The sequence below is a fragment of the Apium graveolens genome, chromosome 5, assembly GCF_009905375.1.
Source record: "Apium graveolens cultivar Ventura chromosome 5, ASM990537v1, whole genome shotgun sequence".
In the NCBI taxonomy this organism is placed as follows: domain Eukaryota; kingdom Viridiplantae; phylum Streptophyta; class Magnoliopsida; order Apiales; family Apiaceae; genus Apium; species Apium graveolens.
The window spans coordinates 315,435,798-315,488,576 of NC_133651.1; the positions used below are offsets into that span (position 1 = coordinate 315,435,798).

General features: G+C 34.3%; 2 protein-coding genes and 1 pseudogene across 3 annotated transcripts; 1 reads left to right on the forward strand and 2 right to left on the reverse strand.

The window, feature by feature from the left end:
- Positions 1-1,895: 1,895 nt before the first annotated feature.
- Positions 1,896-34,912, forward strand: LOC141659500 (uncharacterized). Of its 2 annotated transcripts, XM_074466394.1 has the most exons (35): positions 1,897-2,173; positions 2,812-2,979; positions 3,097-3,186; positions 5,760-5,896; positions 5,993-6,083; positions 6,206-6,288; positions 6,384-6,490; positions 7,536-7,688; positions 8,765-8,829; positions 10,224-10,311; positions 10,422-10,500; positions 10,874-10,982; positions 11,064-11,123; positions 11,254-11,372; positions 12,624-13,005; positions 13,086-13,267; positions 13,382-13,454; positions 15,451-15,601; positions 15,674-15,843; positions 15,959-16,306; positions 18,041-18,208; positions 18,301-18,594; positions 19,313-19,489; positions 20,517-20,780; positions 21,712-21,810; positions 22,003-22,187; positions 28,219-28,554; positions 29,267-29,420; positions 29,507-29,617; positions 31,404-31,571; positions 32,951-33,074; positions 33,600-33,755; positions 33,835-33,938; positions 34,026-34,085; positions 34,372-34,912. In XM_074466394.1, the coding sequence occupies exons 1-35, from the start codon at positions 1,985-1,987 to the stop codon at positions 34,573-34,575; spliced, it is 5,448 nt and encodes a 1,815-aa protein (XP_074322495.1). In that variant the 5' UTR covers positions 1,897-1,984; the 3' UTR covers positions 34,576-34,912. The 2 variants fall into 2 exon arrangements, with proteins under 2 accessions (XP_074322497.1, XP_074322495.1); XM_074466396.1 differs by lacking the exon at positions 34,026-34,085 and having other exon boundaries at positions 1,896-2,173.
- A 721-nt stretch (positions 34,913-35,633) lies between these two features.
- LOC141659501 (7-deoxyloganetin glucosyltransferase-like) lies at positions 35,634-37,872 on the reverse strand (annotated as a pseudogene).
- Positions 37,873-49,051: 11,179 nt separating this feature from the next.
- LOC141723315 (7-deoxyloganetin glucosyltransferase-like) lies at positions 49,052-51,148 on the reverse strand. The gene is made up of 2 exons (XM_074525111.1): positions 50,368-51,148; positions 49,052-50,273 (listed from the first exon to the last, which is right to left on the reverse strand). The coding sequence occupies exons 1-2, from the start codon at positions 50,876-50,878 to the stop codon at positions 49,339-49,341; spliced, it is 1,446 nt and encodes a 481-aa protein (XP_074381212.1). The 5' UTR covers positions 50,879-51,148; the 3' UTR covers positions 49,052-49,338.
- Positions 51,149-52,779: the final 1,631 nt, after the last annotated feature.

Genomic DNA, 52,779 nt, shown 5'->3' on the forward strand with positions numbered 1-52,779 from the left:
AATTATATGTAGTTTTGTTTTTTAGCCCGGGTTAATAATATAATTTATTTTCGTCGAGATGAATAGTGCATATTAAATAGTTTTATCCCGATATCATTATCCTTGCTTTTTAAATTTTTTCCTTTTTATTTTATATTCATGTATCAAAATTATTAATTCAAAATTTGTAATTTACATTTTAATTTTGTTTACCAAACACATTATCAACTTATAAGTTATTTATACGTAAAATTATCCAAACACGTAAATAACTTATAAGTTATGATATTCATATCACTTATACGGTAATTTTCAACTTTAAGTCATAAGTTACATTTTTAGAAAAATTCCAAACGGGGCCATAATATGGCCTTAAATGGGACTATGTGATATAATGACTTCAAATGACACTTAAAAATGCAACTTGGAATTGGGATAAATATTTCAAAAAATGGACATATTTTGCTAAAATAGCTTGCATTGATTAATTAAAATTATAACAAGAATATTACCGATAGGTTGAACGATAATTGAATTTATTACACCTCGAGCGTATATTGAGTTACAAGAAAATATGAAGGCCTGTATTCATCATCATGATATTAAATAAGATCTTAAATTATCAATTTTTTGATGATGATAGGAACTTATTTATTTTTTATATTTCAGGAATTCAAATCAAATTCGAAACCGACGAAATCGTGAAAAACTCGAAGTTGTCAATAAAATAAATGAACTCGAAACGAAACAAACTAAAACATAATATGAAGATGATTGAATTTCATTTTTAAGTATATCAACCTGAACCATGGTTGTCACACCGGTAAGTCGAGGCGAGTCGATGGATCTCAAACTAGTTGACTAGTTGAAAAATTAATAATATATTACTAAAATTATATATAATAAATATATTATGTTATTGAAGTTTCTAACAGCTGTTTAGCAAAATAAAAAAGTTTCTAACAACTAACTTAATGTTGTATTTCAGAATCTTAGGATCCAAATACTTAAAGAGAATGCATGGATAAGTGTAATGAGATAACAACAAAGCAAAATACTTATGATTTTGTAATATACAAGTGACTATTAACACGAAATGACTTATGATAGACTCATAGTGCCGCAAATAAACTTATAGAATTTAAAACATCAACCGAGAACAATAATAAGTTTATTACTTCAAGAATTAACTGAAAATAGAGCCCATAAATCGAAATATTGCAAATATAGATAAAAATTCGTATATATATACATACATAATATGTATATATATTTATAAAAATCAACTGAAAATTCGTATGTATATACATACATAATGTGTATGCATAATAAGTCCCTCGTGCTGAGAGCGTTGTTTTTTTATTATATTAGAAATTAGGCTTCAAAAATTGGGCTAAAAAGAATTTGGGTCTTAGTCATTAAAATAAACCAGTTGGAGGTCCAAAATGACCAGTCGACCTGATTTCTCGGCCAGTCGACACGACTAGTTGCCTAGTCAACGAGTCAGCCCACCGATCACCCGAAATATGCATTTTTCTCAAGTTGACATATTAAATCGATTCTCAGATCTTGATTACTCGACTAGTCATCAACTAATTGCGACTAGTTGAGGGCCGTGACCAAGTGCTTTCTTTATCTTTGTCAATCTATAAGTTTACAATATTCGATGAGGGCCGTGACAATCATGACCAGAACTGAACCGACCTAAAAGGGTCTAACAAATTGCTAGCGTTTTTATGAAATCTGACCGGTTGCCCCCGGGGATTGCTTGCATTTTTATGAAATCCGACCGGTTGCCCCCGGGGATTCATGTTGATCTTTTTGGCGTGCGCTATGCTATATATTTTATTAATAAAAATACAAATTAGTTAATCATTAATGACGTCATCGACATGTATATAAACAATCCTATGAACTGTCTCTTCTCTGAATTACAATAACAAGTAGTCTAGTCTAGTATTTGTCTTGGAAAGAAAGAAATCGAAAAAGCAAAGTAGTAAAAGAAATGGCGGGATCATCGTCGGCGTCGGCGGCGTTGCCGGAGAAATCTGAATTGGAGAAGGAAGAGATGTTAGATCGAATGCTTACTCGTTTAGCTCTCTGCGAAGACTCTAATCTTCAGAACTTACTATCCAAGCTTCTCCCCCTTTCTATCTCTTTTCTCTCCTCTAATTCTACTCTTGTCAGAAACAAGGTCTCTCTCTCTCTCACTCCCTCTCTCTCTCTCTCAGCTTTGCAATCCTCCTCCCCCCTCCCTTCTCTCTCTCTCTCTCTCTCCCTCTCTCCCCCCCCAGCTTTGCAATTCTCCCTCCCCTCCCTCTTTCTCTCTCCAACTCTCTCTCTCTCTCTCTCTCCCCCTCCCTCTCTCTCAGCTTTGCAATTCTCTCTCCCCCTCCTTCCTTCTCTCTCTCCATCTCTCTCTCTCTCTCTCTCTCATTTTGCAATTAGACATCTGTTTAGTTTTATGTTTGAGATATAAGTAACTTTATAGTTCACTTCTATTTGTTAAATAATTTGTGCTTTTTAGTCAATTCTGATTTAGTTTTAATAATTACAGTAGTGTTTAATTTGTGTTTATATATATCCGTTTCCGTATTTGGCAACAGTTAACTAACTAGCATATGTTGCCACATAGTCTGATTGAAAAGCAAATTACAAATGGAGTTCATAGTGATTTATAGATATAGGTTTATAACTTATATTTCCACTTGCAGTTGTAAAATGTTATAGTCTATTCTCTTTTAAGCTTCTACGGTTTGGAGATATTGATTAATGTATGGATAGTTCGTTGCTTCGATGAACATACTAACCTACGTCTGTTTGTGGTTTTAGGTTATTGAGATTCTGAGTCATGTCAACAAGAGAGTGAAACACCAGCTAGATATTGGTTTGCCCTTGTCAGAGTTATGGAATCTGTACATAGAACCAAATGCTGCCCCTATGGTTAGAAATTTTTGCATTGTGTACATTGAGATGGCATTTGAGCGTGTACAAATAGAGGTTAGTTTCATTGTATTTGAACTCCTCTTTGATAGCTTGTATTTTTACGTGCTTATGGATGGCTGCATTTTAGAACGTTATGAGAGTTGATACCGAATCTGTATACTGCTGATTTAGGTAAAGGAAGATATGGTACCTCTTATTGTTGCTAACATCTCAAAGCTCCCTACTCAGCACCAAGAGATAATTTTGAGAATATCTGCAAAGGTATGTTTTGGATGTTTCAGTTTCAAGCAAACATTAATCTTCCTTTACTGTTTGTTTGTACTTCTTGAATATATTCGAGAATTTGCAGATAGCAATTACTAGTTTTTTTGTTGGACATGGTTGACTCATGCTGTTTACTTCTTTAAAGTGGCAGCACCATTGTGCAGATTATGCCTTATGAGTGTTGAACCATTCACACATATACGTTATTGTTGCTAATGTTCATATTTAACATCTAATATAAACTTTAACGCACAAATACATACATGTATGTTTAAATCAATTCATAAAGTCGTTATTTTATTTATCACAAGTTTCCAAGTGTCGGTCCATACATAAAGTGTATTAATGGCCGTTTGGGGTATCTTAAAAAATGTAACTTATAACTTAAAGTTGAAAAGTGTCATATAAGTGATATGAATATCGTAACTTATAAGTTATTTAGGTGTTTGGATAATTTCACGTATAAGTTAAAAATATGTTTGTTAAATCAAAACTTATAAGTTATATTTTTTTTGAAATAACATTAAAATATAATTAATTACAAATTACATATTTAATAGTTTTAATACATGGCTATAAAATATAAATAAGAAAAATTTAAAATTAAAGATATTGATCTCGAGATAAAACTATGTAATATACACTATTTATCTCGGCGAAAATAAAATTACAGTTTTGAATCAGGATAAAAAACAAAACTAAATATAACTAGAATATATAGAACTGTATTCTAAGTTAAAATATTTTGTGAATAACATAACCACATGAATTGATTTATAATAACAGATTTTGCTAAAAAAATCATATTTAAAAAAAACTCTTTTAATTAATGTTGCACGTTATTCAAATTTTATTTCCTAATAATTAATGAAATTAAATATTTTTAAAATAAATATAGTTAAATTATTAATCAAACAATAAAAATTAATCTATTAAAGTACTCCATCCGTCACATCCAATATTTTACATTGGAGAATGGGGTTCGACACGCATATTAAGATTTTTATAATACCTAAATATTTTTTAATTTTTTTTTAAATAAAAATATAATGTTCAAAATATTTTAATAATAAAATATGTAACTATAATTTATAGTGCATGAGACAAAACCGTAAAAAAATGAGCCCGGAATTTTTTTTATTAGAAGTACATAATCAGAAGTACATAATACCAAAATTTTAAAATTTTTAAAGAAAAACCTTGGACCCCACAGCCCAGGGGGTTAAAGTTTAAATTTAAAATTTGTAGTGAAATATGTTATTTTATTTAGGGTGAAAAACCAAAATAACCATTTTTAAATAATAATCGCCCAAAATACCCACCAGAATTTTAAGCTGTCCAAAATACCCACCATATACTCCATTTTCAGTGGAGTATCCGGTGGATACTCCAGTGACATGGGAGTATCAGGATGATACTCCTTTGTCAGTGGAGTATCCACCCATATACTCCTTTGTCAATGGAGTATCCACCCATATACTCCTTTGTCAGTGGAGTATCATCTAAAATTTTAAAATTTTAATTTTATTTTTTAAAAATATTTTATTAAAAAAATTAAAAGTGATACTCCACTGGGAAAGGAGTATCAAGACTGATACTCCACTGGTAAAGGAGTATCCGGACTGATACTCCACTGACAGAGGAGTATCTGCCATGATACTCTACTGATAAAGGAGTATCATCATGATACTCCATTGAAATTGGCGTATTATCCTGATACTCCAGTATCGGTGGAGTATCTAGTGGGTATTTTGGGCACCTTTTTCCAGAATGGGTATTTTGGGCAAAAGGACATCTAAAAAGAGGTATTTTGGTCATTTTTTCTTTTATTTACTTAATTTTGTTAAAATTATAAGCAGGCCACTCGACTAACTTTTTCTAAGAAACCATAGAGTAATTCTGTTACAAATTATTTCGTTTGTTTATTTATTTAAATCTTAAAGTTCATTGTTTTTAATTAATCAATTATTGAATGTTCTTTTTATTTTTATCAATTTTTATCAATTTGTTCATTAGAGTACTATAGAATATAATGTTCTAATACATGAAAGTAAATAACATACAAATATATAAAGAGGTAATTGATATTTGTAGTTATTTAATTATTCTTTAAAAAAATTCATAATCGGTTTGAATTAAAATTTAATTTTGTGTTGATATAAAATAATAAATCAAATAAAATCCCAAAAACATATTCTAATAAACATAAATATATTAATGTTGTATTTTATTATATAATTTAATAACTGTTAAATTATTTGTATCCTTAGATCTTTGAATTTTTTTAGCAACTTACTAAATTAAAATTATTTTACAATTTATCATCATTTTTTAAAATCAGCGCTACCATTATTAAGTACTAAGTATTTTAAGTTGAGATTGTTTTTATAGAGATTGTATATATTAATCTAATGCTCTTTATTTTTTTGCGTAGAAAAATCTTAACCCACAATATACAAATTTCTACCCGTGCTTCGCACATATAAGTGAAAGTGGTAAATTAAGGACTTCATGAAACCAATTTGGTCTTCTTACACACTCCTCACCTAATAATTATGTATTTTCTACAGGTTATTGGTGAATGTCATTGCACTCATCTTAGGGATGAAATTGCTGGAAAGTACAGATTGATGAAGGGTTCTCAAGATAGTGAGATATTTCTTGAGTTTTGCCTTCATACAATGTTATATCAGTCACCATCTCAAGGGTCAGAAACTCAAAATTCAGCTAGACCGTTATTTCTATTTGATTTATCTTTAAACCATTTGTAATATTAAGGCAAAAGCTGTATCCATCTTTGTAGAGGAGGTTCCCCTGCCGGGCTTTCCATTTCCCAAAGCAACCGTATTTCTGGAAAACAGTTGTTGACGAGTGATATACTTTCAAAAAGAAAGGTGAATAATGTGTGAGATTTGTTATGTAAATCAATCTTTTAACTAATGTTAGAGCCTTTTTTGTCAAAATGTGCCTGTGAATACTAGACTTATTTTAAATATGTTGGTTTCTAAAATTGCAGTTAGGGATCTTGAATGTTGTTGAGGCTATGGAATTGGTGCCTGAGATTGTTTATCCTCTTTTTCTTGTTGCATGTGTTGACCGGTATCCTCGAAAACAGAGTCTCTTGCTTGTTTCTTATATTTTCCTATGCTTATCAGCTATAGCATGATGACATGTTTATTGTTTTCGCCCTCAAGGCATGAACCTGTTATTAAGAGAGGAGAAGAGCTTCTGAAGAAGAAGGCTTCTGGTGTTAATTTAGAGGATCAAAGTCTGATTAACAGGCTATATTTATTATTTAATGGTATGCAAATTTGGAACTTTATGTTATTTACTGTACCATCTTTATACATGTTATTAGGACTCTTATATTCTGTTTAATGGATATTACTGCATTATGCCAAGGTAATAAAGTTAATGTCTTAAATTTGGGAGTTATGGAAATGGTTGTTTTTGTTTATTACTAAATTAGGTTGCAGGATTTACATTTTTCAGCTCCTAATTCTTGTGAATTAAGACAAATAATTGCAGTTGTGAGATCTTGTGGCTAGACGTTAGGCTATCTGCATATATGTCCGACTATTGTTTTTATGCATGGATCACATTGTTGAAATTACAGTGATAGTGTATGTGGTCCACTATCGTTAAGAAGCGAAGTGCTAAAAGATTATCCAAATGGTTAATGTGCTCAAATTTTAGGCTCCGAAATCTAAACTTTGAAATTTAATCTCACTGTTAGTGTGCACATAGATACTGACATGAATGATTCACATTATTTTTTATATATGTTCTTTCTGGAGAACAATATTTGTTTACTTTCTTATGCAGTTACTTGCACTAAATAAGTCTTTTTTATTTAGATATATGTGAACAAATCCTCTTACAACCAGTTTGTGGTATCGGTAAATTTTAGCATTTTTTCTATGTTGCCGCGAACACATACATGTGTGTGTATTGGTCTGTTGTGCATACAGTCATGCATAAAAAAAATTATATTATGTCTCATCCTTTTCAATATGAAGTTCTTTGCTGTCTTCAGCTTATGTTGATAAAACGGTTCTATTGAGTTGGGTGTATTTGTAAAGAAAGTAAAATGAGAAAATGGACAGAAAAATTCTGTACTTCCCTTACTACGGTAACAACATATGGCAGCACATTGACTTCCTACTTCTTTCACATACCTTTCACATTAGTGACCACTTGCTATTGTTGAGACTATATAGTGTTGTTCTTAGAACCTTATGCTGTTGTCAATCTGGTTACCATGATCTTACGTGGCTACATTCAGTAGATTATTATGTTTCCATCTTTTTTTTCTGAGATCCCTAAATGGACTCGTCTTTTGGCAGGGACTGCTGGGGCTCAACATATTTCTCCGGATAACAAGGTCACTCCTGGTAGTCTTGCTTTGAGAGCAAGGTTGATGTCTGTCTTTTGCCGATCAATCACTGCTGCAAATAGTTTCCCAGCAACTCTACAATGCATTTTTAGCTGTGTATATGGTAGATAATATTTTTCTTTTAATCTTTTAATTATTTGTTTAGTGATCTAAATTAATGTGCTTCATTGGTAGATATTTTACAAGATAAGTTTTAGGACATCTAGATGATGAGAGACAATTTCTTGCAGGCATTAACATATGCATGTACATACAGAGGATGGACCTCGGTAGGGGTCCTCGGGGACTCTGGACCCCATGAGAATATAGTTTTTCTGCATTATATTGAATATATCAACTAACAGGAGATGCATTTAGTTTGTATGAGTTACTAACATCTCCAAAGAAGCATTCACTTTGGGTGTCAAACTTTGCCATAACATTATAAATATTATTATTTATCTGCTCTCTCATCCAATATCACTTTTGGCAAAGTTAAGAAAAAATTGCTCCAGAAGAGTCGTGAGCATGAAAAGTTGCCTATATGGCCTCACATACTACTTCCATATAACTCTTGAATTACAATAGGTATGGTGTTATATGCTTTCTGGACAAATGTTTACGGATGGCTTCGGGTCAGGCAGGATCGGGTATCTTGAAATCTAAATACTTTAGGATTTAAAAATAGATATCATACCCAATCCAAATCAAAATCCCTTGGGTTTCAGATCAGATAGGTTTAGTTCTAGTATCCAAAGATCAAAAAGTAAATGTTATTAACTTCATTTTCACAACACACACAAAGTTAATTACAAAGTTATGTAATCAAATTCAATTAGTATATATGGATGTGACAGATTTCGGAAGTTCACTTGTAAATTTAAAATAATACTGGAAGATATAGACGTATTCTAAGTTATGTGGAAAATCACAATTTCACTTTGTCAAGGCTCATCACTATTGTTGCAATTATATCTTTTATGTTTTATTTAAGGAACTATGCATGCCATAAGCTACTTTTTTGGCGACTTTTAAAGGGAAACAGTTGCATTCATAACATTTCTAAAAAGCATATAGTACATCTCCTTATAAGCCACAACCATCCTTCTCAATATTGTGTTCTTGATAGACTTGAATCAACCTTATATTTTGTGTGCCCTCAGCAACTGAGTTTGCTTACTTTATGATCCTACGTGACAGGAAATGATACATCCTCAAGGTTGAAGCAATTAGGGATGGAATTCACTGTGTGGGTTTTTAAACATGTAAGCAGTACACACTACACACATTATCGTATACTTATTATTGGAAATTCCAAGAGCAAGAGTAAAAAATCAGTTTAATTATTTTACATATCCATGTCGTGCACAAGGGTAGTATGTAAAATTATATTACCTAGCTTGTCAAGCAAAGTTTTATCATGAGAAGAAACTATGATATGACATATTTCCATGCACGTTTAGTTCTAGATAACATGTTTATTGTAATTTGACTTGCTTTAATCCTTCACCTTAACAATTGGCACATGCCGCTGAAAAGTTGATATTAAGCTAGTTTTACCTTGAAGATTGAATCGAACATATATCGTTAAAATCTCCCTAGTATTTACGTTTCACCTATCACGCTGCTGATTGAGTGGTTTTACGCCCCTTTTTTTTATTCTTCTCGTTTATTCATGATGCAATTAAGTATGAACCTTAATGTATTGCACACGTTTCTTTAATAGCAAAATATTAAAAGTAGGATTGATTCCGGGCAGTTTTGCTTTTTAGGAAAATTCTCAATCCATTTTTAAGTTATTGTAAGGCAACAATGTAATGCAACTATCATTCTTTTTTGATTGTAGCTTTGAGTAGACCGGCCTCTATGTGAATTTCCTTATGTTTTTCTTCTCAGAATCTACACTAAACTATAATAAGCAAAAATGGGCTAAATTTGTAGTTTAGTTCACACCACATTTTTGGTTATCCCTTTCAATTACAACTGTTAGATCTTTCAAGTCAGATTTATAAGAATCGTGAGATTCAATAGTAAAGTTATTCTAAACAATGCCTTAAGGTTCGAATCTCTCCAGCAACATGTATTAATATCTACTAGTGAAAACGAAAAAATGTACTACCAAAGATCTCAGATTTGAATCTTGCCAGCAAAATATTAAACACATATTATTCTATTTATTTGATGTTGAACAGATATTAATATGCTCAAAATCAGATCATAAGTATATCATAATTAGAATTTAAATATATATATTGAAAATGAACTATAATTATAATTTATTATATACATTCGATTTTTTTTAAATTTATATTTGTTTGAATATAAATTATAAAAAACTAAATATTAATAAAGACCCGTGCGATGGACGGGTTGTAAGCTAGTATTCATAATTACTAATTATTCATTTTGCTTCTTGTAAAATAGGGTTTTAATATATCCGCTCACAGAGTCTCCCCTTAATCTCTTGGCTGTAGTATCTACACGAATATAAGTTCTCAGTTGTTACCATTTACCAACACTTTTTTCTTCTTGCAACTCATATTAGAGTTCCTTGTGACCATTTTCTTTTGTCTTTTTGGCTGTGTAAAGTTATTTAGCATCATTAACTTTATACCTTCTTAATTTCTCATGTGATAACTTGTGATATATTGATACGTAGGCAAAAGAAGCTCAGCTGAAGCTTATGGGTCCTGTTATTTTGAACGGAATTATGAAATCCCTTGATGGCTATTCGACATCAGAATCAGGTTTCAGTATTACATTTACTCTTTACGAAGTTGGTTATAGTTTTATATCTACATATTTAATGTTAAATTTTAAAAATCGATTCAATGAATTGTGTAACCTCTCTTTCCAGATACTATTGCTAGGGAGACCAAGACCTTTGCGTTTCAAGCAATTGGATTACTTGCCCAGCGCATGCCTAATCTTTTCAGGTATTATTCTGCATCATTCTTGTAGAAGGATTATTGGTATTTTACCCGTAAATATATCCATTTTGTAAACATAAACCGGAAAACTAATATAGTATCTGCACCCTCAATGTTTTTCTAATATACTTATCAGCCCCTTTTTCTATATTTTTTTTCCGAATCACTAATTATTTGAGAGAACGGTACATATTATATACAGTTATAAGGTAATATCTGGAACAAAAATAGAGAAGGGTACAATATGTTCATTTGAAAAGCATGAAGGGGCACGAATGTTATTAAACATTGAGGGTTTATTTACTGACGCGGATAATTTATTGCTAAAATGTAAATAACCCTTTTTAGATTATTAACTAGCGACTGCCTACTTGATCAGAGATAAAATTGATATGGCCGTACGTCTTTTTGACGCTCTGAAATCTGAGACCCAATTTCTCCGCCTAACCATCCAAGAAGCTACCAATTCTCTCGCTGTTGCATATAAGGTGAAAATATATTCGGGTCCCTCCATATTTGTTCTATACTTTCTTGCTTGTTGCTCATTTAGTATTAATTCCAAATATCAGGGTGCAGACAAAAAAGTGCTGGAGAACTTGGAGTTGCTTCTGCTAAAAAGTTCTCAAGTGGTAGAGTACCCTTAGGCTTCTCAATTATGCTGTTCAGCCATAATGTTTATTAAACTTTCTCTGTGCTAAATTAAGTTCCTATAGACATTTGCGTTTATGTTGTAACGATCATGATTATTGTGGTTTCCAGGAACAAAGTGAGGTACGTTTTTGTGCCGTGAGATGGGCGACCTCTTTGTTTGATTTGGATCACTGCCCCAGCCGATATATATGTATGCTTGGAGCAGCCGACATAAAAATGGATATCAGGTAGCCAAATGCCTACCCATTAGTTACATAATGTGTTCTAATAATGCTATTTTCCTGAAATAGTGTGCATATTGTAATTTACCAGTAGGTACTTGGTGTATTATTTTTAGTCCCATGTTGTTTCTTGTTTAGTTATAGTCTTATAGACATATATTAGGGCCATAGCATCACTTATATGACTAAAGTGCAGAAGGCTGTATATTTATTAATTATTGATTTTAGGGAGAGAGCCAAGATAAGTTATCATCTTGACTGGTGCCTTAGCATTTCAAAAGTAAAATTTAAAGGAATCAATAATTAGAATATTATAAAAGAAGATATAAAGGAATCAAGGATTTGGTTAATAACTGAAAAGACTAGCTATAATTTTTTGGTGCAAACGGAACTTGTGAACTACAAACCTCTTTATTGTCTATTATGGTAGAGTAGAGGGAACTAGAATTGAGTAAGAAGATTGGAAAATGAGTATATCCCTGATTTTTTATCATTTAGAATTCAAGAGAATTTAAAGCTTTAATTTATGAATTTAGTATCTAGATCTAGATTATCGAGCAAGGGAATTACTTATACTGAGAATGGACTTGATGGAGTGCAATACTTGCATAAAATTATTTCCCAAAATTGTTTGCCTATGCTGCCTGTGTTTTAGTATCAATTGTAAACCGGGATTGTGGTTGAATGTATAGTGTTATCAACATCTTTACATCAAGATGATTTATAATTAGTATAGTAAATGTACAATATCTATTTGACTGAAGGATTGCATTAATAAACTTATTTGTATTCTGTGCCTCGGTAGATTTTTATACACAGGACATCACTAATATTTGTACGTACAAATATGTTATTTGAGGCCTTAATTTAAGTATACATGAAACGTGAACCTGAAGTAACTCGATGGGCACTCGAGAATGTTCTCAATATCAACCTATGTTATAATTATAGTACTGGGCTTAGGCATGTTACATAGTCACTATTCAACTCGACGCGGCTTTCGAAATTTGGGCCATTACATTGTAAGCTCAGACGCGCGTCCACAACTAATCGTTACTTTATTAATTGTTATGCCTCAACTTATATTAGTGTTTCTAATATCCGGGTGATGAATTGTTTGCTTACGTTACACCTAATATTAGGATCCTTAGATTTGTTTGAACTTGACTTGGAATTGATGGGGCATATGGATGGAAGTAGTTTAAACACCCATGACTTGTGTACTTTATACCTTTTTATTGAATTTTTTTTTCACAGGGAAATGGCACTCGAGGGTTTAATTCTTGGTAAAGATCAGAGGAAAACTATTAGTGAGAATCCAAGTCTAAAGTACCCAAACGTGGGTCATATGCTAGATTATATAGTTAAACAGCAGCCAGCTTTGTTAGAATCCACTGAAATGAGAGGCTCGGCACTTCTTTTCCCGTCTAAAACATATGTAGTCATGATCCAGTTCTTGCTAAAGTGTTTCAACGCTGGGTTAAATGAGAGCAATGCATTAGATAAAATGTCTGATGATAGGATTCAACTGGAGAATATGTTTTTGCTGTTAGAACATGCTATGGCTTATGAAGGTTCCGCTGAGTTGCATGCTAGTGCATCTAAAGCAATGATTGATGTTGGAGCTCATTTTCCAGAGGTTGCTTACAGTTATATCTCTATTTTTATCCATTAGCGTGCTCTTGTTTTAGCTTTACAATGTGTTATTTCCAATTACAGATGGTGGCGTCTCGCTATGCTCTAAGAATAGTTTGGCTAAAGCAATTGCTGGGACATGTGGACTTTGACACTCGTGAATCTATAGCACGCTTGCTTGGAATGAGTTCATGTGCTCTTCCTTTATCCGCCTTATCTGATCTTATTGCCGAATTTATTTCGTCCCTTTCTGGATCTAAGTTGAGGTCTGTGTTTCAGATCTCCCTTAAATTTATTGCACTAGATTTACTAGCTCTGTGTTTCTGTGTCGGATAGTTGATGTATCACTTATCTAAGAGTTATTTGTTCATACCTGTTAGGTTCGAAATCCAGCATGGAATGTTATGTGCCTTGGGATATGTTACTGCAAACTGTGTGTCAAGGTCACCTACTGTAAGTCTTTTTATTCACATCTCTGTCAAGTCTTAATGTTTTTTTTACACTTGTCTGAAGTGGAATCAAATTTCAAATTTAGTATATTTATAACATAGCTAGTAGACCTTCAATATTTATTCTTAAAGAGCTTGTTTTCTTTTTGTTTCCTATCGTGTCTTTTGTCATTGCTGTGATGCTTTTGTTACTGTATGATGCTCTAATTACAATGTTGGTGCTGCACTAGTTTTACTTAATGGAGGTCCTGTTCCTTTAAATGATCGAGTAATATGAATTTCTGTCATGTATTTTGGCAGACATCCAACTCGGCTGAGAGTACCTTACGTGTTAGGTGATGTGGATGAACTATATTTATATAAAGGAGGATCACGCGTGTCTGACGTGGCTCCTCCAGCATCTCCTATTTTGTGTTTCTATTTGCTATGATTTTCTGATAATCCTGTATTTTTACCGCTTGGAAAAACAAATTCCACCCGCAGAAATTTGAAAGGTCTCGGGAAATTTGAAAAGTTTAGGTCTTAATTGTTTCATTTCAGTTAGGGATAACTGAAGGCCCCTTGGATGTGTCACGTATGCAACGCATGTATAATCCATATCAGCACTCCAGGGCTCTTGGATTAAGTTTTGCCGTTAGCATTATGTTTCTAAAAGATATAATAAACAACATTTCTATAAGTGACGTAATAAAGCATTGAACCTTGTTATAGGATGTGAAATCTTGTTGTATTCGATTTAATTCTTTACTTCTTTTTAAAATCGTACTGTTTTTTAATCCTGAACTATTATAATTATATATGTGGATCTTATTATAGATTCTTTTACCTGGATTTCTCTTGGAATATCATAGTTGGCCCTTTTTGATATAATGGTCCCATTCAATTTGCCTATCTGCAAGTCCAATGAATGTTACAGAAGCTGAATTCAATGTTGAAAAGCTGCATATGAATAAGTGTACAAAAGAGAGAAAACACGCATATTTCCACCTTCACTTGAGGAGCCTAAATCAAGGAAATTTTAACCAGAGTTACGTGGCACAATAGAACTGGTCGAGGTCATATTGAAATTGTTTTTGAGTGAGTTAGTTATCTTGGATTCTGTCCATACCTTGGCTGATAAGTTCAAGTTTCAATATAGGATCTGAAAATTGAAACTAGTTTATTTTTAGTGCAATCGGGTGACATTAGTCTATTTTAAGTTCCCTTTTTTACGGTTAGGTCAATTCATGTAAGTTCTCGTGCAATCATTTGTCTCCACTGAGACTCGAATTAGGCTACATGGTTAGGGATAACGTTTTTAATAATTTGGCTTTTAAACTGTAAGTGTTCTTTTCCTTAAGCAGGATCTAAATTCAACAAAATTCGTTTTAGCTAATGTTTCGCTACATTTTGTCTTCAAACACGAGCTTGACTTGAGTGTCCCATACACATAATGTCCAATTATTCAATTTATTTGAGTTTTTTTCCACTTAATTCTTTTGCCATATGTCAGAACATATATTTAGCCCTTTGTTTCTTTTTATGTATAGACGACTTACAAAAAATAGAATAAAAAAGTATGAGACATCTCATCTACATGAAGTTTATATTATTGGTGCTTTGGGCTCTGGGGCTGCAGAAACTATCCTTCAATTTTTCTTTGCTCAAATGTTTTTCTCTAAAGTATCTTCTTCCAGTAGATATCTGTCTAATATCTATATCTGTCTAATATCCCTACTTATCTAATATTACTACTTATAAATCAATATGGTTTCAGCTATGCACTACAATCATTTATTTATCTTTTCGTTGCCAAGAGATTTTTTTCCCTCCTAGATTTTTTGTGCTTTTCTCCACCTGAATCACATTATCAATATGTTAGGGAAATCTGTGGAAGTGTATTGGTTCTTGCGCACGACAATTGTTTTGGTTGCTTAACCTATTTGACCTCAGTTATTCCGTGATTTCAGTTTTGTCATTGAACTTTTGTACTTGTCCTGTCTAATGTCAATTTTCTACAGATCTTGGAGTCCCTGCTTCAAAGTGCACTTACATGTTTAGTTGATATTGTTAATAGTGAGACTTCTACACTGGCTTCAATCGCGATGCAAGCACTAGGTCACATTGGACTTGCAGTGCCATTGCCTCAGTTAAATAGAGACTCAACCTCAGGTAATAACCACCACCTTATTTACATGTATACCCTTTGAAAGAGGTGGGAATAATCCACCGTCTTTTTTGCAGCTCCCATATTGACAATTTTGAAAGAGAAGTTGAGCAAGCTAATTTCCGGTGATGATGCCAAAGCAACTCAAAAAGCTGTTATAGCTTTGGGGCATATGTGCGTTAAGGAACCCTCTTTGCCACATTTAACTGCAGCTCTAGATTTAATTTTCAGCCTTTGCCGCTCAAAGGTATATTTCACAGCATGCTACTTACCATATGAAGGGACTTTATAGTCATTCTCCTGGATTGTTATCAAGTTCTTTATAATATTGATTAATTACTAGCTTTTCTTCTTGTGGGCAGGTTGAGGATATTCTGTTTGCTGCTGGAGAAGCACTATCATTTTTGTGGGGTGGTGTTCCAGTGACCGTTGATATAATTCTTAAAACCAACTATAGTTCACTTTCTATGAGCTCAAACTTTCTTATGGGAGATATGTCATCTACCCTATCTAGATCTAACAACATAGAGTTTGATGCCCATGGAGACTGCGATGTTAGCGTGAGAGACTTGATTACCAGAAAGCTTTTTGATAATTTATTATATAGCAACAAAAAAGAGGAGAGGTGTGCTGGAACTGTTTGGTTACTATCATTGACAATATATTGTGGGCGCCATCCAGCCATTCAGAAATTGCTTCCAGATATCCAGGTTTGTACTCAACATTTCATTATTTATATTTGGCAGATGAGTAATATATGTTGTTTATTAATATATACACCTAATTTAACAATATTACATTATGCGTTTATATCATTCTTTAGTCACTTGTTTTATGAAATTATTATACTAGTAAAGGCCCAGTCTTCATATTTGAATATGGATTATTTACGGCTCAATCTATTTAAAAGTTTGTTGAATCAAGAAACATAGTAAAATTTTAAATAAAATGACTTTTGTGAATTAGTTACTTGTGAAGGCTTTAAGATTTATAGACTTGTCAAAATTAGCAAGGCACATAAAATTGCAGCAGTGCCCTCGGGGGATTTTTTTTTGAAACATTAGATTATTCTAAATTTCTAATTCATTTTGATATTCTAGAAATATATATGTGTTTGTAAGTGATTCTACTTTAATTTTATTGTGCATGCAAGTAACTATTTCTCATTATTTAAACTTAAAATAACTTCAAAGTAAATTGATATTTCTTTTATATTCATTGATTGATATCACTAATTTAATATTTTTTCATTGTTATCGAAATCATTATTGTTATTATCTGTTAGTAGCTGGTGGTATTAGCCATTGATTATCATACATTGTTATCTTACTTTTGGACATTAGGTAAGAATGTATCATTACGGAACTTAGAGCTTGACTTCTTACCATGCCAGATAGATATCTTGTATAAGACATATTTTAACTTGTTTTCCTAGGGACAACAATGAAACCTAATCGATGTTTGTCGAGTCAGTTGGCAGTTTACCAAGTCATCCAACCTTAGGACATGCCTTGTTATGCATTATATATATGTTGACGCTACATATTACTAATTGTGTCGTTTTGGTGACCTAAGATAAGAACTATCATGTCTCTTATATTGAAGTGCATTAGTTTGTATGCACTTGTCAATATGCCAAGTAATTTATGATAAGAACCGGAATTTAGTTATGTAGCGTTTTAGTTGTGGACTTTCTACTTATAATTATTTTATAGTATTATATTATAAACGATTGCTATGGGCTTTAGTCAATTAATTTAGTATTTCCTATTTGTACTCCTGTCCTGTGACATGGATATTGTTTTTGGCACTTGTTTACTTGGCACTCAATTTTTCTCTAAATATGATTGCATATAGTTATTTTTCTACAGTTGGAATACTCTTGGCTAGTGATTGTCACCCAATTAGTAATTTAATCTCTGTTATTGTCCTACATTTTTACATTAGTTTAATTTGCTTGTGCAATTGTTTAAGTTTGTCTTGTATGTATTGTATCATTGTTCAAAACTTTTCTCCCTTTAATTTAGCTAGAAGACTCAATCAATTGGTATGTTATCGGTTAATAATCAAGTCTACTACCTTTTTTGTTAATAATTAAGTCCTTTTTTTGCTATTGGTTGATAATTCAGTCAAACCTTATTTGTTATCGATTGATAGTTTAGTCCAATGTCTTTAAATTAGGGGTTGCCAACAAAGAGTTGGTGCAGTGGTTGAGAGCTCTTGTCCCCCTTGCGGGAGGTCAAGAGTTCGACTCCCGGTGTGTGTGTGTGTGTAGATTAATTAGCAAAAAAAATTAGGGGTTGGTAAGTTTTATATTCATTTACATGACTAATTTGTATTTGTGATGGATTTTGTATGTTGCTCATAAGATATTTGTGTGTTTTTAGACCAATATTTTGATTCGGGTATGTGGACAATTTAACTCATTGTTCATGTAATTGCAGGAAGCTTTCTCACACCTAATAGGAGAACAAAATGAGCTTACACAGGAGCTTGCCTCTCAGGGTCTGAGTATTGTCTATGAACTTGGTGATGCTTCAATGCAAAAGAATTTAGTAAATGCACTTGTTGGTACCTTGACTGGCTCGGGGAAGAGGAAAAGAGCAGTAAAGGTCAGGAAAAATAAATAAATCATTTGTTCCTTTCAGTCAATTATCCATGCCATTTTTTATCAATTAGAAATAATCTTCACTCTTCTATGTAGCTTGTTGAGGACTCAGAAGTATTTCAAGAAGGTGCCATCGGTGGCACTCCTCATGGAGGAAAACTTAGCACTTACAAAGAGCTTTGCAGTCTTGCTAATGAGATGGGGCAGCCGGACTTAATTTATAAGTTCATGGATCTAGCCAACTACCAGGCTTCCTTGAACTCCAAGAGAGGTGCTGCTTTTGGGTTTTCAAAAATAGCGAAACTTGCAGGAGATGCTCTACAACCCCATTTACGTTTATTAATTCCTAGACTTCTGCGATACCAGTACGATCCTGATAAAAACGTGCAGGTGTGTATTATATACTTTAATATTAAGAATTCAAATGTACGTATACCCATATGATTTTTTTGATGTTGTGTATGGCATCCAAGTCGCAGTACTGTCTGCCATTAAGGTGCCTGCCACACAGGTCACAATGGGAGGTCACATTGACCCGATTTAGTATGTTAGGGTCAAACAGTTGAAAACCCTTATTCATGTATAGTTTGCAGACTAACGGATTAAGTATCCATGAGGAAGTTGCAAGTGATATTAGAGATATTTTGATTGTCAATGATTACATTTAGTTGTATTATATTTTAAGACCAGTGGATTGTTTATTATGTGGTAACTTTTGACTCTCCAAGATGACTTTCTTAGATAAAAATGATCATTATATTCCACATTCTTCGCTACCAACTAGTACTTAATTACTATATAAGTATTTAGGACTAACCTGTAAATGTCATGGGGGCTATGCTTACGCCATGATGGATGCTGAATCTACCAATAGTTACTTGGTCCTTTAGTATGGAGGCTCACAGAGGTGTTGTAACATCCTTGGGACTATTGTGTGCAATTTTAATGATCAGATAAGCTCTGCCGTTCCATGCACCTTTATCAAATTATATTTTCTTCTTCGGAATAATTTTGTATTACATCTAGTGAAGTTCTATTTAGTTTGTTTACATATATAACATCCATTAGTATTCTCTTTAAATTATGGTTTGATTGTAAAACATCTTAGGATGCAATGGCACACATCTGGAAATCACTTGTTGCGGACTCTAAGAAAACCATCGACGAACACCTAGACTCTATAATCGAAGATCTCTTGGGTCAGTGTGGTTCCAGGCTTTGGCGGTCACGCGAGGCTTCTTGTCTTGCTCTTTCAGATATAGTTCAAGGGCGTAAATATGATCAGGTAATTTTTTTTTATCCTCGGGTTTTCGTAGAATTGGTGATATAACCAAACCAAATCATCATCTAGAAGATCATTAACCTTTTGAACACCTTGATTTATTTGGGTATTTGAGGACTAATGACTATAAGGTTATGTCTGATGTAACTATTTGTTACATAATTTGATAAACCTTAATAGAAATCTATTCCAAAATATTCAAAATTTAAAACAAAAGGAAATTAAAATGCAAATGTGATACAATCAGACAATATATAAAAAAACTAAGATGCTGCTTCTGTAAATAATATTAACTTTAAATTAACATTAACAACAAAGTAAACAATTGTAAGCAGTAGAACATGCAAGAACACAAAAAAATAGAGAACAAATTCGACGTTATTTTGCTAAATTACGTATTAAAGTATGTTAAATTAGAATAAAGCTAACATGTGTCATGAAAAGTTACTGGTCTTGGACCTACATGCCAGAGCTGACCAGCTTTTGTTAATCTATTTAATGCTTGTTTTTCGGGGACAGCCGTTCCACGTTAGGATGGTCTAAGTGGTCTACTTGACAAGCGTGTGAATGGAACTTTGCTACTCATATAGGCTTATACTCTATTGGTTAACATCTATACATTAACAACAAAGTAAACAATTGTAAGCAGTAGAACATGCAAGAACACAAAAAAATAGAGAACAAATTGGACGTTATTTTGCCAAAATACATATTAAAGTATGTTAAATTAGGGTAAAGCTAACATGTGTCATGAAAAGTTACTGGCTTGGACCTCCATGCCAGAGCTGACCAGCTTTTGTTAATCTATCTAATGCTTGTTTTTGGGGGACAGCCGTTCCACGTTAGGATGGTCTAAGTGAGTAAGTGGTGTACTTGACAAGCGTGTGGATGGAACTTTGCTACTCATATAGGCTTATACTCTATTGGTTTAATATCTATACATTGAAATGGTCAAGTTGCCTGCTCCACTGCCATCAAATTCTCAAATTCTTTTGTTTGAATTTATGAGTTTCATCTGTGTCTCGTATAGGTAGGAAAATATTTGAAGAAAATATGGACTGCTGCTTTCCGTGCCATGGATGACATAAAAGAGACTGTTCGGAATGCTGGTGATAGACTATGTCGTACATTAACTTCATTGACAATCAGACTCTGCGATGTCTCTCTCACTGATGTTTCTGATGCAAGACAAACTATGAATGTTGTTTTGCCTTTGTTGCTAACTGATGGCATAATGAGCAAAGTTGAAAGTATTCGCAAGTCCTCAATTTCAATTGTTACAAAACTTGCCAAGGTACACATGCTCGAAAATCTTACTACCACGAAATACTATATTTGCAACAAAAAATATAGGTGCTATGAAAGCTGCATTCTGAATTGAAAAATCCTACTAAACCTTGTTGATCTTTTTTATTTTACTATGCGTTTCCTATCTGCCTCTTGTATATGTGTTTTATGTTTGCCAACATAGTTCATGTTTAAATTTATTTGCTATTATTGTTCTTTGCCCTTGGATTCTTAAATACACTATGCATATAAAAAAAATCTATGTTTTTCAGTCATTGGCGTAGATTTTCTCATTTCATCTCTGTTGTGTAGTTACGTAATTTTCTATTTTGGGAAGTTTAGTTTTTATAAGTGGATGAAAAATTGGGATTTGAACTTTCTAGCATGTACCGTAGTCCTGTTTTTTTTAATGATTAATACACTCACACACACATCTTGTCTTTGACAAGATTTGAACCCTCGGCGTCCTGTAAGGGGAGCGAGGTGCGAGGGTGTCATAAACTTATCGTCTGTGTTATGCAACTTAAACTATTGTACCTACTGGTCTAACAAGTTTGGCATCAGGTATTTAAAATTAACAGGATTGGCCAACACAAATAATAATAATAAAAAGTCAATAATTAAAGATCTACTGAAATCCAAGTTCAAATTAATACTCTGGCTTGCTTATGTTTTTGTTTTATGAATAGAATTGGTTCATTTTAGCAATTATAAAGGTAAACATCATTCAAGATCTACACTTCACAGACCTAGAAAGACTGCTCATTTTTTCTGTTGCTGTTTCTGTTTTCCGGGATGGGTGATTGGGTATTTATGTACAAATTGCAGATGCCCTGATGCTTCTTCATGTACCTATGATATCAGAACGAATGAGAAATTCGATATGAACATGATTTAATATTTGAGGTTATGTTTAAAACATTAACCCATCCTTGCAGGGCGCAGGTATTGCAATACTTCCACATCTATCAGATCTAGTTTGTTGCATGCTGGAAGGTCTGTCCAGCCTTGAAGACCAAGGGCTTAATTATGTTGAGGTCTCTCCTCCCTCCCAACACACACACACACATGGATTGGCAGAAATACATATTGTCATGTTTGGCGCGGACACTCTCATCATGAGACCACACCCGTGGTCATTGTCATATTATTAATCCACTGAATATTATTTTAGCATTTAAATTTATTTTGTTTTATATTATGTTTAACTCACAGTTTTGTTGTCTCAGATGCACGCAGCGAATGTTGGAATACAAACTGAAAAGCTTGAAAATTTACGTATTTCGATTGCCAAAGGTTCTCCAATGTGGGAAACTCTAGATCTGTGTATAGACGTCGTAAATTCCCAAGCACTAGAACAGCTAGTACCTCGTCTCATTCAATTGGTGCGGTCTGGCGTTGGGCTAAATACAAGGTATATAAAAATGTATACAATGTTAAATGGAGAATGGATAGCTTGTCTGAATTAGCACGGTACATGATTAAACATCTCAAAGCATAAGTCCATCTAGTGTCAGTAAAATATAATACAATGCAGTTTTCATGATTTTGTTTATGTTACCGGTTACCACTTGGTCAAGCGGTATTTTCTCACTCCCTTTATGGGACGTTGTGGGTTAGAAGCTTGTGTTCATCTATCAAAACAGAACATTTTGTTTATTTTTTTGCATCACATATCTGTATCATTACGTAACACAAGCTACCAACTACATGTTTTGAGTTGAATAATTTCTTGAGGAATTTTTATTCATGTCATCTGCGGTCACCGAGAAATCTGGATTTTTTTAACGTATTTCCAAATCATCGAAGTAGTGTATCGATTTCATGATTTTTTTAGAATTTTAGGCTCAAGGCCTGTATATTAGAACTTATTTGGCTTTCATGCATGGTCTTTAATCAGTGTATTTGAAGTTTTGTGAGATGTATTGAGAAATGCTTCATCTCTTATGAGAGGCTGAATACAGACATATATACAATACTTCCTATACATCAGTGCCTTGACAGGCTCCTCAAAATCAGGATCTAAATGATTACAAATCTTTCCTAATATAATTAATCTATATCACAGGTAACTAATCTCCTAGGAATAAATTCGACAGCAAGATACAACTAATTATATGCCTAGATTGATTTTCAACACTCCCCCTCAAGCTAGGCGATATATGTTTTCCAAACCAAGCATAGTACTTAGTTCGTTAAGATTGCGTCGAAACAAAGCCTTAGTCAAGATGTCTGCTGCTTGTTGTTTAGATGGAACATAATTGAGTGAAATTATCTTGCTCTCAATCTTCTCATTGATGAAATGCCTGTCGATCTCTACATGCTTAGTTCGATCATGATGGACTGGATTTTTGGCAATTGCAATCGCGGATTGATTGTCACACATGATCTTGATTGAAGTTCCAATCCTAAGATCTTTAAGTAATCTTCGTAACCATATTCCTTCACATATGCCTAAGGCTAAAGCACGAAACTCAGCCTCCGCACTACTGCGTGCCACCACTTTCTGTTTTTTACTGCGCCAAGTCACTAGATTTCCCCAAATAAATTAGCAATACCCAGATGTAGATTTACGGTCGAAAGGGGAACCAGCCCAATCTGCATCAGTATAAACTTTCAAGGACTGGTCTGCTGATTTTCTGAACATAAGTCCTTTACCAGGATCTTTCTTCAAGTATTTAAGGATGCGGTTTACTGCCTCCATGTGATTTACTGACGGGTTGGCAAGAAATTGACTTACAATGCTAACAGCAAAACTTATATCAGGACGCGTATGAGTTAAATATATTAGCTTACCTATTAGGCGTTGGTATCGTCCTTTGTCAGCTGCTAGTTCATCAGTTCGAGGCATTAATTTGGTGTTTGGATCCATAGGAGTTTCAACAGGTTTGCACCCAATCTTTCCCGTCTCACGTAGGAGATCTAGGGTATACTTGCGTTGAGATACTAAGATTCCTTGACTGCTTCGTGCCACTTCCATTCCAAGAAAATATTTCAAAAAACCCAAGTCTTTAATCTCAAATTTCTGGGATAGTAGCATCTTAAGCCTCTTTATTTCTTCTCCATGATTCCCGGTGAGAATTATGTCATCAACATATACAATTAGAACCACGATTCTTCCATCTGTAAAGTGTTTGAGAAATAAAGTATCATCAGCTTGTGTTTTGGAGTATCCATCAGATATAAGGACCTTGGCAAACTTATCAAACCATGCTCTCGAAGACTGTCTAAGTCCGTATATAGTTTTTCTCAGCCTGCAAACTTTACCTTGTGTATATTCAGTCTCAAAGCCACAAGGTACATCCATATAAACTTCCTCCACTAGGTCTCCGTTTAAAAAAGCATTTTTGACGTCAAGCTGGAATAATGGCCAATCCTTGTTGACTGCGATGGATAATAGAACTCGAATTGTGTTAAACTTTGCCACAGGAGCAAAGGTCTCCTGATAATCAATTCCATATGTCTGCGTAAACCCTTTAACCACTAATCGAGCTTTATATCTATCCACACTTCCATCTGCCTTTTGTTTGACTGAGAATATCCATTTACAACCTACTGTCCTCTTTCCAGGAGGTAATGTTGTTAATACCCATGTGCCATTTGTTTCAAGTGCATTATACTCTTCTAAGGTTGCCTTGTGCCACTCTGGAATCTCTAGGGCCTCATAAACTGATTTAGGAATGGTAATCTTGTCTAAGGATGTCACAAATGCCTGAAATTTTGGAGACAAATTGTTGTAGGATATAAAACTGCGAAGTGGATGTTGAGTGCATGATCGAACCCCTTTTCTTTGTGCAATAGGAAGATCCAACTCCGGGTCAAAACCTGGACTTGATTGAGTAATCTGTTGACAACCTGAAACTGATTTTGAATCAGTACTTACCTCGTTTTGTACATTTTCAGGTTCGACTTGGCATATAGGAGTTTCTTGACCTTGCTGATTTTGTACGGGTATGTCACGGGTTTTCCTTCTTTCATAAACTTTTATAGCATCATTAGTAAGAAGGAGATGTTTAGGATATGCAACTGGAGATTGATCGATAACGGAATTTGATGGAGACATATGTTTGTCCAGGTCTGAATTTGGAACCAAAGTTGGGGTTGGAACCAAAGTTGGAATAGCAGGAGAATATATATTGGAGGACTGTGATACCAGATTTGGTTCAATAATTGATGACCAATCCCAATTCTGAAATTCATTTTTGTTGCTCTCCCCCTGAATTCCAGAATTGGAGTAAAATGGAATATTTTCAAAGAAAGTAACATCCATTGTATTATAAAATTTTCTAGTAGCAGGAGAGAAACACTTGTAACCTTTTTGATTGGCTGAATATCCGAGGAGGATACACTTCAATGCACGAGCATCAAGTTTGCTACGAAATTGAGAATGAACGTGAACAAAAGCAGTGCAACCGAATAGTTTGAAAGGAATTTGTGACATTAGATGTGAGTTGGGATATAGACCTTGAAACATTTGTATGGGTGATCTAAAGTTGAGAACACGAGAAGGCATACGATTGATCAAATATGTTGCAGTGAGAATGGCCTCACCCCAGAATTTCTTTGGAACATTGGATTGAAATAGCAAAGATCGGGCAACCTCAAGTACATGACGGTTTTTTCGTTCCGCCACACCGTTTCGTTGTGGTGTGTCGACACAAGAACTCTGTTGAACAATTCCATGGGATCTAAGATAAGGACCAAGGCTTGAATTAAAAAAGTCTTTGGCATTGTCGGTTTTAAGGATTTGAATATTCGTCTTGAATTGATTTTGAATCATGGCATGAAAATTTGGAAATATGTGTTTTGTTTCAGATTTTTCTTTCATCAAAAAAGTCCAACAAAGTCGAGTATGGTCATCAACTAACAATAAAAACCATTGAGCACCAGTCATACTAGGGAAACGGAATGGCCCCCAAATGTCACCGTGAATAAGAGAAAAAGGGTGACTTGGTTTGTATGATCTTGGTGAATATGTGTTTCGAGTGTGCTTTGTAAATTGACAGACTTCACGATGAAACAAATGCGGATTTTTATTGATGAATAAAGATGGATACAAACGTTTCAGACACATAAAATTAGGATGACCTAGGCGAAAATGCCAAATCATAATCTCACTTTCTTTATTCGATGGACTGACAGACTTGAAACTATGACTCAGTGAACCTTGATGACTGGCTGAATGGATTGAAGGAGTATTGATATCTAAGACATAAAGGCCCGCACGAAAATCAGCATTGCCAATCATTCTCCCCGAGCTCAAGTAATGAAAAATACAAGAAGAAGAAAGGAACTTAGTGGTACAATTGAGATCATGATTCAGTTTACTAACAGATATAAGATTGCAATCAAGTTCAGGTACAAATAAGACTGCTTTGAGAGTAAGGGTATTTGAGAGACAAACGGTTCCTGTTCCGACCACTTTGGTGCGGGTACCATTAGCAATACATACTGTTTGAAGGCTGGTACAAGGGGAGTAAGTTGTGAAAAATGATTGGTCACCTGTCATATGGTCGGAGGCTCCCGAATCTACAATCCAAGATGATGAGGATGACTTGGCTGCATGAAGTGCAGAACTGTTGGAGGTTTGAGTATGATAGTTTCCCTTCTGCATGAGTTGCTGAAGAACTTCTAACTGTTCCTTACTAAAAGGAGCAGAATTACTATGTTGAGATGCTCCAGAAATAACAACATTTCCCCTTGCCTCGCGATCCTTGTTTGGCTTCCAATCAGCAGGCTTTCCGTGCAATTTCCAGCATGTTTCCTTTAAATGTCCTGGTCTTCGACAATGATCACACCAAGGGCGACCTTTTCTGCTCCTATTCTCATTGTAGTTCTGAGAATTACTCCGAACAACAAAAGCACCTGAATCTAGATGAGCGTCCTTGATTGTTGTAAAAGCTGGGATTTCAGGAATCGAAGAAGCTTGATGGCCCAACATAACCCTCTTGCGGCTCTCTTCTCTACGCACTTCTGAAAAAACTTCCCGCAGATTTGGTAGAGGCTTAGTACCAAGAATTCTACCCCTTACTTCATCGAGGGATTTGTCAAGCCCCATCAAAAATTTGAAGACCCGTTTGGTCTCCACGATCTTCTTAAAATATGCACGATCTTCAGGACACTTCCATTCATGGATCTCAAATAAGTCTAGTTGTTGCCAGTAACGAGTAAGAGTTGTAAAATAGATCGTCACCGTGTTTTCTCCTTGACGAAGATCTTGAAGAGTACTCTCCACCTGAAAAAGCTCTGCTGTGTTTTCGCTGCTTGAGAATGTTTCTTTTGCTGCTTCCCATATATCTTTTGCTGTGGTGTACAACAAAAAATTTTCTCCAATCTCAGTTGTCATGGAACTAATTAACCAGGACATAACCAGGTTGTTTTCTGCCCTCCAGGTTCTGTATTCAGCATCCTTTGAATTTGGTTTCTGTATATCACCAGTAAGATATTCATCTTTGCCTCGTCCGCTTATGAACATCATCATTGACTGAGACCATTGCAGGTAGTTATGGCCATTTAGTTTGTGAGAGGTGATTGGGACGAGGTTCGTTTATGTGGTAAGTTGAGAGGATGTGAGCCTGTTAGAAGGGGGAGTAGACATAGATGAATTCCCGGAGGTTTGATCGGATTCACCCATAAAGAGCTCACTTCAGTAATGATAAGGATATGAGTATTAGGTTGACAAGAGAGAAAGGCTGGGTTCTTTTAACCTACAGCTCTGATACCATGAAGTTTTGTGAGATGTATTGAGAAATGCTTCATCTCTTATGAGAGGCTGAATACAGACATATATACAATACTTCCTATACATCAGTGCCTTGACAGGCTCCTCAAAATCAGGATCTAAATGATTACAAATCTTTCCTAATATAATTAATCTATATCACAGGTAACTAATCTCCTAGGAATAAATTCGACAGCAAGATACAACTAATTATATGCCTAGATTGATTTTCAACAGTATTAACCATCTAGTATAATCATATGGCATTCATATTTTTCTCATGTAGATGTAGCTTCAATTCTCTGATGTCATGTTCTCATTTGTAAAGCCAAGATCTCAGTCGAATGTTCTTCAAGTATGCAGTTAGCCATTTAGTAAGAAAGAGAGAAGAAGCTCGATCGATTAGGCTTGCTTCACTTAAGTTAAACATGTTACATTAAAAGTAAGCAAATTAGTTACAATAGTAGCTGGAAAAATGCAAGTGTGTGAGAACTGCAAATGTTTTGCTAATTTACAAAGCACTAGCCATAGACAGTGATTTGTTATAAATTGTACTCCATGTTATGGTAAACTAAAGCTTATCATGAATACCGGATGCATCATAAGTGCCTATCTATAGTTCCATGATGTTTAAACGTTTACATATATAAAATTATGTTTTCCTTATTTGTCAAAGAAGATGATAGCTACTTCTGAATCTATTATCATACTATTTTTGGTACAGGGTTGGCGTCGCAAACTTTATAAGCTTGTTAGTGCAGAAAGTTGGCGGTGACATCAAACCATACACAAGCATGCTGTTGAAGCTCTTATTTACAGCTGTCAAGGAGGAGAAAAGTGCTACATCCAAACGTGCCTATGCAAATGCTTGTGCAATAATTTTAAAGTATTCAACTCCCTCCCAGGCCCAAAAGTTGGTTGAAGATACGGTAGCTTTGCATACCGGTGACAGGAATTCTCAAAGTTCCTGTGCACTTCTATTAAAAAGCTACTCATCAACAGCCAGTGATGTTTTGGGCGGATACCAGACTATAATTGTTCCAGTTATCTTTCTATCAAGGTTAGTAGTCAGTACCATGCTTTTCACTGGAATTGTATTTTACCTTTATAATTTTTTGGCAGTAGAGTTAACTGTTATGCTATATAAATTTTGATGCGTCAATTTGATTGATGTGCTATTATTCGACAAATGATAGTACTCACTGGGTTGCAATTTTGTTAAATTCCACAATGCGGTTCCATGTTCACTTCTTAAGATTTGCATTTGTTATTGTCAAGGAGTTACCATGTATGCCTTTATGGCACTGGAAAAGGAAAAGGACAAGGCACCCTGGCCTGGTGCAATGCTCTCTGTTTCATATCTGGTTTAGCCCTTTATGCGCTTTTATGTGGCAAGATTTGTTTTGACCCGACCCATTTTGAGATGTGTCAGAATAACAACTCATTTTGTTTCTGCTGCTTCTCTTTTCTTGTTTTTTTCTTCCTCACTTCTTCATTCCTTTGGTACCTTTATATTTTCCTACTCTTTAATTTCTTTGTCTTACCTTTTCTACTAATTAAATAAGTATTGAATATTTAAGCTTGGTGACACGTAAGCCTCCCGCAGGCTGAATAGGACTGTAGTTTCTTTTTGTTGACCCCTGGCCAGGAGTGCCATTATATTGTAATGCATTAATATAGGCGCTAAACAAAATTATCTATGTTTTTTTTGTCCAGTATCATCTGAGTTTTGTGATTTCGAGATTGTTTTAAATCAAGTTATATTTCTGCAGATTTGAGGATGACAAGAACGTTTCTAGTCTATATGAGGAATTATGGGAGGAGAATATGAGTAGTGAACGAGTTACTCTTCAGTTGTATCTGAATGAAATTGTTACACTGGTGGACGAAGGAGTTACATCTTCATCATGGGCAAGTAAAAAAAAGGTATCTAAATTAACTTTCCCTCCACTTAAAAACCCAATTTTGTTTTCTTTTTTAACTTTACCATCTTATTAATGGTTTTTTTTCAGGCTGGCCTGGCGATTAGTAAACTTTGTGAAGTCTTAGGTGATACATTATCACCAAGTCACCATGTTTTGCTTGCTTCTCTTATGAAGGAAATTCCTGGTCGTTTATGGGAGGTAAAGTATTTTCTTTTGATTTTAATGCAAGCGCTACAAACACAAGAAACTCAAGTTGTTTGTTATGCTCAAATATCTTAAAATGTATATGCAAAGAGAAACTATTAAGAAATGTTGTGTGAACCATGATTTGCATCCAAAACAAGTATCTAATTTAATCTTATTCTTTTACTGTTTCCACTTTCTAGTTCCTAGACAATAGTGAAAATCAGATTTAGGTTAGTAAAAAAATAGGTAAACTAGAGTGTAGACTTATAAAATAAGTGCAGGAGACAGTCCTACCCATTTCCTCTCCATTTGTTTCTGGTATATGTCTTTTGACCGGGAGATTCTGATCTTCCTGCTACACTTGTAATATTTTGATTAGAAGAGTTTATGCTACATTCTGGTGCTTATCTTTATCTCAGTTTGTTTCAGCTTCATCATTTATACAGTGTCAACAACAGTTGTATCTATTAGCAACAAACATTGGGGCCGTTTGGGATTCCTTAAAAAATGTAACTTACAACTTAAAGTCGAAAAGTGTCGAATAAGTGATATGAACATCGTAACTTGTAAATTATTTAGGTGTTTGGATAATTTTACGTATAAGTTATTTATAAGCTGTTAAAGTGTTTTGTAATCATAACTTTTAAGTTATACTTATTTTTTTAAAATAAATCAAGATTTTATTATCTTGACAAAAAAAAGATTTTAATATAATAATTGAATACATGAAAAAAAAATCACATATCTCTATATATTATATTTCCAAACTTAACTTTATTCCACGTATTATGTTCGACTAATGCAATTAATATTGACACACAAATGAGATGGAGGGAATACAGGTTAAGTTATCTTTTGAAAAATTTTGAAATTGAAAACTTAAAAAGTAAAAAAAACACATTAAAATACAAATAACTGAAAATAAACATATTGCATGTGAATTAGGATAAAGATTTAATAATCTAATTAGATACAAGTCAAATTTATGTATTAATGTAATTAAATTTTGAGACGAGATTCATAGCTAAGGTGTTAGTTTTTTTAAACATTTCAGCTAGAATGGAAATGGTGAATGTACACTTCCCCTGCTTTCAACTTATGATCATAAAACAGCAAAATAAGATCATTATGTGATTTACCCAAACACTCGGCTATAAGTATAATCCAGGTTTTTCATCATTTAAGTGGAAAATGACATCTCCCAAACAGCCACATTATCTTCTGGTCACGAAGCTTTCAATGCACAGAATATTGTCAAGTCATTCGTAAATGCCATGAAACAAATAAACGGGCGATTTTTAAAAACAATAAGCATATTTCTATATTTATATCTGTTATTGTCATTGTTTATCCGAAAAAGGGAAAGGGGGCATACTCAGCAGCTATCCCACTTTGAGCGGGCTCTGAGGAGGGTAGGATGTGCGCAGGCTTACCCCCACTCAAGAGAGTATAGAAGTTGTTTCCAGAAATTGACCCGCAGCATACTGGATAAGGAATTGAACCCATGAAGATTATGGGTCGGGAACCTAACAATTGGGCCAACTCAACATACCTTGTCTTCTTAAATGCTCAAAGTCCCAACACCTAACAATTTCTTCATAAATTTATCTCTGATTAAGTTGGCTGAGCAGCCTACTTTATCAAATGAGAAGGAAACATAATAAAAAGCTTCTTGCTTTGCTGCCCTTGTGTATGTAGTTCTTGTTGTCTGTTCAAATTGGAGGCTGTTATGTGTTTATGTAATTAGTATCTTTTTCATTTTTCTATAGTTACTCAATAAAATTAGTTGGCTTGACAGGGAAAGGATGCTTTATTATGTGCTTTGTCAGCTCTTTGTACCTCTTGCCATATCGCAATCATAAATTCAGATCCTGCAGCATCAGATGCAATTTTAAGCTTGGTATCTTCTGCATGTAGAAAGAAAGACAAGAAATATAGTGAGACAGCTTTTTGCTGTCTAGAGCAGGTAAAATTATACTGCTTTTGAAGTATGTACTTGTACTGTATCTTGTTTGGTAATTGTATTGTGTGAATTGATATTTTTTTTCTCCCTTGGTATGATCCCTATTTAGAGAACTTTTGTTAATATTATATTATAAAAATATTACTTAAAAGTAGTTGTTCAAGGAGACCTAATCTTATTTGCTAAATTTAATCTACTTGTATCCCCATACTCTCGTTTAAGAACTACAAATGGAAAAGAAGAAGAAGCTCATCTGCCAATCAACCAAAATAATAAGAAACTAAAGAACTAACGGAAAGAGGGAGGTATAAAAATTTAAGCAACATAAGTTCCAAGACAAGATAAGCATGGACCATGGGCGGTAATGAATGCAACTGCATTGCTGCCTTCAGTCCTGAGAGGGCAGCCAAGGATACTTCTTATGACCTTTGTTTGATAGTTTCTCTTTTAGAGAAGAGAAGATGCTCTTGATAAATGAAGTAGATTCCAATGGATGAAATATCATCCTTTGAGATAACAATTTAGTTATTAATGTAGTTCTGCATCAAAACTTTGAACCTCCGATAGCAAAAAGGAAACTTTATCTTCTCCTTTACGTAAATATGAGAACTTGGTACCTGTTATCTACTTCCTTTAACCTCAGATAGCAGCTTTTCTAGAGTTTGACTCTTGTTCGAAAATATTTGATTTTCTTTCATTTTCATAGTGCATTTAATGCTAGATTACCAACTATATCCCCTAGGTAAATTAATGGCGTCTTTAATCTGGATGGCAAGTGTGTTTGACTACTAGGGGTAATCTTGTAAAACTAACAATTAATTATGTCAACATTTGAGATAATTAATCAGATTTTGACATGTGGTGCAACAAATTTTAAATGCAAATATTTGATAACAAACGTAGCAACCCATTGCACTCAGCATTAACATGCTACATTTCATGTGCTGTTCTGTCTTGTCTCTTCCGTCTATCATTGTAATGTTTTTAAAGTACTTTGTTTTATGAGATGTAGCTATTTTGTGTTCAAGATGTGTGTTTTATTTATATATCTTTTAAAGTTATATAGTCCAGAACGTTTTTTATAATATGTTCAAGATGTATGTTTCATTTATATATATCTTATAAAAGTTGTGTAGTCTACATGTTACGTTAAGATATTATATGATCTGGATTAATCCTCCTCTGGCACCTTGAGATTCAGGATAACTAGTAACCTGACAGAAATTATTATATTGCTAATGAGGATTGTATTTCTCTCTAGTATGATGCTTCCCAGTGTAGCTGGCTTTATTGAGCATCCCTTTAAATTTTATGGGGCTTATGCAGGTTTTGCTCTTGGTTTCATACTTTGACATTTTAATTTCTTTTACTTGCCTATTCAGATTATCAAAGCCTTCAATAATCCAGACTTCTTCAATATTGTCTCTCCAATGCTGTTTGAGATGTGCAATTCAACTATTGTCCATTCCAGCCTAGTAACTTCAAGCAATAACATTGTCAAAGAAGGTAAAGTCCACAGATTAGATGGCAATAGCATCAACTGACTTTTTTACCCTTTGTAGTGTTTTGATATTACCCTTTGTAGTGTATAGATGTATAAATTGAGAGCAAATATTTTTTTTGTTAAAATTAGCAGATGTCTAATTGAGAGGCAAATTGAAACAGTACAGAGTTCAGGGCACTAAATATATATATGGAAATCTTTGAAGCAGAAATTAAACTATAGGGAATATCCAAAAAAAATAGGAAAAAGAGGGTCTGCAGCTCTCATGATGTTTGTATAATTTGAACTCGGGCTTCTTTTTTATATTTGACCGCTGATGTGTAACACTGCATGTAGCTATAAAGTCTTGTAATGGAATCTAAATTATGTTATCTTTTGGTCTCTGGACAAATTTGTGGTTCGATATGATCATATGAGAGATCAATTGATTGAATATCCAGGAATCTGCCAGTTTTTAGAATAGTATACTAAAATGTGCTAAAAAGGAGTAGTAATTATAGCTTCTTGTTGATCTAAATATTTTGCAGAAACGGATGGAAAGAAAGATGTTGTCCCACATGATAAAGTTATGAACTGCATCCAGTCTTGCATCCATGTGGCTCATGTTACTGACATTATTGAACAGCGTCAGAACTTGCTTCACGCGCTTTCAATTTCACTGGCTCCAAGTGTTCTTTGGACAGGTTATTTTCATAATTCTGTTTTTCAAGTCTATTAACCTCATCTACGAGTTTTCTCACTGTTTGTTTCTGTCGTGGGCAGTTAAAATGTCGGTCTTTTCATCAATAAAAGAATTATGCTCCAAACTTCGTAGTGATTCAGTAGAAATTTCTCAACATGTTAGAATGGCAGCTTTTATTCACGAGGTACTATCAAATGGCACAGTTCTGTCTCAAACTTTCATTCAGTTTACAAGTAAAAACTTTAATCCACAAATTTTGTCTCCTCTCCAGCTATTTCTATCTATTTCTCCTAAGGTGGTCAAATGCATCTCGACTGTTAAGATTGGGCATGTATGTCAGCCTCTTCAACATTTGTTATAAATAAACATTTTCTACTTTATTCTGTTGTACATTTTAACATGGTACATGTCATTTCCTTGCTTTGGCTTTTATTTTTCGTGGCTGATTTTGTCATTCTTAATTTTATATCTTACCTGAAAACTGGTCAACCATTTAATTAGGAATGTATACACTTGGTCCTGTTTTATTTCTCACTAAATTTAGGACCTATGACATTAGACAGTATGATCTATGTTTAATATTCATCTGAATACATATCTTTATCCTTTGTTATTAGGTGCATGTTGCGGCCGCGGAGTGTCTTCTGGAAATCACCTCGTTGCTAGAATCGCTTCCAACAATTCAGTCGATAGAAATTGGGTTCAAGAGTGAGCTTTACCATCAGTATGAAACAGAAAAAAATCAAGAGGCTAAGTCTATACTGAAGAAATGCATGGAAATCATTCAAAGCTTGGAAGAGAAAAGTCTACAAAAGTCATAGTCAGATTTGAATCGGAATCATGATCACGTTACATATATAGCATACTCTAATCATAAATTCCGATGTCTTCACTCTTCTGGGATCTACATCTAACCGTTCTCATCGTGTTCTTGTAAATTTTTTTGATACTTCCTATATATTCATTCTGAAATATAGATAGTTGCAAAAGATAGATTTTAGATGTGCAAGTCTAAAAATCCTAAAAAAATTGGGGGTTGCCCAAATGTCACAATTTGAGGGTGATTGACCCTCAATGTCACTTTGGAAAAATATGGCCCCAAATGTCATAATTTCGTATCATGTTTTTCTTTTTAATGAAAAACAGAGTTGCGTGTTCCGTTTTGAATTTTTTTCAATTTTTTTTTTACTGAAAACGCAACTTCAAAATTCATGTTTAGGGGGCAAAATGCAACCTCAAGATTAGTTTTTCATATTAACTCATTTTGGATTTGTATTTTGAATTTTTTTCGCATCCTGAGAGAAACGGTTGGAAATTGCGTTTTAACGAAAAATTAAGTTTGAAACCCCGTTTTTATAACCATTAACTAAAGATGATAATGCATTTTTGACCAAAACAATTTCTAAAATTGCGTTTTCATTAAAAACACAGTTTGAAATCACATTTTTTAATAAAAACACAAAACGAAATTGCGTTTTTCTTTTTTTTTTGAAAAAAAAAGATAGAGTTTACTGATCGCATTTACAAAAACATAACTTCAAGTTGCGTTTTGTTATAGAAAAACTCAACACGAAATTGCATTTTCATTTATTTTTAAAAAATTCAACGAAACCATGTTTTAACCCCAAATAGTGACATTTGAGTAGGGGAGAGCATGGTTCGGTTCGGTTCGGTTCGGTTTTTGGATAAAACTGGAACCGAAACCGAAGATCTTCGGTTTTAAAAATCGAAAACCGCAACCGCAACCGTATTACCGGTTTCGGTTCGGTTTTAATCGGTTCAATTTTAGTCGATTTTTACCGGTTTCGGTTCGATTTCGGTTTCGTTTCGATTTTTCTGCTCAGCCCTACATTTGAGACCTTTTTTCAAAAATTGTAGCTAAAGACAAACAAAATAAAATTAATTATTAATTATTGGCTTTGAGTTTAAAATTGTAATGTGTTTTTTTTTCTAGTTGAAACTTGGTGTTGCTGTTTCAATGGAGCTCAGCAATTTCATAGACTTCCAAGATTAAAGCTTTGGCAGAGAAACAGATGAAATTGTGAAGCTCTAGTTCGTCAAAAGAACAACTAGTTTATCCAAATTACGCAATGATGAGCCATCAGGACCACAAGCCATTTCTGCCATTTTCTTCCACTGCAGAGCCTTGCTCTTCATCCTCTTACCCTCCAGTCCATCCATCAACAGTCTAACAAGCTTCTCTACATCATCTCTGTTTGCATCGTTACGAATCTCCATCCCACACTCCCATTCGGTACACAAGAACCTACAGTTTGTTTGCTGGTCTCCAAAAAATGGCAAACAGAGCATTGGCACGCCAGCTGATAAGCTCTCGATGATCGAGTTCCAGCCTCCATGTGTCAAAAACCCTCCCACTGACACATGGTTGATGACTTCCTCTTGCGGGCACCAGCTTGCAATGAAGCCTCTCTCCTTAATGGTCTCCATAAATTCGACTCCCAAAGTAGTCTTGGACTCGCCAACAATCAGATCAGGCCGGATTATCCATAAGAAGTAGCGGTTGCTATTACAAAGCCCCCAGCCAAACTCCACCAATTGTTCTGCAGACATAACTGTTACGCTTCCAAAGTTCACGTAAATGACAGAGTTTGCTTCCTTAGAGTCTAGCCATTGGAGACAAGTGTGTTCCTCCTCCCACAGACTGTATCCAATGGCCTTAACTTGCTCAGCCTTTTCATTCTGTATCTGGTTCAGGAGCAACTGTTGAGGGCCTATTGTACATACATTAGGAAACATTGATGAGATGACATTCACAAGTTCTGGCTCCAAATCGTCGAAGGTATGAAATACATTCCCTGTGGCATTACTTGCTCTCTTAGTAGCTTCTGATATGTAGTTGACAATTAAATCGTTTGCATCCGTGGTCCGGACATAGCTAGGGAGATCCCTTAAGCAAATATGTGGCATTCCTGGAATCCAGTCTATGATGGTGTCTAAATATCCATTTGTTAGGTAACTATCATCTGTCCTGAGCAAAGAACCAGGTGAGATTCATATAACTTGTGGGTTAAATATCAAAGTGGTCACTCAACTGAAGGTCATATATCAGCTTAATCATTAAACTTAATGAAGTATCATTTGAATCATTAAAGTTATAATAAATATCAAACAGATACCTCAAAATATGTGTTCGAGAATTAAAATTTATTTTATGAAGTTTTATATATTTTTCTTGAATTCTATTACAACTAAATGAAAATGTATGAATTTTAGTATTTTATAAAATATAGTATGATTTTTAAAAATTTATCTAAAAATCTCGAAAAAGTATCTAAAATACTAGGAATTTGTAACTTTTCGTTTGGTTGTAATAGAATTTTAAAAAATATTTAGAACTCAATAAAATAAAATTTAATCCTCGAGCACATATTTTGAGGTATCTATTTGATATTTATCATGACTTTAGTGATCCAAGTGATATTATGTTAAGTTTGATGATTAAACTGATATATAACTACTTTGATATTTAACCCTATAACTTCTTATATTTATTATTTAATCATATTTAACCTCTAATCGACAAAGTAATGACATGGTTTAGTTTTATAATAACCCAAAATTGTAAAAGAAAGAAACCATACCTTTCAATGGTATAAGACCTTTGTCAAGAAGATTGTGAAACTGATAAAATCCCATAAATGCACAAGCAGAAACTGTCCAAAGCAAAACTATAGGTACTCCCAGTGAATGTGCAGAGCATCAGCTGTGAATGGCATGAAGCCATCGGACAGGATGGAAGTGACCGTATGGTTTCCTTCATTGAGTTTTGCAAGGAGATTCTGAAACGGAGGCAACATCTTATTTTCAATGATGGAAAGGCAAAGTGCAGCAATGTCTTGGGTTGCATCGGGATTTGATGGAGGGAGTCCATCAGGGATTGTCTCGAATCTGAAACCAGGCAGGGCATCTAGAGATTCAAGTAATCCTAGTTTAAGGAAGCGTTTGTGATTGAACTCTGTGTTCACAAATGTAATGGAAATGCCTTTGCTGTAGAGGAGCTTTGCCATCTTCATCATTGCCTTTATATGGCTTTGAGTTGGGGAAGGTATGCAAACTACATGAACCTGCTTTGCTGCTGATCTTGCTAGTGATTCCATACCCTTTTTCTGTTTCATACCAGATATTCAAAATTACTCTACTTCTGAGGATTCTGATCTCAAGATCATGAAATGTTTTCAGTTGACTTAATAACATAATGGACTATAAAGAAACATGAAGTTACTTTAGGCTTAAGACAGAACTAAAATATAACAAAGTTGACTGGTGTTATTGAGCAAAAGAAAAGATAATATGTAAGCAATTCAAAGGATCTAGATGGTTCAAATTTCATACAAAGTCTTAGGGTGGAATTAAAATAACAAGAAGACTGTTGTGGTGCTTAGAACAGCATATCAAAGTAGGAAAACATAACAACAATTTAGAGGAGAATGTGTAGCATCCTAAAAAGGTAAGACTACCTGCTTGTGAGAGAGAGAGAGAGTCCTTACCAGAGAGAGAGAGAGAGAAAGTCCTCACCAGAGAGAGAGAAATTTATACAAGTGAGAGAGAGAGAGAGAGTCCTTACCAGAGAGAGAGAGAGAAATTTATACAAGTGAGAGAGAGAGATTAAAACTACACAAAGTCCTTACCAGAAAGAGAGAGAGAGATTTATATAAGTGAAAGTGTTAGTACTACATGACCTACATGTGATGCAAGGAACAATGGACCAAAATGTCATTTTTGAGCGTTAAATGGTCCAAAATGTCATTTTTGAAAATAATGGCCCAAAATATCACTTTATAACGGTACTTCGCTTTACGTTTTGTTTTGCAAAATGGTACATGGTGTTCCGTTTTGGTACTTTATTTATATTTTTTAATTTTTTTATAATGTGCAAAACGTTAGTTGAAGTAATGTTTTGGCTCAAAACGGTACATCATATAGCGTTTTATACCAAAACAGTACTTTATCTACCGTTTTGCGAGTAAAAAAAAATTAAAATGTCAAAACGTTACACGAAATACCGTTTTATATCTTTTGCATAAACGTTACACGATATACCATTTTGAAGTGATATTTAAGGTCATTTTTAACCCCCAAGTGACATTTAGGGTCACCCCAATGCAAGTAATACCTCTGTTAAAATGAGAGTTGGAGATCACAGATTTACAGTAGTAGACCAAGGAATGAATGATCAAGAACTGGATATTCTTTAAAAACTTGAGTTCGAGGGGATCAAAATGCAAGTTTTTATATATATTCTTTAACTAATTAGTCTGTGCCTGTGTGTTGCGTGTTAATATTCTCTAACTAAGTCTGTGATTGTACTTAAAGACCCATGCGTGTATTAATTGGTATTTAATCTTTTAATCACTCCCACTTTCAGATAATCCTACTTTTCATAATTATTTACTACTCTCTCTACCACTAAAAACGTTTCACTTTTCATCGTTAATATCTTTAAATTCGTATTAGTATTAAATATAAAAATTTCACTGTATTAAAGTACTGATAAATACGAATTCAACGAGATCACTCATGACTATGTTTGATATTATAGATTAGACGTAAATTAGTAGTCAATCGCTTACCGTGAACAGTACCAAAAGTCAAAAGAGGAAACGTATATTGGGACGGAGGGAGTACTATCTAGTATCTATAATCATTTCATTACTTCAATATGTACATAAAAACTGAAAATTATCAATGAACTCAAAGACCCTCAGAAATTTTTATTTGTATTTTGTTATAATATGCAATGATAAATATATGATCGTGTAACATGTACAAACTCAATTTTAGAACATGCACGTGCTTTGCACTAGCTCAGAAGGCAGTTTTAAACTATTAAGTTATCGGTAATCTTGTCGAGTTCACTAAATATGCTCCATATGTAATCAAAAGGAATAAATGGTCCGGTTGTAGAAGCAACCATAAATGATTTTTCAGTGATGGATGGTTTTTAAACAAGTCAAAGCCAGCAGAGGAGAGGACATACACTAAACTACAAACTACTAGTTATAAATGAGTGGACTAAACAACCTTAGTACACATTTGTCCTGCCCTTGGCCCTCGGGTAGGAGGATCGAATGAAAAAGAAATGGATAAGATTTTTCGATCATTTCATTGCTTCATTTTGTTGAGATGATGATGATAAGAAAATACTGTTTATTGTTGAGCCTCATAACTCTCTTTCTTCCCTGTACTCTTCTCCCTTTCCTATCCAAGGTCAAGTTCCGTTTGAGCAGAAATGGAGTGCGTGATTGAGTTGTAAGATGGGCTTTTGCAAAATCGAACTGAAGGGGGTGCCGTCCCCGCGGTCACTCCAGCGTAAAAATAAGAAAAGGATTTCTTGAAAATGAAGAAGAAGGATGAGCTATTCAAATATGTATATCAGTGGTGTGTGTATGTGTGTAGAGAGTTTTTTGGGCCTTTTATAGACTCCCAATTTAGGGTTTTGAGGATTTGTACCTTTTCATTCTAGTCATTGGTAAATCTTAGTTGGTGGATGATTGAATGGTCCAGATGGGCAATGGGGCCCAGCTGTCCCCTTGTTGTGATAGCCTAAGATCTTGATACATGGACGACTGGAATGCTGTCATGTTATTTTGGGTAATATGGGACCGTTGCTATATTGTGAGGTTGCCATGTGCCCGGGGACCACCTCTATTTGGGTCCGGGATCTTTTCTCATTGGGTTTTTGTAGTATTTTTTTGGACCAAATTATATTATGGCCTATCATTTTTCTCTCACTTCCTTATGCGCGTTTTCTGGATAGGAGAGTACTTTAGCAGTTCGGGGTTGTCTTTGGAAAGCCACCTGATTTATATTTCCTAGAAAAATTTCTGCATTTTTCTTTGATTTGTGACCCCTAACTCTAGGGTGTTGTTGGTTACAAGGCCCCAAGATTACGTTTGGGTAGACCCCTTGATTTTTGTAACTTAGAAAAAAATCTGCATTTTTTTTTGATTTGTGGCCCCTATAACTTGGGGGTGTTGTTGGTTACAAGGCTCCGCGGTTATGTTTGGGTAGGCCCTTCGATTTTTGTAACTTAGGAAAAAATTCTGAATTTTTTTTTGATATATGGTCCCTAACTCTGGGGTGTTGTTGGTTACAAGGCCCCATAGTTGTGTTTAGGTATGCTTTTTGATTTTTGTAACTTAGGAAAAAATTATACATTTTTCTTTGATTTGTGGCCCATAATTCTGGGGTGTTGTTGGTTACAAGGCCCCGGGTTTGTGTTTGGGTAGGTCCCCTTGATTTTTGTAACTTGGGATTTTTTTTTGCATTTTTATTTGATTTGTTGCCCCTAACTCTGGGGTGTTATTGGTTACAAAGCCCTGGGGTTGTATTTCGGTAGGCCTGCTTGATTTTTGTAACTTAGGAAAAAAAATCTGCATTTTTTTTTATTTGTGGCCCCTAACTCCGAGGTGTTGTTGGTTATAAGGCCCCGTGTTGCGTTTGGGTAGGCCCCCTTGATTTTTGTAACTTAGGAAAAAATTCTGTATCTTTTTAATTTGTGGCCCCTAATTCTGGGGTGTTGTTGGTGTTGAATTTCGAGGCATAAAACGCAGCGAAAATAATAAATAAAATCGTAAAAATAGAATAAATCGAAACCCACCACATGATTCATGCGAAAAATAATATTTAATTCGTGGATGAGATGTTTACCTTAAAGAGTTTTACGATAATGGTTGTCAAAAGGAGATCCTAACTTTAACCGAACACCACGTATCCCGCATTAACGATGTACGCTGTAGATGTATTCACATGAAAACTGGTACGGAGGAGGCATATACAAGCACCAAGAACTGACCTGTTTCCCCCCCCTCTCTCTCACCTTTAGCTGCTAGGGTTTTATGTTTTTATCTAATAAAAATGTAACCCTAATTTTAGCCTTATATAGAGATGCCAAAAACAGTCCTAACCCTAATCCAAGTTAGAGTTTATTAAAATATGAAATTCTATTTATTTAATAATTAAGTTTAACTCAATTACTAAATAACAACTGAATTTCGGATTTAATAATATACAAATTCAAAATTCATTTATCCCATTAATTAAGTCTAACTTAATTAATAATAAATAATTCAATTTTCCTTTTTAATTCAAATCCGATTTTGAATTAAATATTCCTCCATGCTTTTTTTGTGCGATCCTTTAGGTTATTATTACATTGACAATAATTTAAATATCTCATATTTAAATTATAAACAATGAGTATTATCTAGTAATACATCATTACTACCCAAGTAATAATAATTAAATCGGTGATCGATTAAATCTTTCGTGAATAATGTATAAAGTAATATAATCACTTTAACCAAATATTATAGATTAAACTCGAGGCATGTTATGTGTCATCCTCTTCATGGTTTAATCCAGATTTCCTTGATTAATGAATAGACTATCATTTCAAATCAACATTTGAGCGCAGCGCCACGCATTTCATAGTCTAGCTCACACAAGAGGCTAATAATATCTCTCCAATAATTAGGAGAGTTAAATCCTTTCTCGATCATTTATATTTCTCACACGATTCTTAATATATACCCGAAGTCCACTTTTATCATTACTCAGTCAAAGGCAACTTTTGATGTAATCAAAGTATATTAATCATCTTATAGAAATATAATGATTTCAAGTCGAAGAACCATTACATCATCACTGTAAGAATTACTTATGACACAACAGACATGTAGAATCTCACATTGGGTCTATCCAGCACCATGTATATTTACATCTGTCTGCGTTTTTGACTTTAGTATCACTATATATAACTATGATCAATGAGATGTGATCATCAGTCAACAAACACACTAGTCTTAATGCATTATTATTGTCCTTTAATAATAATAATACTCGACTAGGGATATTTGGGAATATGATACTATTCACATAATCTCTTTTCTAAGTCACGTAATTAGAGATATAAAATTCATATCATATTACAAGGACATTATCTAATATTTATATCACAGTAAATTAAGACTTAATAAATTATTTAAAAGAATAATCGATAGAACATAAATATTAATAATCTAAATGTCATTAACAAAACATTAATAGTGTTGTCTCTATGACACAAAATTAACAGTTGGTTATAAGGCCCCGAGGTTGTGTTTGGGTAGTCACCCTTGATTTTTATAACTTAGGAAAAAATTCTGCATTTTTTTTTATTTGTGGCTCCTAATTCCGGGGTGTTGTTTAAAAACTTATAGCAAAATACAAGTTTTTATATTTATAGCAGCCTGAGGCTGAGCCTGTCCCGATGAACTATTCTTTAACCAAGTCTGTAATCGAAAATTATCAATAAACTTAAAAACCCTCAAAAACTTTTATATGTGTTTTATTATAATATGCAATGATAATTTATATGATTGTGTAACATGTACAAACTCAATTTTAGAACATGCACGTGCTTTGCACGAGCTCAGAAGGCAGTTTTAAACTGTTAAGTTCTCACTAATCTTGTCGAGTTCACTAAATATGCTCCATATGTAATCAAAAGGAATAAATGATCTGGCTGTAGAAGCAACCATAAATGATTCTTCAGTGATGGATGGTTTTTATACAAGGCATGGCCAGCAGAGGAGATGACATACATTAAACTACAGACTACTAGTTATAAATGAGTGGACTAAACAACCTTAGTATACATCTGGTGTTAAGGGATTATTCTGAGCCCTTAAAGATGGCTACAACTTGCCAACATACAACAAATCAAGAACAAGAACTTACAAGAATTAGAGAGAGAGAAAGAAAGATAGTTTAGAGAGAAAAGAAGAGAGATGAGAAAACAGATTGATAAATTGTTATTTTATTTCATAAAATGAATCAGGTGTCTCTTAACAGTATTAATACAATATGTCGATAACAGAATTTCCCGCTTAAAGTTCAGTTTGACCTTTTCAGCTAAAAGAATAAAAATGTAAAAAGAAATGAAAATCATTTCTATTTTAATCATGTAACAATGCTTCCCCCATCTAAAAGACTTGTCCTCAAGTCTGAAATAAGAACAACTAATCTTGTAGCTGAGCCAAAGCATCATCGATTGGAAAATCTGGAAACGGTTGCAAAAATTGTTCTGCAATTTCCCATGTGGCTTCATGAACAGGCAAATGGTCCCACTTCACTGAATACTGAATCTGGACAGCATTATGAGATTTCACCACTCGAGTTTGCAACACAGCTTGAGGCTTCAGAGCTAAAGAGTCATATTTGCTCATCCAATCAGGCAGTGAAACCAATAAAGGAGGGGAACCATAAAATGGTTTTAACAAAGATACATGAAAGACCCTGTGAACTTGGACACTGTCAGGAAGTTTCAATTTATAAGCAACTTTACCCACAACACTTTTAACTAGGAAAGGATCATAGTACTTTCTGGCTAACTTCTGATTTGTCTTATGATGAATAGAGAGCTGTCTGTAAGGTTGTAACTTCAACCATACCCAATCATTTACTTGAAAAATTCTGTCACTTATGTTTTTATCAGCCTGAGATTTCATCCTATTTTGAGCTCTTATTAATTGAAACTTCAATTCTGAAATCATCAATTCCCTCTTTTCCAGACTCCTATCAACTACCTCGTTAGTTGATTCTCCGGCGAGATATGTAAATGCAAAGGGGGGTTGTTGATTATAGACAACCTCACAGGGAGTTAAACCTATAGCAGTATGGAAATTATTCTTATACCACCATTCTGCTAGGGGTAACCACATATTCCAATCTTTGACATGATCCCCACACATGCATCTAAGATAAAATTCTAAACATCTGTTAACAACCTCAGTTTGCCCATCAGTGGCTGGATGATATGCAAATGACATCAGAAATTCAGTACCATGGACCAAAAACAAGCTTTTCTAGAAGTCACTCAAGAATACATAATCTCTATCACTGACTATGATTTTGGGCCACCCATGTAATTTAAAGACATTATCCAGATATAATTGAGCAACCTGTATAGCAGTGAATGGATGAGCTAAAGCCAGAAAATGCCCATACTTGCTCAGCCTATCTACAATTACCAAAATCACATCTTTGCCATTAGATTTGGGAAGACCAGTGATAAAGTCCATTGAAATATCTAACCATACTTCCTGAGGGATAAGTAAAGGTTTCAATAACCCTGAAAATGCAGCAGTATCATATTTTGCAGTTTGACACACCTGACAGTTTCCAACTAATACTTTAACATCCTTTGACAAGCCCTTCCAAGTAAAAATAGTTTTAATTCTTTTAATAGTAGCATCTCTACCTGAGTGTCCACCTTCAGGAGCATTATGATGCCAATTAAGAATTTTGGTCTTCAATTGAGAATCAGGACCAACTAGAATTTTAGCTTTTTTCTTGATTAAATTTCTAACCAAACTGTAATCTTCCCACTGTCCATGATTCTGCTGTAATTTATCCAAAATAACCATGATATTATCATCTAATATATAACTTTCCTGGATCACCCTGTCAATATCAGAAGAAACTGAAATGGTCCAACACAATACTTCTGCATTAGTAACTCTTGACAAAGCATCTGCAGTCAAATTCTCCTTACCTTGCTTATATTGTATTTCATAATTAAAACCTAAAAGTTTTGAAAGCCAAAACTGTTGAAAAGGAGTAGAGATCTTCTGTTGTAATAACCATTTCAAGCTCTTTTGATCAGTTTTGATTATGAAATGATTTCCAGTAAGATATTGCTCCCACTTTTGTACAACAAATATAATTGCAAGCAATTCTTTCTCATAGACTGACAGTATCTGCCATTGTGTCCCTAAAGCTCTACTAATGAATGCCAAAGGATGGGAATCTTGCATTAAAACTGCTCCTATACCAGTTTTAGAAACATCAGTTTTCACCACAAATTCCTTGTTGAAATCAGGAATAGCCAAAACAGAAGCAGTAGTCAAAGCTAATTTTAACTTCTCAAAAGATTCTTGTGCCAACTCATTTCACTGAAAATTTCCTTTCTTTAACAAGTCCGTCAAATTTCTGCTTATAGTCACATATCCCCTCACAAATTTCCTGTAATAACCTGTCAACCCTAAAAAACTTCTTAATTCTTTTACATACTTAGGGACATGTCAACTATCCACAATATATATCTTACCGGGATCAGTTTCAATACACATCCCAGAAATAAAATGACCAAGGTATTCCACCTTGTCCACAACAAAGAAACACTTGCTCTGTTTAGCATACATCTGATTGTCTTTTATCAAACACAACAGCTAAATGAGACCAGTGGTCTGCTTTACTCTTGCTATACACCAATATATCATCAAAGAAGAGTAAGACACATTTTCTTAATAAAGGTTTAAAAACTGCATTCATCCAATTTTGAAAAGAAGCCGGTGCATTTGTTAAACCAAAGGGCATGACTTAAAATTCATAATGCCCAGTATGTGTCTTAAATGCAGTTTTGAATACCTCATCTGGATGTAGCCTGAGTTGGTGGTAGCCTGCTCTCAAATTCAATTGGCTAAAACACTGTGCTCCATCCAATTCATCAATAAGCTCATCTATAACAGGTATTGGGAACTTATCATTAACCGTCTTCTTATTCAATTCCCTATAATCGATGAATAGTCTCCAAGTCCCATCTTTCTTTCCCATTAACACCACTGGAGACGCAAATGAACTTGAACTAGCTTGAATTATACCCCTGTCCAACATTTCCTGAATTAATTGCTCAATTACATCTCTTTGTTTCAGGGGATACCTGTATGGCCTGATGTTTACAGGTCTAGCATTAGGTTCCAGCGGAATTTTATGATCATAAATTCCTCTATGTGGAGGTAACTCATCTGGTTCTACAAAAACAACAGCAAATTCCTTCTGCAACTTTTCCAGTTCTGACCCATGTTCATTCTTTTCTGGCTTACTAGTCTGAACTGATTGGTTGGGGCTTATCACAGATAGCTCTTGTACCTGAATAAAACAAAGTTAAGCTGCTTGCTTAAGCAATTTGGAAGAAGAAGGTTTATCCAAAACCTTCAGCTTATGACATGGTACTCCCTGTAATTTGATAGCAGCCCCTTTGAATACAAACTCCATCTTTAACTTCTTAAAATCCCACTTGACAGGACCTAGTGTACTTAACCACTGTACTCATAATACCATATCACATCCTCCTAATGGAATCAACATAGCTTTTGTACTAAAAGATCTACCACCCATTTCCCAATAAAATGACTTACACACTTGATTATAGGGTATGTGATTCCCATCAGCCACAGTAACAGCTTGAGTATCAATACTTTCCAGATCACAATTCAAGGATTTTTCCAGATTAACATCTACAAAATTATGAGTACTACCAGAATCCACTAAAATAGAAATGACCTTATTTTTAATAATACCTCTTATTCTCATGGTCTGAAAGTTTTGCCCGCCTGCTAAAGCACTAATAGATATGCAGGGTTCGCTTTCTTCTAAAACAGACTGAATTGTTTCTCCTTCTTCATCAATCTGTTCTACATCACCTGGTACTTCCACAGTGAATAATTGTAATTCTCTAAACTTATATTTATGGCATCTTTCATAAGATTGATCACAAAAATAACACAGCCCCTTTGCAATCTTTTCAGCCCTTACATCAGTTGGTACAAATCTGTTGTTTCTGGCTTGCCTTGGGTCAAATTTTGTTAAGGCCAATTGATCTGGTTTAGTAGCAGGTGTTGGTAGCAAGAGAGGTTTAGAATTAGCCAACATATGAATAGATTGTATAGGTTTTGGCGCATTATTAAAACTATACGTAGTTGACTTCTGAGAAACCAAAACTAATGATTCTTCTTGCAATCTTGCATACTCTATAGCTTGAGAGATTGTTTCAAGCTTAAAAGCTCTTACAAACGGTTTCATAGACGGTTTCAGGCCACCAATAAAACTATCAAGAATGTAATTATCTGGTAAAATGTGACTAATCTGAATGATAACAAACCTCAAATCTTCAAAATCATCAATGTACTTCTCAACACTCTCATTCTGCATCAGCTTGTTAAACTGTTCTACTATATTACTACCATTTTCTTCCTTAAATCTTGCTGTCAAATCTTTAGTAAACACCCCCCATTCTACATTTTTTCTTATAGCCAAATAACTAGTAACCCAATTTTCTGCCTTATCTAACATGTGCAATGATGCTAAATCTACCCTCTGATCAGGTTGAATTTTACACAATTCAAAGTATTTTGTAGCCTTCTTAATCCATACCCTAGGATTAGACCCATCAAACTTTGGAAACTCAGGTTTAGACAAGAAACTTAATGATCGAACACCAGAAATTGTACCTGAATCATTGTTAATTGGTACTTCTTGGCGTCCTGATGCATTCTCTGCAGATTTGATTTGTTTCTTCATGTCTTTGATTACTTGCATCATCTTTATCATGTTGTCTTCAAACCTTTTAATCTGAGTTTCTTGTTTTCTTGTACTTGTCTCCAATAAAATCTTGAATTGCTCCTCCATAGCCGTCGTTTTGCGAGTTCCAGCCGCCAGATTTGATGAATATACCAACACACCATGTGTTTGAGTAATTGCGTCAAATAAATACAAGATAGAACAGTTCTGATACCAATGTTAAGGGATTATTCTGAGCCCTTAAAGATGGCTACAACTTGCCAACATACAACAAATCGAGAACAAGAACTTACAAGAATTAGAGAGAGAGAAAGAGAGTTTAGAGAGAAAAGAAGAGAGATGAGAGAACAGATTGATAAGTTGTTATTTTGTTTCATAAAATGAATCAGGTGTCTCTTAACAGTATTAATACAATATGTCGATAACAAAATTTCCCGCTTAAAGTTCAGTTTGACCTTTTCAGCTAAAAGAATAAAATTGTAAAAAGAAATGAAAATTATTTCTATTTTAATCCTGTAACATCTAGCCTGCCCTTGGTCCTCCCTAGGAGGATCGAATGAAGAAGAAATAGATAAGGTTATTCGACCATTTCTTTGCTTCATTTTTTCGAGATGATGATGATAAGAAAAAACTGTTTGTTGGGGAGCCTTGTTTACCACTCTCTCCGTTCTGCTGGATTCTTTACATTGGGGGACGGGAGATCAGAATGCATTTTAAGGCTCCCGTAAAGCATGATTGCCTAAATAATTTTAAATATTTTTTCTTTTAAATAAAAATATAATATTTAAACTTTTATACAGAAAAAGATAATTATAAAAATAAATTATAGAACTATACTTTAGTCTTTAAAATGCGTGAAAAAGTATGTAAAGAATCCAGTGGTACGGAGGGAGTATAGTTTTAGCGCTCCAACCAGATGTAATGCACCTTAAACTTGTCTGTTGAGCCTTACTGTTTCTGCTCGAATCAGACTGCATAAACATAACTAACTTTGAGGGTGTCAACAGAACACAAATGATTTTCACATATAGAAGTAACAGACAGCAACCATACAAGCAAAGAGCAAGTCATGCTCGAGGAAGTTGCAACCGCGACAATGATACATCAAACACAATCCAGAAGCTGCCAAAATGCAGCTTAAGGATTATGAATTATGCAAAAAAGCTTAAAAGATAGTACTATTTAGTCATTATGAGGTGGGGAAGGTGGAATGTAATGTTCTAATTTTTCAATAGAAGAACTAGTTTATCGAGATTGATAGACGATGAGCCAGCAGGACTGCAGGCCTTTTCTGCCATTGTCTTCCACTCCATAGCCTTCTTCTTCATTCTCTTACCCTCCACACTATCCATCAACATTCTCACAAGCTTCTCCACATTATCTCTCTTTACGTCGTTATTAATCTCCATCCCACATTCCCATTCTGTACAAAGGTATTTACAGTTTATTAGTTGGTCTGCAAAAAATGGCCAACAGAGCATTGGCACACCAGCCGATAAACTCTCAGTGATCGAGTTCCACCCTCCATGTGTCAAGAAACCTCCTATTGATGTGTGGTTAAGGACTTCCTCTTGTGGACACCATTTTGAAATGAAACCTCTCTCCTTGATAACTTCCATAAATTCAAGCCCTAAAGTAGTTTTGGAGTCGCTAACTATCAAATCACGCCTAATTATCCATAAGAAGTGGTGATTGCTGTTAGCAAGCCCCCAGCCAAACTCTACCAGCTTCTCGGGAGACATGACTGTTACGCTTCCAAAGTTTACATAGACAACAGAATTAGTTTCTTTAGAGTCTAGCCATTGCAGACAAGTTTCATCCTCTTCCCAAAGACTATCTCTAATGCCCTTAAGTTTCTCTTCGTGATCTGATGCTATTCGATTAAGGAGCAACTGTTGAGGGCCTATCGTGTACAAACGAGGAAGCATGGATGAGATGGCACTTACAACTTCCTGTTCCAAATCATCAAAAGTGTAAAGTACAACTCCTGTACTATTACTTGCTCTCTGAGTTGCATCCATTATGTACCTAAATATTAGATCATTAGGATCTGTGATTCGGACATGGCTTGGGAGATCTCCTAAATGGATATTTCTCATTCCTGGAATCCAGTCTATAATAGTATCCAAACACCCATCTGTTAGATAGCTTTCATCTGCATCGTGATGAACACCGATAACTATAAACGTGTTGTTGCAAGTATGATGTAAATATGAACAAAAACCAGATAGAAAAAACGAGTAAAATACCTTTAAACGGTACAAGACCTTTTTCAAGGAAGCTTTTGAAGTGGTAAAATGCCATAAAAGCACAGGCAGCAAATGTCCAGACCAAAACAATAGGAATTCCAAGTGATTGTGCAGCATCAGCTGTAAATGGCATAAAACCATCTGACAGGATGGAAGTGACTGGAGGGGTTCGAGAATTTAGTTCTGTCAGAAGGTCTTCGAATGGATGTAACAAGTTGTTCACGATCGCATGGACCAGAGATGTAGGGTCTTGAGTAGAGTCGGGATCAGATATAGGAATGCCATCAGGGATCGACTCAAATCTGAATCCAGGTAAGCCAACTAGAGAATGAAGTCCTCCGGATTTGAGGAAGCGTTTGTGATTGAACTCTGTATTAACAAAAGTAATGAAAATGCCTTTGTAGTGAAGGAGTTTTGCCAGCTTTAACAATGGCTTTATGTGGCCTTGACTTGGGGAAGGAATGCAAACTACATGAGCCTGTTTCTTTGCTGATCTTTCTAATGATTCCATGCTTCTGCTTTCAAGGCTCTCTCTTACAAGAATAACTGTATATTTTCTCTGTTGGAAAATAAAACACCTCAGCTGCACCCGAAATTCTGATCAATCAACACAGAGTTTATTAGTTATCGCCATTTCAGTGTCATGGGTTGGAGTTGGTCTGTATCGTCTTACCAACAAAGGCATAAACTGCCGTCCAATGTGCAAAGCAGGACTACAGAGTTCAATGCAGGACAACAGAGTGCAATATGTTCATCCTATTAAAATGATACTGAATTGACATTTCATAACAGACCACAAAAGTCTGTCCAAGCCTTTAATATGTCATTGAGAAACAATAGATAATCAAATTGTTAAGTAACTGCATGATTTTATACTCTTTAACACTCCCCTCCCCCTCAATCGTACGATACTTTTCGCTACGATTGACAACAATAAATATAATTAATACCAATACCCATATTAATAACAAATATATAAATTAAACAAATGACGGTGGGAGGACTTAAACCCGAGCCAATAAGCTCTGATATCATGTTAAGTAACCAGTCCGTCTAATACTTTAAGATTGTAAAAAAAGGTCCGAACATGATCTTATACTCTTTAACATAAATGTCATTGATAGTAATATTTTTTTTGACAAGAACACTTATAACTAAAATATGCAGCAATACAGTAATAGTAACACACCCTCAAGTGATTATTTTACTAAGTTAGATATAAATGGGCTTGTTTGGTCACAGTTTATAAGTCACTTATAGACTTATAAGCCCGTAAGTATCTATCGAGGATGTTTGTGTACCTAAAGTATAAGTCGGATTTTCAACTTATAAGTTGATAAGTTGAATGTTAGTAATAACGTACTTTTTCTCAACTTATTTTGATTTTTTACGTTTTTATTAACTTTAATTTTAAAAAATATATTTTTAAATGTTAATCTAATCTAAAATTCATGAAATAATATGATTATATTTAAAAATTATTTATTTTGATTTATTAAATTAAAAAAAATTCTGACTTATAAGTGAAATTATCCAAACACTTATATAACTTATAAGTATTTATTTACTTATTACTTATAAGTTACGTATTTATTTTAAGTTATAAGTTATTTATTTTAAAATTTTCCAAACGTTTCTTCAGAGCAAGGCCATTCGAAGGCACTACTTAGTCTTAAACTACTTTCACATGGTGCTTTAGTTCTGTTCCATAGTACTTCTTGCTGCCAATGTGAATTAACTCTTACAAACCTGCATGATAGTACTTCTTAAGAGAATATTATTTTATTACCTGCTGTTGATCTGATGATAAGGGCCAGAAGAAGCATGGTACTCGAGTGTTTGCTAATACTGGTTCCACAACTGTAACTTCCTTAGGAACAATTCAAGCACATTCTACTTGTGTATGTCCATAACAAACTTAGATATGATATGCTCTTAACCTGCTTTTGCAGTTGAGCACACAAACTTGACCGTCAATTAATTCAATGATGTGTGTGCGCACTGGTATATTACTAGTTGATACTATAAAATTAAAATGTGACATAAATTACTAAACCCGTGTGCATAGCACTGGGATATTGCTAGTTGAAGTTGGGCGTTGCCTCAAATTTCACTTTTTTGAGTCAAATAACCCTCAATGTCACTTTTTGAAAAGTTGGTCCTAATTGTCACTTAAAAATGATGTTTCGGTTGAAATTTTTCAAAATAAACGAAAACGCAGTTTCGTGTTGAGTTTTTCTATAACAAAACGCATCTTGAATTCATGTTTTTTTAAAGCGATCAGTAAACTCTGTTTCTTCTTCTTTTTTTTTAAATAAAAGAAAAACTCAATTTCGTTTTATGTTTTTGTTTAAAAACGTGGTTTCAAATTGTGTTTTTGATGAAACTCCGTTTTGAAGTGACATTGAAGGT

Excerpts from the sequence above, each read along its gene's own strand:
- LOC141659500 (XM_074466394.1), top strand. The coding sequence starts at position 1,985 with ATGGCGGGATCATCGTCGGCGTCGGCGGCGTTGCCGGAGAAATCTGAA. Across the intron at positions 10,312-10,421 it reads CTATTCGACATCAGAATCAG|ATACTATTGCTAGGGAGACC; the intron begins GTTTCAGTATTA and ends CTCTCTTTCCAG. Across the intron at positions 20,781-21,711 it reads TTGTTACAAAACTTGCCAAG|GGCGCAGGTATTGCAATACT; the intron begins GTACACATGCTC and ends CCATCCTTGCAG.
- LOC141723315 (XM_074525111.1), bottom strand. The coding sequence starts at position 50,878 with ATGGAATCATTAGAAAGATCAGCAAAGAAACAGGCTCATGTAGTTTGC. Across the intron at positions 50,274-50,367 it reads AGGTCTTGTACCGTTTAAAG|ATGAAAGCTATCTAACAGAT; the intron begins GTATTTTACTCG and ends ATCACGATGCAG.